The 72,089-nt window shown below is 39.3% G+C and overlaps 1 protein-coding gene across 2 annotated transcripts; it reads right to left on the bottom strand.

Annotated features, from left to right (window-relative positions):
- Nucleotides 1–41,405: 41,405 nt before the first annotated feature.
- Nucleotides 41,406–48,177, bottom strand: LOC147624081 (uncharacterized). 2 transcript variants are annotated; one of them, XM_086820740.1, is made up of 6 exons: nucleotides 46,757–48,177; nucleotides 46,380–46,457; nucleotides 45,745–45,861; nucleotides 45,268–45,645; nucleotides 43,129–45,179; nucleotides 41,406–43,056 (listed from the first exon to the last, which is right to left on the bottom strand). In XM_086820740.1, exons 1-6 carry the CDS (start codon nucleotides 47,483–47,485, stop codon nucleotides 41,784–41,786), a joined length of 4,626 nt encoding a protein of 1,541 aa, XP_086676866.1. In that variant the 5' UTR covers nucleotides 47,486–48,177; the 3' UTR covers nucleotides 41,406–41,783. The 2 variants fall into 2 exon arrangements, with proteins under 2 accessions (XP_086676866.1, XP_086676867.1); XM_086820741.1 differs by having other exon boundaries at nucleotides 46,010–46,457; nucleotides 46,757–48,099.
- Nucleotides 48,178–72,089: the final 23,912 nt, after the last annotated feature.

The raw sequence follows: 72,089 nt of genomic DNA, 5'->3' as shown, positions 1-72,089 counted from the left end.
TTGCCCACTTCCTGATGTCCTATCCTCACTTTCTTCCCGAATGATACTAGGTATAGCTAACGGTTTATGGTTCTTGTGAGGCTGAACTTGCGTAGGTAACACTGTGTCTGGAATTTGGATTTTTCTCGGGTTTGGCTCCAGTTCTCTTTGTGTTTCTTCCACCAAACCCCTTAAGTGTTGCACTTGTTCAATCTCCTCAACCGGGTTTGGGTAAGTTCCAATCTTTTTCTTAAGGGTCTTTGGCAAAATCAATTGTCCGGCTATCCTATTTTGATTCCAAGAATTCATTCATTTTAGTTTCAAGGAAGCCCGGAGGACAAAACCTCTTTCTGAGGTAAGCTTTAAGATCGGTCCAGGTCTGGGTATTCCGGTCGTGAGACGGTTAGTCTCGCAGTGATTCCTCCAAACGACCGTGGGTCGTTTCCACAATCTTTAACCTGGCGAGAGCCATCTTGCTTCTCTCATTATAGCCAATTACATCAAAGTATTCCTCCATTGCTTCAATCCAGTTTTCCACTACTTCACCTAACTGTTCCCCTTCACCCTTGAAGGGACCGGTTGGGATCTGTGCAGGGCTTTTGGAACATCCGGATCTAACTCTTCATCATTGGTTTGTTAGAGGATCCGGTTGCTTGCACGGGCCGCGCGCCTCATGATTATGACAAAACGAGATTTTTGTCAACTTAACTTTGACAACAGATTTATGATTATTTGATTTTTACGATTTATTCTTTAAACATATAATTATTTCATCATACATCATGAAACAAGATTTATTCTGATAATTTTATTAACCATATTCACAATCATGAAAACAACTTGGAATTTTTTTGCAAAACATCGTTTATTATCAAAAGTTTTTGATATATACATAGAGCATCACGGCTCCCAAAAATCACTGCCTCAATCATATTTGCATAAAGAAACGAAACTGTGAAGGAGACATGCCATGGTACACATGATTCATTACAGAAAGAGGTGCTGTAATTCTATCTCTAGGGATAAAGCGACTAAGAAGCCTAAAAACTCGGCATGAAGTTCTGAAGTTCCTGGGTGAATGATCAAAGAGTTGCACATGCTAAACAAGCCCTAGCCTTATCAGAATCATGGCTAAGGAAATATTTTGCCTGAGCCTCTGACGCTGACTGGTATTGACATTAATACACCGTCCTCCCCATAGAACCACATATACCAACGTCGCTCAAGAGGATCAGGAAAGTAAAGACTCTCAAAATGACGTGCGAGTCTCACTCTGCTTACTTGGGTCGTAGCAGAGTTGATGAGGTGGTCGAATGCAAAGGCTATCATATCCTGACTCTGGGAGAGTTCAGGAATGCCAGATAGATTCGGGGTATCCATCTATAAATTTCCAAATCAATTTATGAGTTTTCAATTTTTGAAGTTCCTTCAACATAATATTAACAAGCGAAAACATTATTTCCCAGATTTACTTTAAAATTTTTAACCAATTTCTGCTGCTGTTACGTAAATTTACAACAGCGCTCTGATACCAACTGTGAGATCCCACTGCCTCTCTGCGCACCAGATTCCCGGATGGTAGCGGAAGTAGCTTCCTCTTGCACGGGGCAGGATTTACTTTAAAATTTTTAACCAATTTCTGCTGCTGTTACGTAAATTTACAACAGCGCTCTGATACCAACTGTGAGATCCCACTGCCCCCTCTGTGCACCAGATTCCCGGATGGTAGCAGAAGTAGCTTCCTCTTGCACGGGGCAGGGTTTCCCACTCGGGGCCTCGCCCTCGAATGTTCGGGCACGAGACTAAGCTGGTGGTCATCTCGAAAACCAAAACCAGAAAGTTTTCCATGCCTGGAAAGCGGGGACAATTCCACCATTTTGAATTTCTTAACGAATTTTTCTAACGAGGTCAAGACTGAACTAACCTTCATCTGAATAAACAAGATAGAAGGGAAACTATAAGAGACTTAACTTGAAGGAATCAATGCTTTTTTCCTAATTGAATTAGGCACAACCGCCGTTTTGATCTATTCATTTGAGAAGTCTTCAGGTTATTATTTAACTATTCGAGTTCTAAGCGTAATCTTATTAATCAATTTTATTATTAAAACTCTACTGATTCCAGCCTATGGGTTAGCCACCGCCCAACCACTGGAATAGTAGAACCGGACAAGTACTCACCCACCCATAATTGAAAGCCTTTCTTAACTTTTTCTTTAGAATACAAATACTCACACACTCCTCTTTAAACTTTAATTTATAAAACAATCCATTGACAAACAATTACTAGGTACAGATGTCACAACTCAAAATTTCCATTCAATCCTTGTTTCTCACAAAACAGTATCACTCTAGACTCTCCGTTGAGACCAGCAGGATAACAACGAGATCCAGTAAATAGATTACAATAAGTCTCATCATCATACATATATATCTTCCACGACATATGCATGGGTGTTCTCGGCACTGCGAGCCCATGCATCGCCTGGTCAGAACCCTCCAAGATCCTCCTTAGGTGTCCTGGCACTTCACTCAAGGAGACTGCTTCGTCGACCCTCGTCCATCGTACCGAAAGCACACCATTTTAACCATACTGAGGGCTGGTCAAGACCTGGGCAAGCTTTGCCGCGTGTGCAAAACACCCGAACTTCCCTTAGAAAAACACATATACCAAATGCTCCCTCTAGCATTCTGGCGTAAGACAGTCCTTTAAAAAGGGTTTCTATACAAGTTTTCAGTTTTGATTTTCTTTTGAATACAATGGATATATCTTAATTCCATATCACAAGACTTCTAAATCACAGGTCCGAATTCCCAAGCAGAATTCCTCGAATTCTGAATTCTTGATTCTCAGATCAAAATCAAAGGTCTCAACTTACTTTCAGATTCGATGGGTGATTTGAGTGTAGATTACTGAACTGGTCACATCGTCTATTCTTGAAACTGACGAAGGAGTTATGTCTTGGTCATAGTCTGATTCAAGGTTTGAGTCTAGAAAGGTTCTCTCTGATCTATCTTTCTCGAAGGTAATAATTCAATTACTACTTTACTGAATTCAAAACTAAACACGAATTCCTATGAGGAATAAATTAGTCATTTATCTAAAATTCTGACTTCGATAGTTTTTCTGAATTTTCTCATTACCATCCTAGAGAATATAAAATGGTATAATTTTCCTTCACTGAGTCTTTACTTATTCATTTTTCCAATATTCATGGGATTTAAACATAGGATTAAAGTGAACTCTTATTTTGATTTAAAAAAATTCTTTTATGCATCATTTTATGCGTAAAAATCAATATTAGTGAAAGCAACACTTTTGTAATAAAAAATTTCTTTTATGCATCATTTTATGCATAAAAATCAATATTAGTGAAAGTAACACTTTTATAATTTAAAAAAAATATTCTTTTATACATCTATTTATGCATAAAATCCATTTTGATGAAATTAACACTTTTGTAATTAAAAAAAATATTCTTTTATGCATCTATTTATGCATAAAATCCATTTTGATGAAAGTAAAACTTTTATAATTAAATTATTCTTTTATGCATCCATCTATGCATAAAAATCAATTTTGATGAAAGTAACACTTTTATAATAAAAAGATATTCTTTTATGCATCTATTTATGCATAAAATCCATTTTGATGAAAGTAACACTTTTATAATAAAAAATATATTCTTTATGCATCTATTTATGCATAAAATCCATTTTGATGAAATTAACACTTTTGTAATAAAATAATCAATATGCATCTTTCTATGCATAGAATTTAATTCGATTGAAAATCACTCTTTTATAATAAAAAAATAATCAATATGTATCTTTCTATGCATAGAATTTAATTCTATTGAAAATCACTCTTTTATAATAAAAAAATAATCAATATACATCTTTCTATGCATAGAATTTAATTCTATTCAAAATCATTCTTTTTTAATAAAAAAATAATCAATATGCATCTTTCTATGCATGAATGGAAATGACACTTTTAGAATACACAAACGATGGGGATTACTCTTTTTGATTAATAAAAGATGAAATTTATTTCACAATTTTTTAGAAAATTTTGCCATAACTTCCTTTGTATGACTGACCATTTTTCAATTTTTCTAACCTTAATCTACTTAGGAATTATCAATTGGTTTAAAGCATTCTAAACTAATCAATTTTCACTTTTAAGAGAGAAACAATATGAAAAGTTTAATTCCAACAATTAGATCACTTAACTAGGATAAAGAAGGGCTGATTTTAAGAATGAGAGAGGGGGAAAGCCTTTCCAAGAAGGCATAGCATCTATTTATCATTTAAAGATAACAAACAATTTAGAAAACCATTAAAAGAATAAGAAAAAGTAAGATTTCTTACTTACATGAAATTCTGGGAGCTTTCCTTTGGCTTGATGGTGGGTTTGAGGGATCAACTCTTGTTCGCAACAAGAGTGGCCACCAATTCTTTAGAAGAGGGAATGGTCAAAAACTAGTGAATTATTAAGAAATTCACAGTTCTTGGCTCTTGGGAGAAGTAGAGTAACACTGCATAAAACACTATTAAGCTTCAACAAAGGGGGAGGCTTCTAGAATTTTCCAGATCAGTTTGGTCAATTTTTGACCATTTTTAGGTCAATTTAGCTTACTTTTTGGAACTAGACTTGAATTAGGAGAGAGGAGAGATAAAATATCTCAATTTTTGATAATTTTAAACTCCACCACACATGTGAAGTAGGCGCCTCCTTCATAGGGGGGAATTCCCATTGTGAGGTGGCAAAAATCTATTTTTTAGTAATTCCTTTGGTCCTTAGTCCCCACTCTTCATCTTATGTGAGTATTTACTCATTTTTGGGGGGATTTTCTTTATTTCTTCTATTTATCTTCTCCACACATTTGGATGAATCGGATTGGCCCCTCAAAACCTAAATTTAAAATTTCTCAAAAATCTAGACCCCTAGGATAAGGCCTCTTAAACAGATTATACTTCATTTCTAATGCACCTTCTGAAAATCTTTTTGAACTTTTGTTTTGGGGGAACTTATTTTAATAAGAAGAGATATTTTTCCATCCAAAAATATTCAAAATCTGAATAATCTCTCTCTAGAATATTTTCTCTCTCTAGGCCAAAACAAGTAGAAACAAGATCCTTTATATTTCTGAAGAGGGATTTGATTACAGGGGAAGATGCTGGACATCTTGAGAGGCTGGGAGGAATCTTGAGCATTATAAATTGTCAGAAAAATAAAGAAGATTATGCACAAATTTTTTAGAATCATTCAATTTATGAGAATTATGAAAATGATTCATTTAGATGAATGGATACGATATGATGTGAATGGATATGAATGGAAGCGATATGATGTGAATGGATGTGAATGGATGTGATATGATGTGATTGGATATGGAATGATGTGAATGGATGTAGAATGCTGTGAATGGATGTAGAATGGATGTAGAATGCTGTGAATGGATGTGAATGGATGTAGAATCTGTGAATGGATGTGATATGATGTGAATGGATGTGAATGGATGTGATATGATGTGAATGGATGTGAATGGATGTGAATGGATATGATTGGATATGGAATAATGTGAATGGATGTAGGACTATGTTAATTAATGGATGTAGGACGATGTGAATGGATGTGATATGATGTGAATGGATGTGAATGGACGTGATATGATGTGATTGGATATGGAATAATGTGAATGGATGTAGGACTATGTTAATTAATGGATGTAGGACGATGTGAATGGATGTGATTGGATATGATGTGAATGGATGTATGATGATCTAAATGGATGTGATTGAATATGGAATGATGTGAATGGATGTAGGAGATGTGAATGGATATGAATGGATGTGGAATGATGCAATGTGAATTGATATAGAAGAATGTGGAATAATAAAAAATGACATGTGTGGAGTGGAAAAAAGAACAAGGGAACAGGCCTCTATAGCTTCCCACTCCCCAACCTTGGAATCACTAGCACAAAACAGGGGCACCATAGTCAAAGCAAACACCCAGCAAACACATACACTTCCACTGTGTGCATGACGAGGTAATCGAAGGCTGGCACAAAGTGCGCTGTGAGAGTGTAAACCCGTGGACTACACCACCAAACACGTCAATCACGCCTTCTCCTACAAATCAACACACACAGGATACCAACACACAACCATAACCAGATACATCACCAGTATCATCCATCTTTGAATTCCCAACCAACACTTCCATACAAGCTTCAGTCAACACACAGAAGCTTTTGCTTCACACCATCTTACATACACGACACCTTCACATCAACACACAAGATGTATACTCACAAGGCTGTCCCCGCTCGCTACTACGAGCTGCACCCCAACAAGAAAAAAACTCTCTGGCATCACCAGACACCAGCCACAGCTAATCAACAAAACCAACACCCCTGCCCTGAGACACCAGGAGGAGGCAGTAACCCACAAAAACCACACGCACACACTCTCTCTCTGCTTAGCCAGCTCTGTGCAGCTAAACACAACAAACCTCCTCGCCACCAGCCACCGCAGCAACCCACCAAAACCCAACTCTCTCTCTCTCTCTCGCCAGCAGCTGCGCCAAAACACAACAAACCTGCTCGTCGGCTGCTATACTCCCTCTTTCTTGCTATCGGCCACCGTAGGCGACAAAGCAAACCACTCTTCTGTCATCACCAGCGTCTCCTTTGCTGGACTTCTCTACATCTGACCACAAACAGACAACCGAGGTCTTCGTTGCACTTGGCGGAACTGCAGTCAACGTTTTCTCTCCTTTTCTCTCGACGTCTTCCTCTCCTTCACTCTGCCTACTATAATCGGCGTCTTTTTCCTCCACGGCTTCACTGCTGCAAACAGCTACATCTTCAAACTCTCCGCCACCAGCAAACTGCCAGCATCAAATCCAACCAAAGCAACACCTACCCCTCACTGCATCTAGAGACGGCAACCACCACACACACATAAAAAAACTCTCTCTGACGATATCGGGCAACTCCTTAATTGACGCCTTGCATTTGGCAACCACACACTCGCCATGCTGCTGCTGGATTTTCCTTGGTTTGATTTTTCATTTTCACCACCCTTGAAAAATACATGGTATTTATTAAGGCCCTTATGTATTAAGGCCTTTAAGCTCCATGCACTACCAACTGTCATCACGTGCTTGTTAAAAATGGAGCGCCATGGACTGTATCCAGAATCAGCCCCCAGATTGACCAGCCATCATCACATTTGGGATTCCCATAATATTTTCACGTGGAGGCATTACCAAAAGCTCGTAAAAAAACATAAAACCACCCACTCTATACGGGGCAAAGCTCTTTTTTCATGCCATGCATCCAAAGCCCAAAACACCTTCACAAAATTTTACCTAACAACGTGGAATAATGGGAGTTTGTTGGTGGATACTGTATTTGTATATGAAATCTATTTTTAAAGATTGTTTTATGTAAGAATGTTGGGGAAGCATTTTGACTATCTTGTCGAATAAGGTCGTGAGAAAAGGGTGCAATAGCTGACGGAGAGTCAATAAAGGACGTCTTGCATGGCAAGTGACCAGCCTTAGTTCGATTAAAATGGTGAGCTTTCGGTATGGTGGATGGGAGACCAAGGAAGCGGCCTATGAGTGAAGTGCTAGGTGACCTGCAAAAAGGAGCCTAGTAGGTGCTGACCATACGGTGCTCAGGCTCTGGGTCGCGCCCAGGACACCCACGCGTGCGACGAGGAAGAAAAATGAGTTGGAGCTATTTTCTGAACACGGGCATGGATCTTGTTGATTGGCCTTGCTAGTCTTCAACGGATGAGTTCATGGCTCTTTTACATGGATCTTGTTGGTTGATCTTGCTGATCCCCAACTGAGAATCCATATGATTTTTATGTGATTAAACTCCTAGGTACTATGGGCTAGGAACTATTGAAAAGGCCCCTGAGTGAGCAGGTGGTGATCGTTCAGGTTGCCAATGATGTCATATAGGTACGCTGAGGAAGGAATGACTGAAATTGGATCTTAGGGATGGAAAGTGGAAAAGTTGGAAATTGGATCTGGAAATGGAATATTGAGGATTAGGAAGAAAATACTATGGTTTTATTGAGGATTAGGAAGGAAACACTGTGGTTTTATTACAAATCTGTTTTGGAAATAGTTGAATCAAGGAAAAGGCAATTTCATATTGTCTGTTTTGGGGTTAGGCTGGATTAATCGATTCCTATAATAAAATTCAATTCTGTTCAAGTTACGATAGTTGAAGTAAATCATGGATAATCCTTGTTCTATAGAAAAGAATCAACGGCTGTGCCTCTTGATTGACGGGGAAAAAAACGTTGGTCTCTATGATCCAAGTGCAAGCTCCTCCCTTGATCCGACTATGTGACCCGTGGGTTCGGTCGAAATGCAAAAGGGTAATTAAGGCTCTTGACTACGTTAGAATAAATTTTCCTGGAGGAATCGCCTATGCCTTCTAGGCGAGGAAAATTTTTTCGGGTTTGGTCTTGGAAGAACCGAGGGATTAGTCTCTTGTCTGGACATTCATGGGGCGAGACCCCGAGTGGGAAGCTCTGCCCTACGCAAGAAGTTGCTACTTCCGCTGCTAGCATCCTAGAATTCGATGCACAGAGGGGGCAGGGATCTTTCACTTTTTCAATCACTCCTTTCTTTCTCTCTCTCTCTCACACACACCCACACACACATCTTTCTTTATCTATCTCACACACACTAATTATTAATTACAATAAATAATATCATTAATCAAATAAGAAAGTACTTTACTGAATGAGTTGAGTTGCTTTACATTGCCTTGATTTTGGTTATAAATTGCATGAAACAAGCAACTCAAAGGAGCCAATTTTTAAAATTTGAATTTGAGCAGGAACTTGAAATTTAAATTTGGGCGGGAAATATGAAAATTGATGTGAACTATATTTAGCAAGAAAATTTAATATTTGAAATTGTGTCGTTTAGTGTTTATGTCCCAAGATTTGATCACATGACCAAAACTTGGACAATTCAAACTATATTTATATTTATATATGCATTCATATTTATAATTAAATATGTATATATATATATATAATTATATATATATAATTATATATATATAATTATATATATATATAATTATATATATATATATATAATTATATATATATATATAATTATATATATATATATATTATTTATTTAAATTATAAATATAAATGCATATATATATATTTATATATATATATATATATTCATATTTATATTTATATGTACATATATATGACCAAACTATTTGTCCATATGACTATGCTATGCCCAAATATTTGGTCATCTGACCTAACCTTGGGCAATTCAAAATATATTCATATATATAAATATGAATATAAACCTTGGACAATATATTCATATATTCATATATACAAACCTTGGACAATTATTCTCATTAGCACACTTGTAATAAGATTCAATCACCTGACCAAATGTTTTAGAGCACATAGAATTGGTTTCATTACTGGCCCTAGAAGTCTCAAGACTAATTATAGGGGAGAGTTATGAGATTACTAGGAATTCCTAACCCTTGGAGTCTTGAAATCCTATTTGGACATATACATGCAGCTATTATGTGGAACACCAAGTTTTGGTCACATGACCATATCTATGTATATCTATGTGCCCTACAAGATTTGGCCGTGTGACCTAAACATATTTGGACATATATAAGAGCTCTCCTAGTTTTGATCAAATGACCAAATGTTTGAGAGCACTTAAAATAAGACCAAATTAGTAGATGAGGCTATTATGTGAAACACCATGTTTTGGTCACATGACCATAACTATGAGGGTATTACATGGAACACCAAGTTTGGTCACAAGACCATATCTATGTGGTCTACAATATTTGGTCATGTGACCAAAACATATATGGACATATACATGAGCTATACTATTATAGAGCACTGAGAAGAAGATTTGGTCATGTGACCTAAACAAATTTTGACATATACATGAGCACTCCTATTAGAGAGCACTGAGAAGAAGATTCGGTCATTTAATCTAAACAAATTTGGACATATACATGCGCTCTCCTAGTTTTGGTCAAATGACCAAATGTTTGAGAGCACTTATAATAAGACCAAAATTTAGGAGAGAACTTTGAAATGGCTCTGACCAAATTAGTACAACATGCTATTACTTGGAACACCAAGTTTTGGTCACATGATCATTTCTATGTGCTCTACAAGATTTGGTCATGTGACCTAAACAAATTTGGATATATAGATGAGCTCTCCTATTAGAGTGCACTGAGAAGAAGATTTGGTCATGTGACCTAAAAAAATTTAGACATATACACGAGCTCTCCTAGATTTGTTCAAATGACCAAATGTTTGAGAGCACTTATAATAAGCCCAAAATTTATGAGAGGACTTTCAAATGGCTGTGACCAAATTAGTAGATGATGCTATTATGTAGAACACAAAGTTTTGGTCACATGACCATATCTATGTGCTCTACAAGATTTGGTCATGCGACCAAAACATATATGGCCATATACATGAGCTCTCCTATTAGAGTACACTGAGAAGAGGATTTGGTCACGTGACCTAAACAAATTTGGACATATACATGAGCTCTCCTAATAGAGAGCACCAAGAAGAAGATTCGGTCATGTGACCTAAACAAATTTGGACATATATATGAGCTCTCCTAATAGAGAGCACCGAGAAGAAGATTTGGTCATGTGACCTAAATAAATTTGGACATATACATGAGCTCTCCTATTAGAGAGCACTAAGAAGAAGATTTGGTCATGTGACCTAAACAAATTTGGACATATACATGAGCTCTCCTAGATTTGGTCAAATGACCCAATGTTTTAGAGCACTTATAATAAGCCCAAAATTTATGAGAGGAATTTCAAATGGCTGTGACCAAATTAGTAGATGATGCTATTATGTAGAACACAAAGTTTTGGTCACATGACCATATCTATGTGCTCTACAAGATTTGGTCATGTGACCTAAACATATATGGACATATACATGAGCTCTCCTATTAGAGTACACTGAGAAGAAGCTTTGGTCATGTGACCTAAACAAATTTGGACATATACATGAGCTCTCCTAATAGAGAGCACCGAGAAGAAGATTTGGTCATGTGACCTAAACAAATTTGGACATATACATGAGCTAGCAAGCACTGAGAAGAAGATTTGTTCATGTGACCTAAACAAATTTGGACATATACATGAGCTCTCCTAGATTTGGTCAAATGACCAAATGTTTGAGAGCCCTTATAACAAGCCCTTTTCAAATGGCTGCTGTGACCAAATTAGTAGATGATGCTATTATGTAGAACACAAAGTTTTGGTCACATGACCATATCTATGTGCTCTACAAGATTTGGTCATGTGACCTAAACATATATGGACATATACATAAGCTCTCCTATTAGAGTACATTGAGAAGAAGATTTGGTCATATGACCTAAACAAATTTGGACATATACATGAGCTCTCCTAATAGAGAGCACTGAGAAGAAGATTTGGTCATGTGACCTAAATGAATTTGGACATATACATGAGCTCTCCTATTAGCAAAGCACTAAGAAGAATATTTGGTCATGTGACCTAAACAAATTTGGACATATACATGAGCTCTCCTAGTTTTGGTCAAATGACCAAATGTTTGATAAAACTTATAATAAGCCCAAAATTTATGAGACTTTCAAATGGTTGTGACCAAGTTAGTAGATGATGCTATTATGTAGAACACAAAGTTTTGGTCACATGACCATATCTATGTGCTCTACAAGATTTGGTCATGTGACCTAAACATATATGCATATTAACATTAGCTCTCCTAGTTTTGGTATGGTTGTCAAAATAATGAACTCCTAGTTTTAGAGCACTTAGACTTTGATCGAGTTGTTAAAACAATGAACTCCTAGTTTTAGAGCACTTAGAATAGGTTTCATTATAGACTTTCATAGCCTCCATAGCTATTTAATTTCAATAAGATTTTGTCACATGACCAAAATATGGAGAGCATTTTGTCCTTTTATAAATCCTATTTGAACACAAGATTGATTATTAGATAGCACTCCAAATGGTTATTACATGATAGCACTACCATATGCTGAAGAGAACTGATAAGAAGAGTGTGTCACATGACTAGAAGATGGGAGATCAAGTTGAAATGGTTGTGACCCAATTAGTAAATCAGGCTATTATGTGGAACACCAAGTTTTGGTCACATGACCATATCTATGAGTTTTATAAGATTTGGTCACGTGACCTAAACATATATAGACATATACATAAGCTCTCACAATTTAGGTCCGATGACCAAAACAAAAGACTCTCCAATAAATATAAAATTTGGTACTCTAACCAAATCTTTAGAGAATGTTGTAATGAAGATAATCAAACAAGGGAGATGTAATTATGGTCATAGGACCAAATCTAAAGTTGAGGCCAAAATGAGGAAGACCAAGTTTACGTCACATGACCATATCATTGTGCACTCCAGCATATTGTCATGTGACCTAAGCATATGTGATCATATACATAATCTTTCCATGTTTTGGTCTTGTGACCAAAATAATGGGCTCTCTAGAAAATACCTCATTGATATCATGAAATCACTAGTACCAAATATGTAGATGAGGATATTATGTGGAACATCAAGTTTTAGTCACATGACCATATCTATGTGCTCTATAAGATTTGGTCATGAGACCTAGACAAATACATCATCATTCCATGTTTTGGTCTTGTGAGACCAAAACTAATGGGCTCTCTAGAAAATACCTCATAGAGATCTTGCTGATAAGTTCAATAATATAAGGTCACAAGACAAAAGCTTGGAGAACAGATAGACTATGTCTCATTACCAAACAATAGCTCACAAGACAAGATATTGGAGATCAATTACAATTATTGGTCTTATAAGTATTGAATATAAATATGGATGATGTGCATTGTTTTCAAGTACAATCAATTTTGGTGGTTTTAGACTAAATCTCTATAAAGTAGACTTTAATCCACATTTTTTATTTTTACTTGGTTTGCAGAAATAAAATGTAAAAAACAAAGAGTTCAAACACAGAAGGCAGTTCAAGAATTGAGTTCATTGATGGAGTCAATGATGACATGGCTTGGAATGGTATATTGTACCATAATACGGATGGAAAAAGTACAAAACACCCCAACTTGTTTGTACTCAAGCCCAAAACAGACAAATATAAGAAAGTTGGTGTGGTTGAAGGGATTTCAAAGAGTATTGCAGTAGGAGAACAAGGTATCGCTTGTGTGCGCATAGATATGAAGGATTCAACCAAGTCATATCTACTAGACACACTCTCTTATGAAGAGGCCAAGATGAAAAATGATGGTGATGATAACATGTTTGTCAAAGGCTTGAATATAGATAAAGAAGATGATGAGCCATTAACATAGCAAATCATTAATTCTTTTGGGAAAGTACAAGAAAATCTCTCAGGGAAAGCAGGGAAGAAGCCAAAGAAGAAACAGACATGAAGAGAACAAGATCAAGATAATCCAACAATCTCAAATGTATTGGTGAAGCCAACGGGAGAGACATCAGTGGTGGGCGGCATTTGGTGAGACATCTATCACTGTGGACTATACACAAACAAAAAGAAATTGACAAAGAAGAGCAGTGAAGGGAGATCTAGTTTGGTGGCGTATGAGTGCTTCTATCCATTTGGCTTACAGAAAACATTTTCCATACCAGTGAAGAACTGTGTTGTAGCTCCAGCAAAATATGTTTACACAAGACTAAACATTGAACATGTAAAGAAGTTGGCACTTGACTTTGGTCTAAATTCTAGACCACCTGCTCTGCGTGTGCTGATTTGATGCCATTTGATGAGAAGTCTATGGAGCCATTGCAGTTGGTGGACATGGAACAGCTTAAAAGTTACAAGTATTGGATCCTCTCTGGACAACACTCAATATATGATGCAAGGGTATTCACAGAGGGTACCACTGATGAATCACTGAATCAACGTAATAGCTACTATGTGGAAAGAGCTCCTAGGATAGTGGTAGAGTGCCCTCCACAGGAGAGTGTGGAGATATCGAGGATGGCCAATCTAGAGTCACAAAACATAATGAGACAATCTTCGTATATGAAGATAATCTTAAGCAAGTTCGTGATCAATGGATTGCTTTTAATAGACCACCAGGACCCTCACCAAGGTCAAGAGAAGGGGAGTCAAGTACGATCTGAGTGGGATGTAAGTATATCAAATTTCCTTGATGTAATCGGTAGCTAGATATTAAAAATCTATTATGGTGATCATATGTATCCTATAATGCTTTCATATATTAACCAATAATTTAAAAAATCGAGGCAAAAAACAGCCCAAAACCATGAAAAATCATAAAAAATAGCACGAAAACGATGACGAGCCATATTCAGACTACTTTTTGAGAGTATAAACGACAGAATGACAGATAACTCAGGGAAACAAAGTTGTACTACTCCAAAAATACTACAATTGTCTCATACAAAGTTTTTCAAAATTCCTTTTGAAACACCCTCAAAAACGTGTTGCGAAACAAGGGAAACATTCTCGAAATTTTTTTTCATCTTGATTCTTATCATAACCATGGAAATTTTGATTTTTATGTTTATACATAAATAGTTAATTAGGAAAAAGAAAAATTTCTAGTAATTCATTTTTTATGATAAAAGTGAAATTCTCATGACAATGGAAGTCCATGTATTCCAATGGAGAAAGAGAAAAATTAGAATACCAAAATAATGGATATTTTATTAAAGAAGAATTTTAGTTAAATTTATTTTTATGCATAAATGAATTTAAATGATGAAAGAGGAATTCCCACCACATTTGGAATTCCATCATTTAGATGGACAAAGAGAAATTCCTAGAATATTGAAATTATTGGTTATTTTATTTAAATTCAAAGATAAATTTTAGATAAATTTATTTTATCTATATTTTCCCATCATTTAGATGGGAAAAGAGAAATTCCTAGCATATTGAAATTATTGGATATTTTATTTAAATTCAAAGATGAATTTTAGATAAATTTATTTTATCTATGAGAAATAATTAAATGGTAAAAGAGGAATTCCTATGACATTTGGAATTCCATCATTTAGATGGGAAAAGAGAAATTCCTAGCATATTGAAATTTTTGGATATTTTATTTAAATTCAAAGATGAATTTTAGATAAATTTATTTTATCTATGAGAAATATTTAAATGGTAAAAGAGGAATTCCTATGACATTTGGAATTCCATCATTTAGATGGGAAAAGAGAAATTCCTATCATATTGAATTAATGGGTATTTTAGTTTGGATGAAATTATTTTATGAGAAATATTTGATGATAAAAGAGGAATTCCCATGACATTGGAATGCAAATAATAAAATGCAAAAAGAGGAATTCCCATGGTATTTGAGATCCAAGAAATTAAATGGGAAGAAGAGAAATTTTAGTATAATTCAATTTATGATTATTTATCAAAAGTGAAAATATGGGTAGAATTGATTTCTGTAAATCCCATGAATTCTCTTATTCAAAAGAGGAATATTGAATATAATTCAATTGAGGAATTGAGAAGGAATATGAAAATAGTCGTCGAGAAAAAGAATCTTTATCTAAGCCAAGCAATTGGTAAAAATTTAGAAAAAGTCTCATTATCGGTGTATCAAAGTAGGAAAAGCTACTAAATGGGAATAGGATGTGGAATGGATGTGATAAGATGTAAATGGGATACGATAGGATGTGAATGGATATGATAAGATGTAAATGAGAGGTGATAAGATGTAAATGGGATGTGGTGTAATGAAAATGAATGTGGATGAGATGTGAAGTAAATGGATGTGGATGTGAATGATGAGATGAGAATGAGAAGAGAGGATATGTGAAAGGGTGAGATGGGAAGTAAATGGATGTGGATGTGTATGTGAAGAATGGATGTGAATGTGTGTGAAAATGGATGTGAATGTGAATATGTGAAGAATGGATGTGAATGTGTGTGAAAATGGATGTGAATGTGTATGTAAAGAATGGATGTGGATGTGTATGTAATGAAAATGGATGTGAACGTGTATGTGAAAATGGATGTGAATGTGTATGTGAAGAATGGATGTGGATGTGTATGTGAAGAATGGATGTGGATGTATGTGAAAGAATGGATGTGTATGTGTATGTGTATGTGAAAGAATGGATGTGGATGTGGATGTGTATGTGTATGTGAAAGAATGGATGTGGATGTGTATATGAAAGAATGTGATGTGATGTAAAGAGATGTGATGTGACATGAATATATGTGGATGGGAAGTGATAAATGTGAATGTATGGATAGATGTGGGAAGTCGTACATGTGAACGATTGGATGGATGTGGATGAATGAGATGAGATGTGTATGAATGAGACATGATGTGGATGTGATGTAATGTGGATAGAATGTATGTGATGGGATGGTGATGAGAATGAATGTGATGGATATGAATGAATGTGATGTGATGGATGTGAATGAATGATGAGATGTGATGTGAAATGGATGTGATGAGATGTGATGTAAATTGGGATAGATGTGAATGGATGATATGTGATGTGATGTAATGTGATGTGAAACGGGATAGATGTGAATGAATGAGATATGATATGAATTGATGAGATGTGATGGGATGTGAATCGGGATAGATGTGAATGAATGAGATGTGAGGTGAAATGTATGTGATGTGGATCGGGGTAGATATGAATGGATGAGATGTGAATGAATGTGAGGTGATGAGATGTGGATATGGGTAGATGCGAGTGGATGAGATCTGATAAGGATAAATGAGGAAAGATGTGATGAGATGGAAAATGATGTGATTGGATGAGAATGGCAATACATATAAAATGGATAAGGATTAAATAATGTGGATTGATGTGGAACAATGTGGAATGACGAGAGTTCGTTATAGAAACTGTATTTATGACCTGTTTTTAAATGACTGTTTTATGTCAAAAATGTTGGAAAAGCATTTTGACCGTCTTGTGAATGAGGTCGTGGTGGGGACCTAACTGATAAAGTTGCAACAGCTAACGGAGAGTCAACGGAGGACGTCTCGCGTAGCAAGGTCGGCCGAGGTCTTGACCAACCTCGGTTCGATTTAAATGGTGAGCTTTCGGTACGGTGGATGAGGGACCAAGGAAACGGCCTATGAGTGAAGCACTAGGTGACCTGTGAAGGATCCTAGAGGGTGCTGACCATACGGTGCTCGGGCTCTGGGTCGCCGAAGATACCCACACGTGCATCGAGGAAGATATTGGAATGAGTAAAAGTTGTTTTCTAAAACCCGGCATGGATCTGGTTGATAGACCTTGCTAGTCCTCAACGGATGAGTCCATGGCTCTTTTATATGGATCTGTTGGTTGATCTTGTTGATCTTCAACGGAGATTCCATCTTGATTTTTATAAGTGAATATATTACCGGGTACTATGAGCTAGAAACTATCGAAAAGGCCCCTGAATGGACAGGTGGTGAGCATTCTGGTTACCAATGATGCCATAGGTACACCAAGGAATGAGTGGAAATTAGGATTCAACCGGATACTTTGGAGATTATGATCAGTGACACTATGATTTCATTAAATGATTATTTTAAAGACAGCTGAATCTATGAAAAAGGCAATTTCATATTGGGTGTGTAAGTGGTGTAATTAGCTTTAAATTTGCATGAGTATCCGACTAGGGGGCCTCGGAACTCTTTTTCCTGGTACCCGAGACAAAACCTAACCAGATTCCTAATTGGATCCCATTATCACTACAGTGGTTGCGGTTGGCTAACCCATGGGATTGGATAGGGTTGCTGGATTGACGGATCCGTAAAATGAGACTCAATTCTATTATAGTACGATAGATGAAGTAAATCCCGGATAAAAATTGTTCTATGAAAAAGAATCAATGGCTGTGCCTCTCAATGAGGAAAAAAGTGTTGGTCTCTATGATCCAAGTGCAAGTTTCTTCCTTGATCTGACCGAGTGTCTTTACAGGTTCGATTGGATTAGTTTGGTTAGTGATGACCTTGACTACATTAGAGTAAAAATATCACGAAGGAATCGCTCGTGCTTTTTGGGCGAGGAAAGTTTTTTCGGGTTCGATTTTGGAAGAACCGAGGGATTAGTCTCTTGTCTAGATATCCGTGGGCGAGGACCCGAGTGAGGGACCCTGCCCCACACAAGAAGTGCTACTTCTGCTACTAGCACCCCCGAATCCGTTGCGCGGAGGGGGAAGGGATCTTTCAAGTCTTTACTTGGACCATCACATGAGGTCCCAAGTTGCCCACTATTAGACCTTTGAGCCTAATCATATTGAACAGAGTGGTCGGCCATTTTAAAGGTCTTAAAGTGCTTGGGCACCTATCGTGTTTCTTCGGCTTTAGCATTTTCCTCATCAATTATCCTTTTGGCTTTTTTTTACGAGTGTTAACGTTTTGTTGCATGCCTTGCGTGTGGGGCGGAAAAGCTTTTTAGGGACTGGTTCTGGTTGAATGGGTTCAACTGGCTATGGGACAATAGCATGGACCAAAAGAGAGCTGTTTGCAAACCCTTTTGCCACATTTCATTGAAATGCTCATGTGCTTCCACGGCACCCACATATTTCAACCAATGGGTTTTTGAGTTGTCTGGGAAGATGTACCGCTCTGGCCCAGGGAATCCCTCTGGCCTGTGAGTTTTATGGGGGCGTGTACTACTTGATGGCTTAGCTTGAACAACCTGTTCAAGCTCTTGGGTTGCTATGTTGGGCAGATATGTTGAACCAAGCATGTATAATGATGTAAGCTCTTGCCCCCGCTTGGCGTCAAACCTTGTACCAGTTTTTTTAAGCAAGATGTCTAGGGTATCGAGGATATGTATCCAGTTCTATGAGTCCTCTGGATCTGGAAGAGGTGCACAATCCTCACTCTCCTTTTCATCTTCCAGTGTTTCATGGCATGTCTGGCATAGATGGACTTCAATAGTTCATGTAGTTGTGTGACTTAGTCCTCTGCACCTTCCATGTGCATAGATCAATTTTGAAGGTAAGATCTTTTCTCTGAATGTAGATGTGTTCAGTATCCCAATCATGGATCATCTTGGATTCTTGCATAAAGGGTCTGCCAAGGAGGCAATCATATGAAACTAGCTGACGTCCAAAATTCATCACCACAAACTTGTGGCGGTAGGTGGTTCCTAGAATCTTAATTTTAAGATCCCTTCGTGGACCAATGGGTCTAGCGGTGGCTCCACCATTAGCGAGTTTAACTAGAAATTGGGTGTTATCCAAGGCAGGTGCTCCCCATTTCTCCCAGCATTGTTTGGTAACAATGCTCGCTCCCCTATCCAAGATTGCAGTAACTTAGTGGCTATCGAAGATTATCGACAAGGGTGCATTAAGTTCATCACCTTTAAAGTATTGTTCGAGCTTGTTCACTCGAATGGTAGGATTCCCTAAGAGGTATGTGGAATTCTTCTTCCTCAAATTCATCAAAGCTATCGGGCTCCATGGTTTCATGCATGCTTGCTCTGAGACGTCCCTCCATCCAGCCTTTTAGGTCATTCCATAGGCTTGGGCTACCTTGGAGCAAGGTGCTGGGGATTTGGACTTGAGAAGAGAGGAAAGAAGAGAGACCTATAATGTCTCTTGGAATGAAGGTTGTCCTTTGAGGAAGGTCGAATCTGCTTTGTCTTAATACTTTTTACGTATATGGGATGGGAATAGGGATTTCTACATTGGTTCCCCTATGATGTTCATCTCCCAAGTTTCTAAGATATTCTACCACCCTATCTCCTTGTTGGGGGGTAGCTTCTGCTTCTGTTAACTCTTGCAAGAGTGGTTGGCTTGGAATCTCCCAAGGGTATACATGAGCATCATTCCCAAGTCTCTAGTTTAAGATAGACGGGCATGGTTCAAGGTAGGCAATAGGAGGATCAGCTTCCAACTAAGCTTGGCACTCAGAAACTAACTCCTGGGCGGCCAGGAGGCTTTCTTTTTCCTCAATAGGATTTGGATATTCCATAAGCTTTTTGGGTAGTTGACGGGTGTTAATGGGTTCTTTGGCTCAAGCGGCGGCAGCACGTAGCATATCTTCTTCTTCAGATGAAGAAGTCGAAGGATGAGTTGTTGTGCCGGAGTAAAAACCGCTTTTGATAATCACTCGTCTCTCTTCTTTTCCAACCTTGGTGGCTTTCTTTCATGAGAGTCGAGTTTCTCGTGCTTGTTCAGGTGCTCTTGCTTGACCCTGACTTTGTGAGGTTGATGCCTCTGCTTCATCATGTGTCACATCCCTTTACCTATTTTGTAGCCTGGTCACTGCATTGAGAGGGATTGCTCGAATGAAACCATCTCTAACACTCAACAGGTTAGGGCTCGTGCTGGGATTAGCCTCATGAGCCTTTCTAGAGGATCTTGGTCTCAGTGGATAATCTTTATAAAGGTGATCGATACCACACCCTACACACAATAGAGCTGGGGTGGTAGGACCACCTGCACTCACCATACCCTTCTAATTGGGACACTCAACCACTCGATGAGGTCCGCCACAATCGTAGCATTGTATAGGTGGTCTTTTAGTTGTCCGGTTCATGTCCCTAGCCCAAGGTATCGGGGCTGCTAAGTATACAGGGTACATTTGATCACCTTCGATGACATAGTGACTTAAGATTTGTGAAGGTGAGCTTGTTGTCTCTTGGGTTTCATAAGTGGGAGTTTCCAGGATTTCTCCCTCATTCCCATCCTTAAAGAGTTCCGTCAGGATTATCTGACGAATTGGTGTGACTCTGGGTGTAACGGGGGCTGAGGTGGGAGAACTGGAGGTGGTAAGGGCGTTTCTGGTACCCTAAGGATTCCTCTTTGGGCCACTTCTTGGCCAAGTTGAGGTGCATTAGGATACGTTGGAGCTGGCAAAGCTAGCGCGGTTGCCTGGGATTGGCGGCCAGTGCCTAAGGTAAAGCTTGAGCTAGAGTAGCCTTATAGTGGTAGCAATTGGAGATTTCATGATTGCCCCACTTTACACAGTATGTACAATAGAGGCTTGGTCGGGGTCTCATATGAGGACACTCAGTGTGCCAGTATGGTTTTCTTGACAAGTCGGGCACCATACGAGTTCCCTTCTAGGATAAAGGTGTGGATGGCCCCCTCGATCCCGGCCTTGGTTGGTTCTCCATTGCTGGGTCATTTGTTGCATTAGGGCAATGGCCAATTGCTTTACACTTTATCCAGATGTAGACTCTTTTGCCTTATCTCATTAGGCTTTGTGTTGGTGGTCTTGAAGGAAGCTTTTGATGTGCCTTCGTGGAGTTATCAGGAACGTGTTCCATTGAAGTTGTCCTCAAACTTCAAAGCACTCCTACAGCATTGTTCAAAGGAAGTATGGTCTAAGGCAAACAAGGAGTTATGCAGGGGAATGTCTTCAAGTCCCTCCAAAAATCTCCCAATTAACCTCTCATCAGACAACTTATCTCTGGCACTACAGCATGAGTGGAGATATCTGACTCTATGAATGTAGTCCCTGATGGTTTCACCCTCATTTTGCTTAATGTTATTCAGCTGTTCGACGGGGCTCCATCGGGTTCCCTAACAAGAATACCCCACTTTGAAAGCTTCTTTTAAAGATTTGAAGGAAGCTTTATCTTCTGTCTTCAAAGATCTGAACCATTGGCTAGCTTTGCTATCCAAGGTAAGGCCAAAAGCACTTATCTTAGTCTGGTCATCTATGTGGCCAAATGCTTTGCAAATCTGATTAAACATCTCCATGTGAGTAACGAGGTCACCTGTTCCATCAAATTTTGTGATCAATGTAGAGATGTTCGCTGGTTTGGTTTGTTCCTATCTGAGTTGAATAGGTGCAAGGGGAGCGATGCCTACAACTACCCCCTCCCTATTTCCATGGCTAATCTTAACATTTTAGGTGTCAACCCTGTCATGGTAGGGGCTAGTCGGGGAATGGGTTGTGGAGGAGTAGGTTCAGGTGGATAATAGACCAAAGGAGGTATTTGCCCTCTGGGAGGACTGGGTTGTGGACCTCGTGGTCCTGTTTGGTATACTGGGTGTGCCCTTTGAGGAGGGTATTTCTCATAGATAAGTGGGCCTGATCTTTACGATGGGCTTGGGTAAACCCACCCGCTTTGGTATGATGTCTCCGTCCTTTGGGAAGATGGACTTGGTTCTTGGTTTGGCAAAGTTTCCAGAGCTCTGAATGAGTCAACCACCCCTGAGACAAGTATGGCTCTCCAATCTGGTAGAGCTGGGTCTAAGACTAATGGCTCTCACTATGGTCAATTTCTACTCTAAGATCTAGAGATGGAGCGGGCCCACTTCCTTGGGGTTGATCCTTATCTCCCCACTTCCTTGGGGTTGATCCTTATCTCCCACCCTAGGTTGCGATTCCTCAGACTTTGTGTTTCCTAGGATAAAATTGTGAAGCCTCGATGCAAGGCTTTGATGTGAATGTGTTGGTGAGATGGGGGTTGGGTTCTAGACACAGGTGGTATGTCCATACACTGTGGTTTCAAGCTCTCTTTCCTTGGGGTCTGGAGTCCCTCATCCACTACTCGGGAGGTCCTCGCTCTCACTAGTACTATCAAAGACAATCACTGTTTAACTCCACGCGGTATTTACCGATCGGTCCAATCTCACTTGTGAAGGGGCATCTAGAGAGCTCACTTCGTTGAAGAGGGGGTTATTTCACACCAACCTACCCGAGCGTAGGTGCATGGAAATATAGGTATGCTGTGCAGAACCCCTCTAAGAAAGGAACGGGCGTATGCTTGTGAGAGCAAACAGGCGTATGCACATAGAAGGGATGGGAATGGGCGTTCCCTTCTCAGGGAGAGAAGGAACGGACATTCGCTGCTTGATTGGCACAAGCGTGCACTTCAAAGATGACGAGATGGAACAGACGAGATGTGCCGACTCGAACAGGCATGGAAATGTGATGCCATGGGCGTGCACTTCAAAAATGAAACAGAACAGGCATACGCACGCAGGAACATAATGGAACGCGCGTTCGCTCTCAAAGTCGAAAGTGAACGAACGTTCGCTCGATGATTCAAGATCTGAGAAGACACAGACATGCGAGATTCGATGTAGATTGGAATGGGTGTGGCAATGTGAAGCCACAAACGTTCGCTTCAAAGAGAAGGGACAGAACGAGTGTACGCTTCCAGGGGAAGGGAACGGATGTTTGCTTTTGGCAGTTCAAGGAAAAGAGAAGATGCAGGCCTGGCAAAGTTGGGAACGGACGTTCGCTTGGGAACGAACGGGCGTGGCATTGTTAGATAGGGAATTTTCAGAAATTGATTGGCTTTAATGGTGGTGGCTGCTGCAGGTCTGACAGCCACCCTGGATATCCTCTGACAGTACGAAATTCCCCTAGATTGAATGCACTTCAATGCTCTTTATACCCAATTAAATATATTTAATCTAATTTTAATGCTTTTGCCAAAATTAGGTAGCAGATCTTGCCAGATTTGGCTGTAATAAGCAAGCAGAAGGAACGGGTATTCCAGATTTGGCTGTAAGCAAGCAGAAGGAACGGGTATTCCAGATTTGGCACGGACGTTCCTTGATGAGCGAATGGACGTACGCTTCTCAGAGATGCTTGGCAGAATGTAATTTTGCCTATGATTTTCCTCCTCCTACTGTTGATTCAGGTGTCTTCCCAAGGATTTTTTATGATTTTGTTTTTACAAGGGGCTAGAGCTAGTCTCTAGCTTCTTAGTGATGCCTATAATGCATGGTTTAAGCTAATGCATTGAAACTAATTAGATTATTCTTAAAAATGCAAACAGAAAGAACAAAGAAATTGAAAATTGCTTGAATGTTAAGGGCAAGGTAAGAGCACTCACAAGTTTCTCCCCGCACTCGGTGAATATTTGAATGCTCCGATGCTCAATCAACAATCCAAAATCCAGGTAATCTCCAACAAAACACAAAACAAAACAATGTTAATCATCCTACCGGTGGATTTTCACTCCAACCGGGCTAATTCAAAGACTCTAGCTAATGAATCAAGTGAAGGACCCTAAGCTAAATTCCCTCCTCGTCAACAGCACCAAAAATGTTAAGGATAACATACTTCCTCACACACACAAGAGAAAGAAGAAGAGAAAGGTGCATGCAAGGGTCGAATCCAATGAATGGAACTTAGCCAACCCTATGAGGGTTAACTCCCCGCTGCTAGGGGCTCACCCAAAGAGAGATCCAAGGCTAGGTAATAAGTAAAATTGAGAGAGCTATGGAGAGCTCAATATCTACCTCATGCCAATCGTATGCAAATAGGGCATTATGGTAGATAGCAATGAGAAGGTAGAAGAGAAGGGAAGGGAGAGAACTACCATTCCTACTCACATACACCAACAATCTAAGCAAGCAAGCCACCACACAAGCAAGCAAGCAACCATAAACTCAAAAGAGAGAGAGAGAGAGAGAGAGAGAGAGAGAGAGAGAGAGAGAAGGTAAGACTTAATTGAAACAAATGGGATTGTCCCTTTTCATATTTCATAAAATGTCTTATATACATGAGCTCATATTTACAATTTTCGGTCGCCCAATTACAAATGGGGGCCCAAAACTAGTCTTCCTAGTTTAACTAGCTCTATGTACATCAATTCCTTATGACCGGCATTACACAAGCCGTAAGATCGGTCATCCCATGTCTCTTTTACAATAAGCACTTAGCGCAGTTACAAAAAGATGAGTTACAAAAAGGCATAGTAGCCACGGAAAAGGTTATGTTAACTGGAGTGGTTAACAGCCTTTGACGGTTGTGTTGTCCTTCCCGCTTGTTACAGGGGCTTCGGTTGTACTTCTCTTATATTCCTTGTCATCCTGACAGCTTGGGATTACATACCTGTTCGGTTCAAGCTGTGAAGCTCCTCTGTCTCCTTGGTGGCCTCACTTCTGTGGTTTTACTTCCAGTAATGTAATGTTAGGTTGTTTTTGGCAAGGGATTCAAGATGTGACTTATGTGGCTTTACTTCTAGTCATGTAATGTTATGTTGTTTTTTTATGTACCACTTATCTCTAGCTAAATTAATCTTGAACTATTAATTTCTATTAATTGAACTTACCTGGCCTTTTTCTTTTATAACATGACCTTTGTATGTAGGTCCGAACCCTAAGCACTGGCTTGTGCACTGGTGTTGCTTACTCCAAAAGAGTTGGGTTCGATTCCCACCAACAGGGCTATCAATAGTATTTGCTTTTATTGATTCTACGTCTGATTTGTTGCTCTAGCATTCGCTTGATTGATTCTAAATCATTAGAGACTACAAACCTCCAAAGTCTTCAAGAAATTTTTCAAATCCAAGAAAGTTGTCTTTTCTGAATCAAGATCCATCAAAACTTTGTAAGATTCATTGCAACACTATTTTCCATTGTTTTTCTCCCTTCTCAAACCACTTTACACTTTCTTTGTAATTGTTTATTGTTTGCTAAACAAGCTTTCAATATTCAAGAAACGAGATTTGTTGATTTTTTCACTCTACACAAAAAAATCTACACACTTCTTAATATAATATGTACCAAAAGTTGCACAACAACCTACAATCTTCTCCAAACTGCCAAGAAAACTACTTTCTAGGCTCTTTAAATCAACAAGCTTTGCAAGATCCAAGCATAAGAATCTCTTAATGACTTAAAATTGTGCAAGATCCAATTGTTTTTCTTCTTTCTCACCCAATCTCTGTAGTACTACTACTTGTACACCAAGTTTCTTGTTGCAACAAATGATCAAGAAATAGGAGATAGGCTAAAGATTTAAGCACATACAACAATTCTTCACTCCAAAATTACTATAGATTGAAGATCTATAATAATTTACACAATAATAATGGAATCTACACAACTCTGTAAGCTTTTATACCACTCTGTAATAACGGATTTGAACTCTACACTCTACGTAGCAATCTTAAACAATTTCTCCAATAAATCTGAAATCTATACCACTTTCTTGATGAAAGTTTCACAAAAACCTATATAAAGCCTCAAATCTCTCCTAAAATGCACAAAATCCTAAGGATCTAAACAAGGATAAGGAAGGAGTAGTAGATTTAGTGAAAGAATCTCTAATCTTGAAAGATTTCAAGATTTCACGAAAATCAAGAAAATTTTCATAAAAATCTAAAAATGCAGAAAATCAAGAAACACTAATCAAGAAGATTATTAAGAAACTATGTAGATTAGGGTTTTTAAAATGGTGATCAACATAAACTTGAAAATGATTAAGCATTAATATCATTGATTAATCCTTTCAAAATGAAGAAAAACAAAATCTAAAAAAAATGTAATTAAGCATAATCCAAAAAATAGATTTATCAATTAATATAAGCCAAGGGCTTTGATACCAATGCAATGAAGGGATCCAATGGCTCTAAAACCAATTCAATGAAGGGATCCATGACTCTGATAATACCAATGCAATGTAGGGAATCTAGGGAGGGTAGAACTAAATGGTCAAAGTCCTCACAACTAGACTCAATGGCTGGAGTCCACACAAGTTGCTTCTCAATGCCTAGAGTAGTCATAGGTCCTCACAACTAGACTCAATGGCTAGAGTCCATACCTAGAGTAGCCATAGGTTCATTAGACATCCTCATACTCACTAAACTATTTGATTGAATCTGACAGACCTTTGACGACCAGATCTGACTCTAATTGCCTCCCTCTCAACTCAAAAAGATTAATTCTACCCTTCTACACCTTCAACTAACTTATCCTGACACTCAGCACCAACAACTGACCACTGTTGACTCTCAGTTGATGTTTGTTTGATTCAGCTCTAACTCAGCACTAACTCAGACATCCCTCACAATTGACCTTTTCAACAATCTCAATCAAAACATCATAACAACCACAACCAAAACACCATAGCACAAAAACTTAACCTTCCACTCACAACCTGTTCAAACTAAAGCACTCTATTTTCTTTCTATAGATAAAATCAAAAACAGTCTAACAGATCTAAGACCCTGGGCTCAAAAACAAGAGAAAAAAACATAAAGAACTGAGGAACCCTCCACGGCTTCAAATCTCTTTGTTGAATATTGTAGGCACCTCTGCAGATCTTCTTCTTTCAAAAACAAACTTTGTCTTCTTCTTCTTCAAACACCAATTTACAATTAAGCAAAGTCCTGTTGGGTAGCACCAAGTTCCAATAGAGATGCAAATAGAGACCCTAGGGCTTGCCTCAGTAACCTTCAACTAATCCTCTGACTCACTTGCACTCCCTCTGCTCTTGTCTTGCCCAAACTTGCTCACACCGCTCCAAAACCATCTCCTGGGTGCATCTCCCCTTCTAAAAAACCCCTCTCATGTAAAAACCAACGACACTCCTCTTCTTTCATAACATGAAACTACCACACGTTGCCTACAAATTCCCCATGCACATCTTTTTCATCATCTAGATACTTTGGATCTCCCCGTATCTTCATGCATAGCCTCCCTTTTTAACAGTTGCATGGCCTTTCTATTTATCCTTTTCATACTACATCAACTACACACTATGTTCTGGACTAGTATATGTACATCATATGTTCCTATTACAACCTGCCTTTTCCTCCTCCAAATTTGTCCATGTCCTAACTTGATTGGGCTCAAAATACCGCTCACAACGTGTGAATGACATAAACAATGCTTAAAGCATGTGTGAGCAACACCAACATTGGGTGTGTGAACAATCACCAAGAAAACCCCAAGCGATCTTAGTCCTTGCTATCTTTGCCCCCCATGCATAGAAGCAACTGATGTAACATCTTTACTATTTGTTAGCTCCTTTCTTTTCAGCTTCTTCCCGCTTGTTTCGAGGGTTTCAGTTGCGTTGCAGGGCTTTGGGTGTGTTGCAAGGCTTCGGTTTGCAGGGGTGATCCTTCTTCCTTGTTACAGGGGGGCTTCAGTTGCAGTACTTCTTTTCCTCTAGAGAGAGGCTGAACCTAGAATCTCCTCGATCTCCTTGTTGCCGACCTAACTTCTATGATTTTACTTCCATTAATGTAATGTAGGTTATTTTTGGCAAGGGATTCAACATGTGACTTCCATGGCTTTACATCCAGTCATGTAATTTTCTGTTTGTTTTTTTTTTTGTAACACTTATCTCTAGTTGAATTCATCTTGAACTGTTAATTTCTGTTATTCCACTTATCTTGCCTTTTTCTTTCATAAGCTGACCTTTGTATGCAGGTCCAAACCCTGAGCAGCACTAGCTTGGGCACACTAGTGCTGCTTATTCCATAAGGGTTGGGTTCGGTTCCCAAACAAGGTTATCAATAGCACTTGATTTGATTAATTCTACATCTAATTTGTTGCTCTAGCATTTGCTTGATTGATAAAGCTTTATCCAACAAGAAACAAGGTTATCAATAGCACTTGATTTGATTAATTCTACATCTAATTTGTTGCTCTAGCATTTGCTTGATTGATTCTGCATCATTAGAGACAACAAACTTGCAAAGTCTTCAAGAAATTTTCCAAATCCAAGAATGTTGTCCTTTTAAAAAAATCAAGATCCTTCAAAAAATTTACAAGATCCATTGCAACACTGATATACACTATTTTTCTCGCTTCTCAAACCACTTTACACTTTCTTTGTAATAAATGTTTCTTGTTTACTGAGCAAGCTTTTAATATTCAAGAAATGAGAATTTGTTGATTTCTGCACTGCATAGTAAACTTTGAAAAATCTACACACTTCTTGATATAATCTACGCCAAAATCCACAAAAGCAACCTACAATCTTCTCCAAACTGCCAAGAAAACTACTTCCTAGGCTCTTAATCAACAAGCTTTACAAGATTCAAGGATAATGATGCATGAAAAGGAAAAGCGGACGGATAGTTGGTACAAAATTGGTGGTGGAAGCACTCTTTGATTTCCAGTCAAGGACAAACCAAACAGACTCAGTTTAGAAGATATTGACCTTGGCTCTTATTTCTAAAGATGGAAAAAAAAAAGTCACAAGGAGTAATCTTTCCAATCCATAAAGGATGCAATCTTGGAAAATACCAGTTGAGCATAAAATAGGCATAATAGGCAATGCCTCGCTAGGTGTATGTCCTACCTCATGGAATTGTAGAAGATTGGGCTCATCAAACTTTCAAGGATTTAAAGATATATTGCAAGGATCATAGGGAGGTAATGGCTACAACCCGTTTTCTATTGCATTAAATCTTTACATATGGAGCTAGAAAAGCTCTAGGTTTTCCTCAAGGCACTCAAGAGACAAATAAGGAAGTTATATTAAAGTCACGAGAGTAGAAGTTGAGAAAGGAGATAGATCAATAGGTCTTACCAAAAAAGCGTCTGCACAAACAAGCACCATATCATAGAAAAGATTAGATATGTCTCACAAAGCAAGACAAATGATGTGACACCAAGCTTCATATGACAATCATTTCTAGTAAGCCATATTGTTATGGAAAGAGGTAGCGAGCTCTGTATGGAAAGAATTGGAAGTTCCAACATCCAGCCAACAATAGGTACCACTCTTCGACCTCTGCAGCTTAAAGATGTTGAAAGACCACTGAAGAGGGCTAAGAATAGAGGAGGAGGAAGACCCAAAACTGGACAAGGCAAGAATGGAGCTATTGAACCTTTTTAGTCTAGAGCAAGAAAGAGACTTTGAATATCGTTGGTAGACTTGTGACTTTCTCAAGGAGTTCGATCTGAACTTCTCAAAATAGGCAAAGACAAAGGTATGAGACAAAGAAGTAGCAGATAAAGTTAATCAGAAAACACATCCAAGAACTCCAAGCCTAGGTGAAAGAATATGAATCACAAGCAGCCCACCATATCTAGACTATTAGAAGAGTTGGAGAAAGAAATGACAAGGTCAACACTATGGGCGACAGAAAAGCACAAGATCCAAAATGACATGGGCTAACTTAAGAAAAAGTGAGAGGAATGGCTATAGTAATTAGGAGCTACAAAAAGAGATAAGGATAGATAAGTAAGGCCAACAAGGAGATTTCTCAACAAATGGATCAACTTCAAACAAATAAAAAAAAGGTTGAGAGGGAATCTACAGATGAAAGAAAAGAAGAATGTGTAACTGATTGAACAATGTGAAGAGATGGAAAGACATCTTCTAGAGGCCCAAGAAAGTTTTCTAAAACAACTCCAAAAGTACCTGGGGAGGATAAGAAAAAAGCAACACAAAGAGCAAAAGAGAAATAAGAAGGATGGAGCCATTTAACTATCTCAAAGGTACAAAGATGAAGTCGAACCAAGGCTATAGAACTTGAATTGGTTCTTTAAAAGTAGGCAAAAAAATGAAAGCTTGCATCCCAAGCTATTGTACTAATGAAATCTCAGGATTTTCTTTACTATATGAAGAGCCCTTCCTTCTTAGTTTACCAAAAAGCATGTTTGAGGATTACCAGTTCCCTGTAGAGTTTATTTCTAATAGCCTAGTTTAGATGTACACTTATAGAATATATGAAGCTAAGTATTTTTATTTGTACCAAAAGGCACAACACAATGACTTTCCTTATCACCCTCTCAGAAACTATTCTTAAATCTATGCTCCCATATGGAAAACTTAGAAAAGTCTAGTTCTAGGGAATTTGAAACTTTGAAACTTGAATCTATGCTCCCATCTGGAAAACTTAAAGTCTAGTTCTAGGGACTTTGAAGCTGCTAACACCTGAACAGAGCATACCTTCCTTGGAAACTAATGAGAGCATACTTTCCTTGGAAATTTAACTCAAAAGTAAATTTAGAGATAAACCACAAGACCTTGATGTGGATATAAGGAAGAAAAGAAGCGGCTAGAAAAGCTCACTTACTCATATAGGAACACCTTTGAGTTTTTAGCAGTCACTCAAAGAACCCTTCGATCTCAAAATCAGCCCAGGAAGAACCCACAAATTGTGAAAACCATCCAAAGAATACCTATTTTCATGTGAAAGTTTTCTTAGTTCAAAAAAGGAAGGAATGGGTACTTACTACCCAATGGAAAGATTTTTTGCCTGAGCAAAGGAAGGAATGGCTTACTACCCAATGGGAAAAGTAAGTACCCAATGGAAAGATTTCTTATAGCTAAGCAAAGGAAGGAATGGGTACTTACTACCCAATGGGAAGGAATGGGCAAATGAATAAATGGGTACTTACTACCCAATGGGAAGTCTATGAGATGGAACAGATCCTTAACCAATTGAAGGACTCAAGGCCAATGAAGGACTCAAGGCATTCTGGGACACGTGAGGTGGAACAAATACAGGTCTTGGTTGAGATATGGCTGCAATTCTTGGGGTGAAGGAATAGGGGTGATGTTAACCCAATCAATACTAAGATCAAGAAACTATCAATGAGTTGCATTAGTAATCAAGTTGAATTTTAGTAATTATTGCCTGAAAATAGTGGTATCAAATGGCGAGCAAGAAAAGAGACAATGGTCAAGGCAACTCAAAGTGTTAATTTTCATTTAACAACAGTTAAGTTAATGAAGTAACGACTACTTAATAAAAATAGATTTGACTAAAACTAGCGTGTTTTTGGACAAAGTCATAGTGATAACCCAATCAACACCATTGACAAAGTAAATGATAATCTAACATCTTGGGAAATATCCAAGGGATAGCTGATTGGTCTACTTCATAATTATGGGAAAAGAGATTCTCGCGAGAGCCCCCATCACTTTTACACATAATTATAGAGTATAAAGAATGACACAAGGATATACTCGTAAATATGCAAGGCTATGTTGTCTTGAGAATTGAGTTATCTTTCTTGAGAATTTAATTATATTTATTCAATAAAAGTCAAATTTAGAGATGAGAGTATATGAATATCTCTAAAATTTTAGAAAAAAATAAATTTGTGATAAAAATTTTTTCTAAAAATTTAGAAAAATATAAATAAAATAAATTTGTGATAAAAATAGGATCTTTATGATAGAGATCCCCAAAAGTAGATCGGCTTTTGCATACAACTGAATTTAGCAAAATGTTCCACGCTAAGTAATAGACCATGCCTATTCCCGTAATTTTAAGTACTTGCTTAACTATATTCTGGCAAAAAACCAGAGAGTTACAGCGGCTGCAAGTTGTAGGCATGTACCTGCATATACAGGGAGCTGAGACAGGTAAAATTCTACAGGGAGTATCAGTTTCTCTTATTATTTTCCTTATGTGGTTTAATTATTTCATGAGTGTATGTAAGAGAGAGAGATATTAAACATGGTTTGTAAGAATTACAGGTTCCTTGGATGAAGCTCTCTTTTCTTTCCATCTTCTCTTTTCTCCTCTGATGAGAAGATGTATTAATTGTATCAAAATACTTTATACCTTAATAAATCATTGAAATACTCATATGTGAGACCACAGGTCTCACATATGGGGGGGAAGATTGGACCCAATGCTTTTGTCTTGTGTTGATAAATATTTTTATGTTTAAGTATTTCGTTTAATTATTCTTCTAAGGTTGATGTGTTAACTTGTAGTTAACTTATTCAAACAATTATAAAATTTGTTAAAAGCTTGTACTTGGAGAAAATGTCCTATAATAGGCTAACACTTTTTGCATGCAAGGGTAACACTTCTAGTCTATTCTTTGAAAAGAATTAGAGAATAGACTAAGATATAGATGAGCTATGGTCTGAGGACATTTATGTAGTGTCCCTATCTTAAATCCTATGTACTCTAATGGACTTTTACATGCTTAGGCTTAACTTTGAAATCCCATCTCTCTCTTGCTCTCTTTTTTGTTGATTCTTGCTACTCTCAATTGTAGTATGCTGTACTTGGGAATTCTCTAGCTCTTATATGAGCTCTTGCTTATGAATATTGTGAGAGATTTGTGACCATAGTTTGAAATTAAAATTATATGTTGTGTGTAGGAAAAGCATGCATTAAATCTATATTGAGGTATAGTCATGCTTGAAGCCTCTATATTGAGTGGAGTGATGGCTAGGATATGGATTAGTGACTTGTGTGATTAGCATGACTATAGTTGAAAATTTGATTTGAGGAAGTGTATAGGATTCAAAAGTGGGATTTTGTGCTTGCTAAGTATTAGTCCCAATGACTCTCATTGAGACTCCCATTAGCTCTCTATTTTGTAGAACCTTCGTTCTTCACTCTCTTCGTTCTTCAATGTGTGTGTGTGTGTGTGTGTATTTGTGTGTGCACGCATGCACACACACACACACACACATATATATATATATACATATACATATATATTATATTATATTATATTATATATATATATATATATATGTATGTATGTATGTGTATACACACACACACATACATACATACATACATACATACATACATACATACATATGTATGTATGTATGTATGTATGTATGTATGCATGTATGTGTGTGAAAGAAACATACACTAGAAAGCATTTCCTTTGAGATGGATTCTTGGTAGAGAGAGTATGGTAAGCAAACAGTTGATTTTCAAAAAATAGCTTAATAGGTGCCACATCATTCCTTCCATCAAACCTCCTTCAAGTCTTTTGAGGAGGATCTCAAGGAGTCTTTCAACAAGGTTCTAAAAGGAATCTCTCTCGACAAGGTTTTGAAGAAGTTTCTTGAAGAGGTAAGAATGAGTCTCCTTATGAGTTTTTTAAGAAATCTCCCAATTGATTTAACACCTCCAAAACTACATTTACTTCATACTTTAATCTTCTACCACATCATTTGAGGTCACAAAGGAATTAAGGAGGTAAGTTAATCCTCCCTCATCGTCAAGGAACTATCTAAGCACTTACTTAAAAAGACTTCATGGACAAAGTAACCATCACTGGGAATTTACCTTAGGAATAGGAGTAGGCAATTTTGTGGTGGAATCACCTTTACATTGCTCTTCCAGGTCACAATTAGGAAGAATAGATAGGCCCAACATACCACCTTAGACCTTGTCCAAGCCTTACCACAATCAAACGAGAGAAACATGCAAGCTCAAGGCACCACCTTAGGCCTTGTCCTAGCCTTACTATGATTGTGTAGCCACCTACGCAACTTCTAATGGCAAACCATCACATTTGTGTGTCCATAACTAGGTTAACAAAATTTCGGTGCCATTGTTAGAGAATGCAGAACACTGCCAAGCTAACTACATAGCTACAAGAATGCCAAAAGGGAGCAAGGGCATACCTGAAGAAGAAGAAGAAGAAGAAGCAATAGGAGGAGGAGGATGAGGAGAATGAGAACGAGGAGGAGAACGAGAACGTGGAGGAGGAGGAGGAGGAGGAGGAGGAGGAGAAGCTTTTATATCGTCATAAGAACAATCCCAAGATTGATGCGGTATCCAACAGGAAGTAAGATTCGAACACGAGAGAGAGAGAGAGAGAGAGAGAGAGAGAGAGAGAGAGAGAGAGAGATCACAAAAATTTGACATCAATTTTCACATTGGAGGAAAATTGACAAGGAAAATGAAAATCACTTGTCTATGAAGCTACTTCGCTCCTCATATATCTCAAGGGTCAATTTGGAGTCCCCAACCTACCCCTCATTAGGTGAAGAGCAACAATAAGATCAACCACGATCACCATCATAAAGTTCATTGGACCTATTTTTATGAGAACCTCTCCACAAAAGTGACTCTAAACCACTAGGTTTGGGAGCAGATAGAGTCCAAAGAAGAAGGACATAGGTTGAGGAATCAACCAAGGCATTGACCACCACATGACACAAGTACAAGAAATATTTCAAGCACTTTGAGACTATTTAACATCTCGACCTTCAAAAAACAATGAAGTACTATTTTTATCATGCCTTAAGTACCTGTGTTATGATCTTCATTAGGAAAAATTTGGACTCAAAAAGGGGCCTTGTAAATACATCCCTTGGGATGGTGATGTGGACAAAGCAAGCCAATAAATCCACATATAATATTGGAGGGTAGGTGCGTCATTTTTGAGTTCTTTATTCCATTAATTGACATGTGGGGTGTTTTTAATTAAAAACAATGCCTCTTAAGTATAGTTTTTTATTCCCACTATGGTGCCTTATTTTATTGAAAAAAGTCACCACTCTCTTTCTTCATTACACTTTTTGAATGGAACCAAGCCAACTTTGCTTACCAAACTTAAACCAAACTTCGTCCCTGCAACCCATCATCTTGCATTGTCTCCCTCATTGTCTTCTCGACTCCACAACCACAACCACTCCAAATCCAAATTATTTTGAGCGGGAAGTTTTTGATTTTCTCTTCTTCTCATTCACATTCCTTCCATTTTGGAAGCTCATAGCCTCCCGCGTCTTTCTGATGCCACAATCTTCCTCTCCATTTCATGAGTGCTTGCCTACCTCCAAGTTCGTGGCACATTCAATAGAACATTGATTCATCATACATCAAGGTTTGAGGAGAGACTGAGGCGGCAAGTTTTGAAAAAGGATGGAAAAGAATTTGTTCTTCATGCGCCATACCTGATTCTGCATGAATAACAATCCCATTTCTTACCTTTTTCAAGTGAGGGTTGTGCTTACAAGTATTGTGTACATTTTGGTGCATCCAAGATACCAACAAGTTTGTTTGATGGACAAGGAGGTATTATTTAGTGATGTTGTCTTTTGGTTTTAATGAAGCAATCTTCTTCACGGGAGATAAGTGTAATATCTTTGGTTTCTTTTGGTTAAAGTGTGAGTTCATGATGCTTTTTGGTATTGTTAAAGCACAGAGCAATGCAATGGAACCTGTGAAATAAAAGAAGAAAAAGGTGGACATCCACTTCCAAGTAGAAGCCGATCTGTAAGAGAAATTGGTCTAGGCCAGCATGCAAAGCCCACATGATTGAGCTTCGAAATGAAGGAAAGAAAAATATGGACCTATGGTTGGATGGTAGTATTTACCCACCAGATCCAACCTCCTCTCAATCTCCATCATTCTTTGGGTTGACAAGTTTCTTCAAGTTTTTGTGGGAGGGTGAAAATGGATTGCTTGGATATTGCAAAAGATTGTTTGGCCAATGCCAAAGTATTATTCAATGTAACTTTGAAAGACGTGAGTGATAGAGATGCCAGAATAAAAAATGCCTGAAGGTGTAAATTTTTACTTGGCATCGATCACAACAGCTTTGCAAGCTTCATATGAGGACAAAGCAAAAGTTTGTTCTCGGTTACAAAAAGAGATTGATCATTTGCAGCAAACTATTTGTCGTAAGATGCAGGCCACTATTAAAGAGAAGAATGAAATTTTGGCAGTTCGAGAAATCAATAATTTCACTTTGGAGAGTGAGAATGCACACCTTAGAAAACAACTTGAAAAGTTCAACAAAAAATTACAATATTCATAATGTTTCTATCATGAAAAAACAAAGTAAGGAGTTCTGCAAGAATGAAACCAAGAGAACAAAATAACAAAAGGAGAAGGAAGCACAAAAGAGATAAAAATACCAGGAAAACGAATCGACGTTGGTCGCAGGAGATGGAGATGGAGGAGGTTGTCGTTATCTTTGATGGAGATGAAGAAGGTTGGAGGTTTGTCTTTGTCGTTTGATACAGGAGGATAAAGGAGGATGATTGATGAAGGAGGGTTGGAGGAGATGGTCGTTGATAGAGATGAAGGCCATTGGTGGTGGGGAGATAAATGAGAATACGACCGGATGGGTATCCAAGAGAGGCAATTAAAAACCGTTTTTAATGCTATATGATTGTAAGCCCCAAATAAAACCTCTAATGCTTGAGTTGGAGCCCAAATTGTGGAGGCCATTTAAGAGAGAAGACGAGACGACACGAAGGTCACTCTGGGGTTTGGAATCTTCTCTACTACTTGTAACCCTACAAATAAATCCTCTAATGCTTGACTTGGAGAAAAGTTTAGTGAATTAGGATTTTCTCCAAAATTAGGGATTTATGCTCGTCTTTTCTCTAAATTGACATTACGATAGGCTTTTAAATGCTTTCAAAACCGTATCATACGCTTGCACATGGAAAATTTTTCGTATTTTAGGGTTTCTTGAAGTTCTTAAAACTTTGAAAAAGAATACGGGTTTTCAATCTCCCTCGTCAAATTAGGAGAAGTTTCTTTCATAAGTAATTTAAGCTTGCTTCTTATGTCCGTAATCCACGCTTATATGTTTAAAACTTTTAGTAGAGAAAATTCCAAGCCCTGAAGCAACCTTCTTTTCTTATCTTCTTCTCCAAATGGACTCCACAATTCGGGACATATTTTGGGAGGCGCTTCAATTTTTGTTGCCGGAGTTCTATGTACCCTATCATATTAGAGGGAAAAGATGTTATTTTTCGATTCATGCTGAGGAGATAAACATTTTGTTTGATCCTAGAATTGAAGTCAATGATGACAAAGTGCTCAGATGTGTTTTAAGGTATACTCTTTTCTCTATCCTCCCACAATTTTTCATTCTTGGCTCTTAAAAGTTTATGTCTAACTCTTGATATGTTTTCTTGTGAAGTTTTGTTATTTCGCAATTGCCCGAGAATGTACAGCATCGGGTGTTCCAGATTGATTCGCTAGTGTCAACACTTTTGCTAGAAGAGTCAGTTCCCTACCTTGATGTGCTGAACTGGTTTCGGGAGGTCCAGCTGGACGATGCTCGAGTAATTTTTTTGCAATATCATGAAAAATGAGTTTGTCTCTGTATCTCTCTTGCATGATGTTTATACGAATCACCATACACGAGTTATATAGTGCTTCCTTTGGCACGTGCTCTCGCTTCACAGTGAATCGATTCACCACAATGCGAGGAGGCATTTTGTTTTTCATCTGGCTTGAAACTAATAGAAATCTATTTGGATGTGATGCAGTGCCTATTGGAGTCTTATTCTAGTCGATATACAAGACAATGTTATTTACCTTGCAAATTCGACATCTGGTGTCCATGGCAATGTTTTGTTGTGAGTTAAAATCATTTACGATACATATTATTGTTTAAGTTAGAAGTTCGGATTGATCAGGATATTGATTGGTCTCTGTTTGCAGTAGTGTCAGAAAACGAATGGCCACTTATATGAGAGCCTGAGCATGGACATCGACACCTTGGAGCGAGCGACCATTCGAAGGATTAGTGTGCCCAAACAAGATGGTGGTTATAGTTGTGGGTGGAGGGTTGCTCTCAATGCATTGTTGCTGCTACGGAGCATTTTTCAGCTCCCTTCAAAGGATGTAAGCATTTTTCAGCTCCCATACGCATGCGTCATCTTGTTTATCTTCTTGTATATTGTCATGTTGATCTTATGCCTTGATGAATTGTGATGGCAGTTTCCATCCATGTCTCGTTACGTGGACCTAGACGTCCAAACGTTTAGGGAGGAAACGATTGCGAAAATGATCGAGGTCGCAGAAGTAATGCCTCCAGACGGCCCAGTGGACTTCATCCCGCCCAATCCACGAGAGGGGATAGGCTCCCTGAGCCTATCCACGAGGGGGGGATAGGCCCCCTGAGCCTCTTAGATAGGCTCCATACTTAGGCGAGGAGCCATGGCTCCATCCTGAAGCCCAGGCCTATGGGTTCCAGTGATATATAGTTTTTTCCTTATCGATGTGTTGTTGGATTGCTTCTTCCAACAAATGTACTCCACTCTGTAACATGCTATTTGGTAAATATGCAACTACACATGTACATTTATATTTTTTCACATATTTAGTGTTATTGGAGAGAGAACATCAATTGTAAATACACTTTTAATTTGAAAATCAAAGGATCAAATTTGCTACTGTGTTCCTTCACTTATTGTTTTCTTACTTTAGACCTTTTTGTGTACATGAAAATTCAATTAGAATATTTTTACCTTCAATACATTGTTTTAAACAATAAAGCATTACAAAAGCAATGTTCTGAATAGATAAGTTTATTGCATATGAAAAATACATTGTCACCGTATACATATACATGGTCACATTATATATCTTCTAGTGCCTCCAATTCATGTGGGGCTGCAACATCTTTACAAATGATCTGATGCTCTCTTCTACTTACCTTCCGACCATCGAGCTTGAAGCAAAATTGATCTGGAGGATTCTGAATAGCTACTTCTAATTCCTTCCTAACATATTCAAGAGTCCAATTCTCTTCCACTTCCAATGTCAATGATGGGTGACCCTGTCAAATCATAACTATATCTATCAAGCAAGAGTGGCTGCCATCTCTTGTATCTTGGTCCATGCTTTCTCAGTTGTTGTTGATCCATCGCCACCTTCTATAAGTAAATGACATGCACAGATGTTGCCTGGCAATATAGTATCTGATTCCAAAATATTATTAGGATAATTTCTCGAGTATAATCAAATAAGCTTTGTAACTGTTTCACAAAAAGACATTTGAATGTTATAACACTCACTGAAATGCAATGTCGGAGGTGTTCAATCGACATTCGACAAATCATCTCCCTTTGATGATTTCACTCTCCAACCTTTGTCAAACAAATGATCAAGTTAGGCTTTATCTATATCTTTGCACATAAAAGTTGTTCTAGTTTTTCTCAATTGTTTACAATCAGAAAATAAATCAACAAAGCATGCAATTGGAACAAACAAACTTAAGTGGACATTTCTTGCACCAATGCTAAGCTTCATAGCACATTTAATATCATTAAACATTTTGGTCCTGTATGATGCTATCACTTCTGTATCAAGCAATGGCCACATCAGGACTATCAAGTGCAGGCAAAGGAATACGTTCCAACTTTTCATGTCGACTCGATTGAGTGGACAAGGTATAAAATGAGTCATAGAAATATGTTCTACTTCTTGCGAGATCACTTGGTGCATGACCTTCATATTGAAGTTCCCCCACCTCACCATGTACGACATTCAAGAATCTCGTCAAGCATTGTACAAGCTCCCACTCCTGGAGATTGGATGGATACAAATCTATGCAAGGCAGAAAAATGTATATCAATCACCTTATTTACAACATTGGAATACAAAACACAAGCACTTACAATGTGGTCTGTGTCTTGGAAGTCCTTCCAATGGTCCCACGTTGATCTCTTTTTGCATGAATACATGCTGGATCAACACTTCTTTGACAGTTTTCCCTCCTAGTGCCATCTTGAAGTCAAGGATCAGATGCCTTTACCTTCACTCGATAGTAGCCACGTTTTCCTGGCTGCATAGTGACCCAAGAGTACTTCCTGTATACTTGAGAAATCCATTCTTCGTTCTCGTCTTTTATGTTAGACAACACAACAGATGAGATACTGCTCTTTGCTCGTTTCAGTCCACTTTCGGTTGCCATGAGAGATTAACAGACGTATGAGAAAGAAAAAGTAACAGAAAGTGGATGACTGAGCTAACCACTTTGGTGGATCAAGGAAAGAAGAAGAAGAAATGAGACACGCTGTGTCCTTGTGGGCGCCAAAGATGTTTCGAGTTTCAAAAGTGGAACCAAGTTGAGAGAATAACCAAGAGATTGGGTATCTATCTATTCCAAGCATTCAAAATCATTAGTTCTAGGAATGGTGGAAAGAATTTTTTAGTGCTCCACGTCTAACACAGGAATGTGAAAAACATTCTTTTATTGTGTTAGGTGCTGACAAAAAAACGGTTTAAAATATGTTAAGACAAGGTGATGGTTTTTTTAATATTTCATGAAGATAAGAGTTTCTCCACATTTTAGGTGGGTTTGTACAGAGGTCCCACAACAAGTGAATATCGTTGGTAGATTTCATGTCACTCAATCTCTGTGTCCATTATTATATTATTATATTATTATTGAAACAGCCCTCTTTGAGTCCAGAATTTTCCTAATGCCACCCAATTCAGGCCACTTGCACAAAGAACCCTTTAAATCTAATGAAGAGCTAGTGGGATTGTGCGAGTACACATGCTTGGGAGTCGTTTTCTCACGTTCAAAAATTTACCACCAGACTAGCAAGAAATTTAGCGTCAGAAACAACTTTTCCAAATCCTCAAACCAAGTCACTGCTTATCAATTCCTTTGTCAAACCAACAGCAGCTTTTCAATTGTGGACATCCGTTAACTAGAGAGACCATAGATACACTAATCTAGCAAAGTTTGAAACTCGCCCGACACCATAGATTTGAGGACAGATGACCGTTCTTGATCTTATGGCCATCCCCTCGTCAACTAGAGAGACCATAGATACACTAATCTAGCAAAGTTTGAAACTCGCCCGACACCATAGATTTGAGGACAAATGACCGTTCTCGATCTTATGGCCATCCCCTCGTAGTAGCTGTCACCAAACAAGGCGTTGAGACCATTATATCAAAGACCCAAAGCTCAACAAAAGAGACCACCCTCCATGCCCCCACTCTCCTGGTGGATAATGGACCACTTTCGACATATGGCCATCCAGCTTGCACCATTATATTGGTCTCATGGGCCACTTCAGCACCCCACCCCACCCCCCACCCCCCCACCCCCGCCGTGCAGCCGACAACAAATCCCTCTCTCTTATATGTCTCTATGTCTGAGCGTGCATGAGCAAAGTTGAATGGCAGGGGCACAACAGCACTCAAAAATGGAACTTTTTCGAGGGAAAGCACCTGTATTACAACCTCAAACACAAAACTTTGCAGAATCTGCTACGTCAGTTGAATAGTTTTGTGGGAGAATGCAGAGGCCAAAACTGGGCTTACACAGCAGCCAGTGAATAATGTAAGTAACACAAAATGCTTGAGAACCTTTCTCGCAGAAACTTCTCGCGATAAGTACACCACAGCTTACTGCACAAGGCCTGGGAGCTAAATTCCACACAAACACACCAAAAACAAAGGTTGCTGTTGTGTGGTCTATTTGGCATAGCATTACATGGCCTGAGGGCTGTTTAAAGCCCCCATGAGAAGAAGGTATGGTAACTTATAGCTCCTTCGCCAAGGCTATCACAATTTTATAACTACACACTTTCATGAAGGGCGGCGCCTCCTTGGTGCCACATCATCATCTCCATCCCGACTACTGGCACGCTTATGGCCACCTGTAGACCTGCTATCCCTGCTAGACAGTCTATGAGAATCTCGCCTCTTGTCGTCATCTCTACCTTTGTCTCTTCTGTATGCACTTCCTCTAGCATCTCTATCCTTGTCGCCATATCTTGGACTAATTCTACTATGATCACCATCCTTTGAATGTGAGCCTGTGTGTCCCCCATCTTCAGCTCGCTTTGATCGGCGGACCTCAGAGCTGCCATCTCCAGACTTTCCAGAATATACCGAGGAGCTCAACCCCCCTCTCACACCAGGTGAACTCCGTGTTCCAGCTAGTACTTGCCAATCCCTTTCATCCATCAAAGAGGAACCATGAATAACATGAGGTGAGGTTCTCCCTGAAAGTCCATATGAACGAGGTATGGACCGCTTAAAATCCCTCTCTCTATCAGCTTCCCTTCTATCATTAGACCACTTTGAAGAAGACGGAGGGGAGCGTTGACTTCGTGTAGATGAAGTTGGGAAATCTTTTGAGCGACCAAAGGACTCCTGACTAGGAGGTGACAATCTTGACCTTGCAACTCTAGACTCAGGCCTCAGACCTGGTGTGCGACTGTTCATACTTAGATGATCTGAAGGATGTAACCTGCGAGGTGATTCGCTTCTCCTGAGCTCCAACCCTCTGCCACCAAAAGAAGACCCTCCATATCTGTCCATCAGCCCACGTCCTGCTAATACACCCCTGTCAGACATACTTCCAGCAAGCCCTGGTCGAGCACCTTGACCTAAGCCTCTTCCTCCCAGATCCATCCCACCATTTGAGCTAAGACCCATCCCTCTGTCTATTCCCACACCTACCCTAGTTGGAAAATTTGACCCAGCCTCCAAGTCAGCAGGTGGACCCCGACCTACAGTGTTAAGTGGCCCTCCACCCCTGCGACTACCTCCAAACGTAGACCGTAAACCTCCTCGACCTGGCGCACCCACATTTCCACCTCTTGTAATTGTGCCATCAGGAGCTACAACAAAACCGCTACTCTCTACCCTTGCAGCTGCTACTGCTGCGGCATTTGTTGGTCCTTGAGAGCTGAAGCCAGAAGTTGATCGGTGCCGTCCAGAACCCCATTGACCCATAGAACCACCTTGAGTGTCAACCCATCCACTAAACCTCCCCCTACCATGAATTCCTGCTGCTCCTCTTCCAGAGATTCTGCCTCGACCAGTGTTATATTCATCAACATTATCATCCAGTCTGCAAATAAAGAACAATCAGTTTAAAGAGACACATTATACAAAAAACTTAGCACATAAGCAAAGTCCTTACCGCCTCACGTGGTTGAAACTCTCTCTGCCATGCAAAGGCTCATCAATCCGTCTGTCCCTGAAATGATTGTCTGCTCTGGCATTAGTTAACCCATCTCTGGCTGTATCTCGTCCAGATCCAAACCGGTGTCCAGTAAGAGCCCCTTGAGAACTGGCCATAGTGCCCCTTCCACTGGAATTGGCCCAGGGTCCACCACGACCGCGGCGAGATGAGATTTCTCTTGCAGCTCTCAGTGCCTCTTCTGCATTGTCAAAACCCTCTGGAAGCTGATCCCAACCTGTGGGCCTGGTTCTACCCGATGTGGAGCACTTTTCCCCAGAAGGGTCAGGCAGTTCATCTTGTTTTTTCTCTCTTTCACCGCCATCTGGCATCGTTTTGCTCTGCCACGAGACAGGATTACCAGTTGTGTCATCAACCTTCCAATAGCCCTCATCTTGAAGCATCAGCGTTCTATCATCAACCTCCAATCCTGCATCATCAGCATCTCTACAATCAGAATCACCATAGTCAACATGCTCCTCGGCTTCAGGCTCCTCTAGCAGCTGATTCCATTTTTCGGCTTTGATCCTCATGGAGCTAGCCTGTCTTCCCAGTTTGGCTGCAGATATGTGCCTCTCGTGAGTATCATCCTGATAACCTTGCAATCCTAGCTTTCCAAGAGAACCTTCACCCTCTCGAGCTAGTCTCCCAGAGGCATGGTTCTCATCTGTTCCAGCTTCAACTTTCCAAGCACCTCCACTTTGCACCACGATTGATGATACTCTACCATCTCCTTGTATTCCATCATTAGTATCTATATCTCTACACTCTGAAACTCCATATTCATTATGCTCAACCAATTCGGCATCCTCTTCCACTGGTCCTCTGACACGATCCTTCAAACACTCATCAGCTTTTATTTTGTGCATGCTCTCATCAAAGCTTGGGCTGGTCGACCTGCAGGGAGTTTCCAAACCCTTATCAACCTTATCTTTTATGTTAGCAACCTTATCTGTTAGTTTATCCCACGTTTCCATTTCTGTGTTCAAATCCCAACGTAATCGGTCATCCTGAAAGCCACCAAGATCAGATCTCGCAACTTGTGAAGTGTTCCTACTAGCTCCCCATGAAGATACTTCTGGAGACTCACCAGCCACCTCAACATCTTCCATGTTATTTTCACTTGAGATGACCAATTCTCCATCTTCTACTTCCTGGCTACTGCTGTCAGGCAGACTTTGATTGGCAGAAACTGGTAAGGATGGCAAATGAGGCACCTTGTTTTTGTCCTCTACATGACGAGAGATTTCAGGAAAGGATGCAGGAAGGTGTGATCTTGATCCTTGCAGTGGAGGTCCTGATGAAGATCTTGAAGTTAGCTCCGATGTTTTAAGAGACGGCAACCTGGGAAGTTGAGATGGAGACACAGTAGATGACGATCTTGGCATGCTAGAAGAGGATAATTTCGGGAGTGGGGATATAGGTTTTGAACAGAAAATCCTTGGCAGTGGAGATGTCGGATTTGGAGAGGACGACCTTGGCAGTGAAGATTCAGGTTTTGGAGAGGAAGACCTTGGCAATTGAGATGCAGCTTTAGGAGAGGGCAATTGAGATGCAGCTTTAGGAGAGGGCAATTTTGGCAGCGGAGACGTTGGTTTCGGAGAGGGCAACCTTGGCAATGGAGTCGTAGATTTTGGAGAGGGCAATGATGGCAAAGGAGACATCTGTTTTGGAGAGGACAACCTTGGCAATGAAGATGTAGGTTTTGAAGAAGGCAAATCCAGTAACAAAGCCGTAGGTTTTGAAGAGGGCAAATCCAGTAACAAAGACGTGGGTTTTGAAGAGGGTGAATTTGGCAACAGAGATACAGGTTTTGATGAGGGTGAATCCAGCATCAAAGATGTAAGTTTTGGAGAGGGTGTATTTGGCAATGAAGCTGTAGGTTTAGGAGAGAGCCGTTTAGGTGGAGGGGATGGAGATCTTGAGACTTCAGCAATTTGTAGTCTGCGCTTTTTTATTGGTACAACAGCTGGAGCATCATTGAATCGCCGCCCAAGTCGAGATGCTCCTGGCTGAAATTGAAAACAGAAAATCTTTTCGTAATTGAACCAATCAGGCAAACATGCGTTCATATAGAGCAATCAAAATCTTACAAAGCACCTTTTCAGAGTCGGTATCTTTGGTCTCCATTTGCACTGCAGGCACGATTTTTTCTGTCTTGACAACCTCAGGAGATGGCTTGCTGTCAGGCATGTCTTCAACTTGTATCACGCCATTGGTGCTGCTCATTCGTGGTCTCTTTACTCCCACAACACCTGCCTCAATAGAATGCATGGACCTCTTTGTACCCCCATCTTGCTTTCCATCATCTCTACACTGGATTGGATCTCCGTTCTGCAAAACTCCTCCGCCGCTACCGCAAATCAGGCACAGGGGAGGTGAGCCTGAAGCAGAAACCTTTGGAGATGCACATGCCATGCATGCTGCAGCACAGTTCGCATGAACAGCAGCTTGGTTGGACTCACATGGGCAAGGCACCTATGGAGACGGCGAATCAGCACAACATGAATCAAAAAAAGCAACCTTTCAATATTGTAGCAGCATATTGCTTGCAAACAAACATAAAATTCAGCTTACAAGGTCATCCAGATCTTCATTGTCCTCACAGCCACATACACAGCAGACATCACAGTCGTTCATGTAAACAGATCTAGCCTCGTTCCAGAGTTCCTCCAGGTTTACTGCTCCTCCCCTCTGCCATGCAACAACCAATTACATGTGTCAGCGAAGGTGAGACTTTAAAAAACATCTATATATTGGTGCTCCTACTGTAATACCCCTGCACTCCCCTCTAATCTGATAATAGCCTGCCAGCCAGTCCCCTTCATCTGGGGGGCATTACCTTGAGGCTGTCGAGTTAGGTGCCTTAAGACCTATCTTGGAAAATCCTTCCAAAATAATGCAGTTGGCTGCGTAGCAACATCTGTTGTAAAGACAAGAGAAGACCCCAGCTCCTAAAACCTGAAATTTTTGCATGAATCCCTGTTTTCGTGCACTACTTCCCAAGCAAAAGCAGGAACATGGCTTGCTGTCCAGTTCTGGTTTCTGAATTAGACTAGTGCCTCAGTTCTTTTAAGCTAGTTAAGAAGATGCATATGAGTGAAAACGTCCAGCTTCTTCCCAATACCCTCACTAACTTCTGTATACAACCTGTCCATGAATCCCTGTTAAAAAGACATCCTTGAGTTGTTGTGCCCGTGCTGAAGACTAACCTGTTCCTCCAATCTGATTGCAAGAACCTCCTCCCTTTCCACCATAAAACAAGTTGAGCAAAGGTAATCCTCACAAGCCTGCAAGATGTAATCACAAGCATCGTAATAAGTAAAACCAGACTCTTTGAAAAGACACACAGACAAAGCTCCTCCTGCTTCCTTCAACCTGAGTAAGCAAGCCAGGATCTCTGCCAAAAATCCTCTCCTCAGAACATACACACAATAACTTCTCCTGTAAAAGCTCCTGATGGTCACACCACATGTTTCAATGAAGGATAAGAAACCACATGGCTGTGACACTCAATGCCAGTCAGTAACTTGTGACCAGAGGATTAACTATAGATGAAACAGAGCTTTCAGCTGTATAGATATATAACCTGTTGGTTAGTCTGGCCGTGGCATTCCGGATGCTCCAATTCACCACAGCGCTTGCACTTGGCAGAAGGTGCACCATCCACTCTGCAAACCCCTGCCTCGCCCGTACAGGCCAAAGTCCACTTGCCAACCCTGTATGCCCAGCTTTTGAACGCAGGGCTGTGCAAAAACGTGGTGACTTGTTCAGTTACTGGCCCAATGTGCTTATCTGCATTTCTGAAAGATATGCTGCGCAAGGAACCATCCTGGAGCCGGAAAATGGCAGCAGTGAAGCACAAGCCAAACACAGTGTTCTGCCTTACACTTGCATATATAGTGAAGCGAGCCTCTGCATTTGCCCTGGTGATCACTCCTGATGAATCTACTCCAAGCGCCGGAGAAGAAGATGCAGAAGTTCCAACTGGCAATCCATGGTGAGGAAGTTCAGGGTTGTTAAGGAGGTAAGCCCTAAATGCAGGTAGAGAGTCTGTGGTTAGGGCGAATCGAACAGCAGCCGCCCTTCCCTCTGGATCTTCAGGACCTGATGAAAAAAATCTCTGTTGCAGAGATACAGGAGACCCCTCCAACCTGCACTCTACAACATGATGTGCAGGCTTGCCATCACTCTCAATTACTTTTCTGATAAAGAGGATGCAAGAGCAAGCTTCTTCTGAAACCGCTTCTTCAACCTGCTCCAGTCTCACAGTCTCTCTTCTAACAGAAACGACATGATCTGATCCAACCCTCCCCATGTTTGGAAAACTCTGTGGTTTTAAAACTCTAAGCTAAAGAGTGGTGCAGAGCATTGCTGCCGTAGCCTGTTTCACTACCAGCTTTGCAGAAGGAGACATGCTTTTTGCCAGTGCTTTGAGAGTAGCTTAACATACCAAGAGCTTCTGTAACAGTAGCTTAACAAACAAAGGCCTGTTGCTAGGAGAGATTATTGACGATTCCATACTCAGAAGAGTTTACGGGCATCCTCCAAGGTTATATAAACAAAGCGAAAGCAACGATCAAGCTTCTCCAGGAAGCCCTAAAGTCTTTTACTTGCAAGATCTACCCTGCTGATAATGCCCTAATTTCGCAGACACAGACGAGGCCCTCGAATCTCCTGCTTCTTTCATGGCCCCGAATCTTCAGAAAGGGTTAAAATATCCTCACACATACCTGGATACGGCAAAGAGAAATTCTGTTGAAGAACCGAAGCCTTTCAGCACCTCAATCTTCATCACCCTGCTAAAATTGGTTGTTTGCAGGAGCAAACGATTCTCTGCGCGCAGGATCCCACAGGTAAGTATGCACTTGGTAAGAGAACTCTCGAAGGCTTGGACCTGCGCGTTGAAACAAATACCTTCCAAAAGTCGATGCTGGGATGCATGCAAGAGAACCTTTAAAAACCTATCCCGCAATTTCGGTTCAGACCTGGCCCGGTCTGACCTTTCATGTGAGCGTGCCCAGCATAGATTGTCGGTGTTTATTTAACTCAGATTATTATCGCATGCATTATTTCAAACTAAAGTTATAACTTCCTTCTAAAGTGTTCGCGAGCATGCCCACCATAGATTGTTAGGTTGTCGCTGTTGAGGGGTAGGAGAGCATTTGTGGGGGAGAGAGAGCTCTGATGATGCGTAGTGGGGTGGTCCTTCGGGAATTAATTCACACGTGACTATGCATGAGGCAATATGAGGGTCGGTGGACCTGTAGACATGTGTCTCGTGCATGTAGGCAAGTGGGTCGATAGGATCCAAAGGATGGCGAACGCATGGAATCATTTTGGTGTGCCGGGAGATGGTGGATGGGGGGGATTGGGAGCTGGAAGAGGAGATGAGGAGGTATCATGAGAGGAGCATGAAGGTGATAGAGTTACGAAGAAGCTGCAACAACAAGACTAGATTTCTTTGCGCCTACATGCTCAAACTCGGCATGAAAATTTCCGTAGCAGGAAGGTATGTGTTAATATCCCCTTGGACTTGGTGAGAAGTGTTGGAAATATCACCTTAATCCATTCAAAGGTTAAAAGGGGCTGTATTACCTTGACAACTTTACTCAAGAAGCATCTTCAAATGGGCGCCTATTTCAAAATAGCCTAGAGGGCATCTTGTTCATTTATGGCAAACCCACATGGGGGGGAGATGGCATCTTATGCTTGTAAGACATCATAGGTGATGTCATGAGGTCATGTACTACTTGCCTATATAAGAGGCCCTTGCTAATGAAGAGTACTACTCGAGTTTCTATGTTTATGCCTAAACCATGTTTCATTAGCATCTCTTAACTCACTCATAATCTTGCTTCTAACCATGACCTAACCATGTCCATAGCCATGTTTGATCCTCCTTAGCTTTGCTAATCCACTCACTAACTCAACAATTGGTATCAGTTGCAAAAGAGCTCCACTTTTCATGGGAACAAAACTTGTGCACGCAATGCCCTTTGACCATGCTTTCGATGTAAATAAGAGCCTCAAAGAAGCCTGTCCGGTGTGGGTCGATATCTTGGGACTTCTGCCTTGGCTAAGGCCTGCCTTCTTGAGGGACTTGGCTAGCGCATGATGCCCAATGTTGTTTGTACCAAGAGACGATGATAATGGGGCGTCATTCGAATAAAATTTGTATATCCTGGAACACACTGGTGGAGACACCGAAAGTGCTAGAAGTGGATTTAGGGAAGTTAGGAAAGATGGAGCTGAAATTAAAATTTGGGTGTTTTTAGAGAGTGTGCTTTAAATGCGGAGGCTTTGGCCACATAGCTAGGAACTGTGGATTGGATAAAAATGCGGAGATGGACGAAGAGGGAAGGAAGGAGGAGAGCTTAGGAGGGGGGAGTAAGGTCGGGACTAGTGATAGACAGATTGATAAAGAAGATAAGGGAAAGGGGAAGATGGTCATGGAGGGAGGGGGATCTGAGGAACAGAGGTGGACTAAGGTAAGAGATAGAACTAAAGGGGGAAATAATCTTAGGCAGTTTAAAGGTGAGGCTAGGAAAAATCAAACTAGATTGAGGAAAAGGGGGTTGGAGTCCTCCTCTCTACTCTAATCCATTTAGTCCACTAGGAGGAGAGGATAGTGAAATGTCCTCCATGGGGAGGTTTAACTGAGAGTTCTTTATTGCCTTTTGGTATTCTCTTAAGGACTTGGGGTGGTCCACATGCAAGAAAGCCTTTACCCCACTAGAAGGATGGATAATGATTTGAAGGAAGAAATTGTGAAGACCACTGGAGAGGACCTATTTGATCTACAAGATACTAGCAAAGGTCATTGCACTGAGGATCAATCCAGCCTTGCAAGAGGTGATCTCCAATAAACAGCATGGGTTCATTAAAGGAAGATCCATATATGATAATATCTTTTTAGCAATAATAGGGAACGAAGTGGCTCAAAGAACTAGCCAGAATTGTGTAATCTTTCAATCGGATTTAGAGAAAGCCTATGACATGGTTCATTACTCCTTTGTAGCAAGGGTTTTGGAAAATTTGGGCTTTGGAAACAAGATAGCCACGTGCATTTATACTCTTACTACCTGCTGCTTGCCTTCTTTTCCTTAGGTAAAGGCCCTAACTCCCATGTTCCTTTTTGCATCCAATGTTGCCATCTCCTCATTCATGGCATCTTCCCATTCCTTATTTCCAAGTGCCTGCTCAAAACAAGTGGGCTACAACTCATGTATTGCTTTAACCATGTAAGCATAATGATGGGCTATGTATCCAACATATCTCAACGTGTCAACAGGGTACCTAACTCTCGTAGACTTGCGTACACCTACATCACTACCAGGTGTCCTCAAAACAGCCTTGGTTCTCCTTACACCAGGAGTAACCACAGATGGAATTCCAAGCTTCTCATAAAGTCTCTACTTAGAGCCACTAGAATAACCATCCACATACAAGAGTGACTTGCTAATAGATCAGGCATAAGAGGTTGATCTACCTTTTTCTTCCCTTTGCATAATACATGTGTACCTACATCTATTTTCAACCTACTTGACCATGGACTAACATTGAATCCACTGCTAGGGGACTCTCCAAGTCCACTACGCACCTGTGTGATTGCTACTCTACATGTGGTGTAGCATTAGCACTTCTTGCATCTGCATGTTCTATTGCCTTCATTTGCTGGTGTATACTAGCTACTCATCTCACCAAAGATAACATCTCTGCTCTCTCAAATCTCATGAGTGATAGGGTTATAACATCTATAACCTTTCTACTCCATAGCATAACCAATAAAGATACATTTCTCTACCTTTGGACTCAACTTTGTTCTTATTTCATCAGGATCATGCACATATGCAATACACCCAAACACTTTCAAGTGGGACACATCTGGTCTTATGCATGTAAACTTCTGTTCAGGCATCATACCATGAACAACTATAATAGTGGGTGTCCTGTTCATAATGTACACAGCCCAAAAATAATGTGGCATATTCTTTTTAGCAAGCCATCAAGGCACGTGCCACTTTTGCAATGTGCCTATTTTTTCTTTCTGTAGCACCATTGTGTTGTGCGGAGTGTACCTGCATGTAAATGTCTCTTGATTCCCTACTTTCTCAAGAAATCACTAAAATATTTTTCCCCACCATCTGATCTTAGGCATTTTATTTGCATGCCTTTTTCCTTCTTGAACAAGGCTTTAAATCTCTGAAAGGGAGCAAACACCTCACTTTTCTCCTTCATGAAGTAAACTTTCCTAGTGTGGTCATTAATGAATGTAACATAATATCTGCAACTTGGAATTGTTGCAGTCTTGGTCGGTCCCCATATATTTGAATGTATAACATCTAATAGCCTTTCACACTAACATGCTTTTCATGTGGGAAAGCATGTTTGGCTTGCTTACCAAGTTGGCATGCTTCACATCCTTTATGCATACCATTAACCTTAAACTTTGGCAAACCTGCAAACAATATTTTAAGCTTGCATAGACTTCAGTCACTGTATATTCACATGACCAATGCACTTGTGCCATATGTCAATATCTACAATGACACATGTTCCATGCACAAACATGGTTGCCTTTACCTCAGGCATGTTCACATCCAAAGTAAACATCTTTCCATTTATGTTACCCTTTGCAACCAAGCGACACTGATTTTTAAAGTCTTCCACAAAATATCCTCTAGAATTAAACCTCACTTTACAAACCTTGCTCAACCATCTGTCCAACAAAAAACCAGGTTCTTTGTAATATTTGGAATATGAAGTATATCTGCCAAGTACTTCATTTTGCCATCCCCTGCATTGACAATGGCACTTTACCAACATGCGTAATGGGATGCGTAGTATCATCACCTGTTTCTATATAACCTCTTTTTTTCATTTTTTGCATGTCTCTAAACCACTCACCATGACTGATCATGTGTGTGCTGCATCACAAACAACTTCTCACTTCTACCATCACCACCCTATTTACAAGATGATGCATAGTTGCCTTGCTCTGTAACTTTCCATGTTTAATGTCATTCTACTGCCCTGGTTTACCACAATAATAGCACTATATACTATTTGCACTCTGATTTCTTTGCCAACCACCTCAGCTTCTTTGTCTCCCCCTGCCTCTAAACTGGCCTCTTCCACCCGTGTATAATTGCTTCCTACTGCGAATCATTGGACTATTGTTGTCCAAAATTCTAGTTTCCTTGTGTCACCACCACCTTAGCCTCAACCACGACCTCTATATCTACCTCTTCTTGAATTAGAGTACAAGGCATGTTCTGATGTGTTCTTGCTTTGTGAAGAAGATTCCTCCCTTAGAGACTTTTCTTCTTTGATCAACATAGACACCAAGTCCCAAAAGTTGGGATATTCTCTCTAACTGCAATGGAGGTCTTGAATGGCTTGTACTCTTTGCCAAGCCCATTTAAACAGATACTCACCAAATTATTATCTTCCACTGATACATTGATAGACCCAAGGGATTCCACGATACCCTTGATCTTTAAAGCATACTCATTGATAGACATGCTTTCCTATTCCACAGTATGCAGCTCTTGTTTTAGCTACAGTTTCCTTGCCTTTGTATTGGCTTGGAACATCTACACTAGGTTTTGCCATGCAACTACTAGAGTGTTGGCATGTTAGAGGCCACTCTAAGTTGTTATTTAATGAAAGATTAGTTGGGGGGATTTGAAATCAAAAGGTATGTGAGACAGGGTTATCCCTTGGCCCCTTTGCTCTTTGTTGTTGCTTCTCACCCACCATTGATAGTGGCCTCAGAAGAAGCTAGTGAAAGAGGGATAGTGACTGGGCTGAAGCTGAAGAATGGAGAGCAGCTTTGCTATTTTTGAAAGCTGATAATGAGAATGTAAGCAATGCATTGCAGATAGTTTAGTTATTTGCTGATGCCTTTGGCTCTAGATGTAACATACACAAATCCAAGATCATCAGTTTGACTTAGGAGGATAGTTTTGACATGGAAAGATGGGGTGTGAAGTTATAAAGAAGGGACAAATCATCAGACACTTGGGGGTGCCTTTTGGGGTTGGAGTGACAAACAAAGAGTTAACCAATTGGGCTATTGAAAGGTTCTTTGGGGCAAGTTGAAGAAATGGGGAGGGATCAGAGTACCTTTTCATGATAGGATGGGGCCATTACTAACACAGTCCTTAATGCCTACATTATGTTTCTGTGTCCTTTGATAGAATTTAGACAGTGTCATTGTGGAAAAGGATCATGGCCCCAGTCAAGGACTTTATTTGGAAAACCTGTAATGATGGTAGGAAGGCCTCTACATGGCTAGCTTGGGGTAAAGTAAGCTTGCCCATAAAGATGGGTGGATTAGGGAATTTACATTTGCCTACTCATGCTAAGGCTAGAGTTGCAACTAGCTTGCCTTAATGTCTTCAATAATAGGAGGGGATCTAGACTAGGATGATTAGAGAAGTGGTTGAAGAGTTTGAGATTCAGATTAAAGGCAAGTGGATTGGATTGGATTGGAAGGATAAGTTGTTCTCCCATGCCCCATTTGAAAATTGTGAATTCCCCTTTTTACAAGTTCCTATGTCTGAAGTGGAAAGAAGTAATGGGCTTGATAAAATGGAATGGATGTACTAGGGCATCAGGGAACTCCTTCTTTTGTCTTGGCATTTGGTGGACTCACATATTTAACCCCCCTTTGGCTCAGCTTAATGTAAGAATAGCTGGGAAGTTAAATACCAGAGGACTGAGGAGACTGGGGGATTGCTGGGAGTGCTCCCAGGTGGGTTGGAAAGAATTGGATTAGATAAGGGGGGAATTTGGGATACAACAAAGAAATCTTCAGGTTATAAGCAGTGTGCTAGAGGAGGTTGAGAAGGGCTGGGTCTCTACTACCTATAGTGGGGCCTGCTAGGGCTGAATGATTGCCCTTGGTTCAATGGAACTAAATTGGATAAAGAAACTACCAAGGTAGTGTATGAGGAGATGAGAAAGAGTGAGATTAATGTTATTTACTGCAACAAAATTTGAAAAGTAAGGTGGTACTTGAACACTTAGGTGAAGAGATGGAGACTAATATGGGAACTGCAAGTCCCTCTGTGAAAGCTCATACCTTTCTTTGGAGAGTATGTATGTAGGGACTACCACTTGGATACAAACAAACTGCTTCAAAAGAATTTTACAGCTGCCCCAGGTGTAGATCAGCAATTAAAGATGACAAGCATACCTTTTGGGATTGTCCTATAAATCAGAGGGTTTTGGGGAAAGAGTGGCAAATGGGTGGCTGGGTTCTTGGATGTTAAGGGAGCTTGGGGTGATTGGTTGCTAGGGGGAGACTGACTAAAGTGTTGTCTATGGGGGATTTGGAACTCTAGGAATCTCCTGATATTTCAAAAAGGGTCTAGTCAAGGTCTAGATGTGTCAGAGCTAATGCTTAAATGTGTGCATTATGCTGTTAAGGGAGGTTGGGGTGATTGGTTGCTAGGGGGAGACTGACTAAAGTGTTGTCTATGGGGGATTTGGAACTCTAGGAATCTCCTGATATTTCAAAAAGGGTCTAGTCAAGGTCTAGATGTGTCAGAGCTAATGCTTAAATGTGTGCATTATGCTGGTCTATATATTATATAAATAAGTTGAATGATAACATGTTTTTTGCTGAGTTAGTCAAGGTCTTACAAGCTAGGATAGGCTAAGTTAGGTCCAATCTGCTCTGGGACATTAGCACATACTAGGGTACCCTAACAACTTCTGATATGTGGCAGGTTTATGCAAAGATTTGAAGACTATATACCCTAAATTTGGGCCCAAAACTAGGATATGGTACTAAAAGGAGAAGCAGCCAGTTTGTATACTTTTCTGGCTTTAATTGAAAATCCTTTGGGTAGGAGATCGGTGGTGAAAATTTGGACTAAGGGAGTTTACTTTAAAGAGCAGACCCCTAAGGGATGTACCTTTGACTCTCTTCTTGAGGCATGAAGTGCAGAGCCTTTCTCTACTTCATGGGAAGAGTTCCTATTGACAATGAATTCAAGAGGTGTTTCTTGCCTACCTTTCAAGGTAGGGTGTTCCTCTCTAAGAAATACCACTTTGTGGGAAAAGGCTTCTATTAAGTTCTAGCTGGCTCTATCTCCTGACGTGATCTTCTATGTGGCAGAACCTCCTCTTACCACGATGGCCTGGTGCATGTCATGCCGTGGTTCCCTTCCTTTGAACCGGAACAAATCCAGCAAAACCAATGTTCGGTTTGGGTCCATTCCACCAACCTCCCCTCTTTGGGGAGAAGTTTGTGACATCACTGGCATGTATTGGGTCTACATTCTGCGATAAACAGAATGAAGGTCATAGTGTAAAAAGGGCATGCATCATATGGAATAGGCAAAATGACACACCCGACGAGGTGGAGCTTGTCACCCCTAAAGGCATGCAGTTCTTTGTGGCAGTTAGGTTTGATGACTTCCCGGATTCTTACTACAAGTGCAAGGAGACTGATCACTTTCCTGAAGAATGCCCAAATAAACTTGAGAGTAGCTCCCCAAGTTCTATGTGGTAGTTAGGTTTGATGCCTTCCCAGATTCCTACTACAAGTGCAAGGAGATTGATCACTTTCCTAAAGAATGCCCAAATAAACTTGAGAGTAGCTCTCCAAATTCTTCCCAAGAGGAGAAAATTTTAGTCTAGCCCTCCACCCCCTCCAAAGAAGCTAGCAAGTCGCCCTAGACATTAAAGAATCTCCCTCTAAGGAAGCTAGCACTGACATTGAAGCTGAATGTCTCGCAGAGTGGGAGCACCCATGAGGAGGCTCAATCTAAGGAAGCTAGCACTTACATTGAAGCTGAATGTCTTGCAGAGTGGGAGCACCCATGAGGAGAGGCTCAATCTAATTTTTAAAGTGAGTTGCTTACCCCTAAAACCCCCACACTTGTAAGGAAAATTCTTAACCTGGAGGTCATGGGATGAGTAAGAGCTCCCTTAAGAAGGAAGCTAGTTCTCGCCCCCCTAGAAATCTATGATCAGTACTTGTTCTTGAATCTGTTGACCCTTGGGGAACCCCGAAGCTATGCAACACAAGTCATGTAAAATACTCTCATGGAATGTGAGAGGCCTATGCTCATAGTCCAAGAGAAGAGAATGGTACGGATTGTGGAACAAATATTACCTAGACTTTCTATGCCTGCAAGAACTAAATTGGGGAAGATTTGTGCATCCATCTCAGCAAGGGTGGACTGTGCAAGTCCATGTAAGGAGTGCACATCATGAGCTGTCAAGGGGGTTGGTCATTCCACTATGGCCTTCATTTTTAGCTACATGGGTATACAGAAGTTGGCTGGGCTGGTAGTATCTCAGATAGGCGATCTACAGTGACTTTATGTTTTCTTTTGGGAGGGCTTTTGTGAGTTGGAGCAACAAGAAACAATTACCTTGTAGAGTACAGAAACAGGGTATAGGGGTGCTACTAAACTTGTGAGGTAGCTTGGTTTGAGAAACTACTTAGTGATATGGGTGAGCCCGTAGATAAGGCCGTTGTCATTTATTGTGATAACATAAGTAGCATACAACTGGCCAGTAACTCAGTCTATCATGCTAGGATGAAGCACATTGAGGCGTATTATCATTTTGTGAGAGATAAGGTTTTAATGCAAGTGATGTGGATTTGGTTTCAGCATAGAGGATCAGATGGCTCACATCTTCAAGAAGGCATTGATTACAGAGAAGCTCTACAAGTTTAGCTTACTTAGAGTGCAGTGTGTGGAGTTGCGCTCGAGGGACAATGTTGAGATATCGAGCTTAACTAGTGCGGTGGACATTAATGACCCACCTAAAGGATAGCTTTCGCACTCACACCAATGGCTAGGTTGGTAAGATTATGTGGGCGACATGCCACCAGTGGTTTACAAGCTATGTGGTGACAACCACTTTGGTGTACTAGAGTTATGGTTATCGCACCAGCTAGTCGGTTCACACTATGGACTGACCTTTGTATGCTATAGTAGGAGAGTACTTTCCCTTATAGTATGTACTCTTATCTCTTCATATGTTATAGTAGGAGAGTACTTTCCCTTATAGTATGTACTCTTATCTCTTTATGTTATGGTTATAGGGACGAGAATAGAAGAAAATGTAGCCATCCATATGTTATAGTAGGAGAGTACTTTCCCTTATAGTATGTACTCTTATCTCTTTATGTTATGTTTATAGGGATGAGAATAGAAGAAAATGTAGCCATCCATCTCTCTTGTGTGCTTGACTACTCTTGTGTGTTTGTGTATTTGCTTGTAAGGAGCTCAAGCTCCGTCTCCCTCACATTATTCTCATAATCTTGATGGCTCCCTTGTCTAGTTTAATAGAAAGACTCCCATTTGAAGATGCTTGTTTGAATATTGTAAGGTGACCCTTACCCTTTCTACTTCCTTTGGCAATATAAACTCTATGTGTTGTGGGTTAAGTAATATGTAATGCAAATCTTTGTTAGACATTTGGTCCAGTACAAAAATGAGAAATTAACTTACTTTTATGTGACCTAAGTTCACTCAAGAGGAACTAAACCTTGAGGACCTAACTTCATCACTTGGTGGTCATAGTAGTAGGGCTTGTTCTTGTGTAAATAGATTGGGCGAGTGTGTGAATTAATAAGTGGACTCGGTAAAGATCTAAAATCTCTTGTGTGTTAGAATTTATGGTTGAAACCTTTATTACAATAAAATTTTAATATAAATACTAGCTTTGTTGTTTGTTAGTTGATAAACTAGCAACTGTCAAGTAAACCCATTAAGGTCACTAGCAAGGGTTTAATCTTAAATAAAATAAGTAAAATTTTTGTAGAGATCTTGTGGGCTTAAAACATCAAGCAGTAGTAGGTGAGGAGGGAGGAATCCTGAGTATTATGCTTTCTTCAAAGTCTGAAATAAATTTTTTTGATGCCCTATTGGTTGTTGAGATATTGAGCTCAACTAGTACTATGGTAGACATTGATGACTCGCCTAGTTGATAGCTTCCACACTTATGCCACTGGCATGGTTGGTGAGATTATGGTTGATATGCCATTGGATGACAGGCTGTGTAACATCCACCTTGGAGTACTAGAGTTATGGCAGAGTTATAGAGCCAGCTCATATAATCGGGTTCACATTATGGACCGACCATTTGTATGTTATTGTAGGAGAGTACTTTCCCTTTATGTATGTACTCTTATCTTTTAGTCATATGATTGTAAAGAAGAGAAGAAGATAGAAGAAAATCTAGCCATCCATCTCTCTCTCTTCTGTCTTGCACTGTCGTGTGTGTGTGTGTGTGTGTGTGTGCTTACAAGGAACTCAAGCTCTCCCTCTCCCCCGTGGTATCAGAGCTCTAGTTTGTGTAAGAGCTAAGGAGGCAAGCAAGAGGCAAGAACAAGCAAGCAAGGAAGCGGTACAGGTAATTATCATCTCTTCCCCTTCTTGTTTAGGTATAACACCCCCTCAGTAACTCTAGGAGCTACACATCTTCGATTGAGGAGATATCTTTGCAGGCTTTGGAGGTGCCTGTGTTGTTCGTAGTACTTTGTACTAAAGTTTTGTAGCCAGATTCGCATTTCGGTCTCTGTTTGGTCACTACAAAGTATTTTTTACAGTTTCGAGAAGTTCTGGTAAAGAACTATCTCTGGTCAAAATCTAGTTATTGCAGTGCATCATTGCATTTTGGGAGTGCAAACAGTGTTTACACATGTATTGTTGACATTGGGTGTATGTACATGTACTCAGTCATATCTGGTGACATAGAGGCTGTGTTGAAGTACTACTGCAGTAGTTATACATAAGATATTGCTGTGTTGCAAGGTACATACAAAAACTGTATGTTTGTAGGTTTCTGATTATTATAGGCAAACATGTCTGATGAACTCAATCAAATTGTCATGAGAAGCTAGACAAGAACAACTTCCATGATTAGTTTAGAATGACCAATTTCCTAATGGGTAAAGGATTTTAGGGTTATGTTAAAGGAGACAATGAGGAGCCTTTGGAGTCGTTTGAAGAGAATGTCACTCCAGCGGATATAAAGGCATTCAAGGATTGGAATCAAGGTGCAAGGAAAGTCATGTATTGGCTTTCGATCAGTGTCACAGACATAATGATAGGACACACCTGCATGGGCGATAGCTTCCGCACTTATGCCACTGGCATGGTTTGTGAGATTATGGTTGATATGCCACCAGTGGATGACAGGGTGCGTTTATGTATGTACTCTTATCTTCTAGTCATATGGTTGTAGAGAAAAGAAGATAGAAGAAAATTCATCCATCCATCTCTCTCTCTCTTGTGTCTTACACTCTCTCTTGTGTCTTGCACTCTCTTTTGTGTGTGTGTGCTTGCAAGGAACTCAAGCTCTCCCTCTCCCCCACACTCTCTTTGTGTGTGTGTGTGCTTGCAAGGAACTCAAGCTCTCCCTCTCCCTTGCATTCTCTTTATTGGCAAGCTCTGAAAAGGGACTCATCTATACATCCCTATGAAGACCTCTTATGCCCACCATACCTTTCCCACACTATGGACCTTCAAGCCCTAGCAAAAAGAGTTGATTACCATAGCTTCTAAGATCCCATTTAAAGGCCTCTTATGCCCACCATAGCTTGCCCACACTATGGACCTTCAAGCCCTAGCAAAAATGGTTGATTACCATAACTTCTAAGCTCCCATTTGAAGCTGCAAATTCAGCTAGAAATATGCATAGACTTTTGCTTAGGTTCTCCCTACCACTGTTGTGCACTAAATGAGAGCTTGCTTTGCTTCATATCTTGCCCATTGGGTTGATCACATACTAGGATAAATTCACATCACTATAGAGCTCATTAATTGGGTGTTTGAGTGCTTCAACTCATGTATAACATCTAATGGCCTTGCACTCATGTTGTGTAAGGCCATTAGATGAAAACATGTTTGTCCTACTTACTAAGTTGGCATGCTTCACATACTTTGTACATACCATCAACCTTAAACTTTGGTAAACCTGTAATAAAAATTTAGGCCTACATAAACTTCAATCGCTTATATTTCATTCTTCTTGGCACTTAGTGGCACCCAATTGATCTTTGTTGATGCCACTACATATAGTGCATTTTGAGAACTCACTTGTCTTGGTGGATAGGCTTACATGTTTGAACTCTGTATTCCAAATCCTACCAAATGTGGACGTGGACATCTCTTTTTGATTTAGTTGCTTCAATGTCATATTTACTTCATTCAAAATGTCCACTTGCTTATAAACATCAGGTATCACAAGTTGTGTCTCCCTTGAGCCATCTGTTAATGTCCTGCTCTTGTGTGTGTGTGTGCGTGCACACGTGTGCGTGTGTGTGTGTGCGTGTGTGTGTGTAAGATGGATGATAACAATACTTAAATCATTTAAATTTTGATTCCTCTTAATTGAAATGACAAAGTCTATGTTTGTAGCTTTAGTAATACTAATAAGCTATAAGCTAAAGCTTAGTATTACTAAAGAAAGCTAAAGCTTTGGCTTTTAACCATACTACCCACAAACGACGAAACACAACGGCACACGAAATGTGAGCACACAGCTAGGCAAGAAGCACACCGCAGAGCTAGCAAGAAGCAGCCTTGGATAACAGCATGTGCATTCAGGGACCACGTGACTAGAAGGAGCGGGCTGAGGCCTGTGGAGTCGATTTGAAGACTGCCGGGAAGAGATTTGAGGAAGCAAATCAAGATCCAATTAATCTCTCTCTCTCAAAGAGGCAAAGAAAGTTGGATTTGGGTAAGGTTATCTACTTTTCTTTCTCTCTATCTCTGTTTAATTAATTTTCAATTAATCTCAAGAGCAAAAATTAAGCTCTCTCTCTCTCTCTCCCAAACATAAGCTCTCAATTAATTAATTGATTTAATCATCTAATCTTTCTGTAAGATTCCTCCCTCTAGCTTTGGAGATGTAAAGGTGTAAGAACCTCTCCTTCAATTTTTGTAATCATCCCCTATTTTTGAATACAAGAAAATATTGGTTTCCCTTGTATTTGGCCTAGAGAGAGAGAAAATGTTCTAGAGAGAGATAATACGAAATTGATATATTTTTGGATACAAACTTTCTCCTAGTATCTAAGATGAATTCCTCTGAAACAAAAGTTCAAAAATAATTTTCCAATGTGCATTAGAAATTAATTGAATATGTGTATAAGAGAGCCTAAAGGTCCACATTTTCAAAATTTTTTGATTAAGGTCCAAATAAGGTTCCAAAGGACCAATAGGATTAATCCAAGTGTTAGGATGATAAAAATACAAAGAATAAAAGAAAATACCCCAAAAATGAGTAAATGCTCACATAAGATGAAGAGTTGACCAAGTACTGGGCTTATTAGTTAAAAATTAAGGTTTATTAGTAAAAAAATCAAATTTTGACACCTCACTAAGGAGGCAAAGGGCTCATGAAGGAGGAACCTTTTTTTCATCATTACCTATCATTTTTAATTCAAAAAAATGAGATATTTTTATCTCTTCCTACAAACTGGATCAAAAAGGGAGCCAAACTAGTCCACCAAATTGGGTCAAACTAAAGCTGGAAGCCTCTAGAACCCAATTGGACTTGGTTAGTTGCCTCCCCCACCTATAAATAGACCCTCATTCCTTTGTATTTTCATCTTTAAGTAATTACATGCCAGTATTATCTTCATTTTAGTGTAATTCTATTATCCCTCTATTTTGCCTCTACTTTTGGAAGCTTTGGAGCTTCACAATTCTCCATCCTCTCTTGGAGATTACCCTCCCCAACTTGGTGGCCAAGCTTGCTTTGTGGGCTTCACTTCTTTCTTTAAATAATCAAGCCAAAATCAAAGGCAAGCCTTAATCCAATGGTTTTTCTATCTTTCTCAACGGTTATCTCCTTCCCAACCCCTCTAATGCTTGGAAAGCTTTGAATTAAATGGTTTTTTCTTGAAATCAAGCTTTCTAATGATTCATAATGTTTAAATGGTTTAATACTAATATCTATGCTTAATTATAGTATTTTTATTAGTAAATCTCTCTTTTTGGAAAGATTAATCATCTTTATGGTTAGATCCTTGTTAGAAGGATGGTTCTTAATGATAAACTCATTATCTTAAACAAAACTCTAGGCTTGACAAGCTAGAGAAAAAGATTAGGTATTTTATGATTTTAATCTAGTTAAAAATGATGATTAATTTCTTTAAGCTTGTTTATGATTAAGAAAAATCATATTAATTCATTTTAAGCTGAAAGAGAGTTATGCTAACATTTTTGGAAATGGAGAATGGATATTTAAGAATAATCAAGAGATTTAATCATAATTATTCTTATAATTATATTATGTATGCATAAATAAATTTTAGTTTAAAAGAGGAGTTCTTATCATATTTCAATTATGAATATTCATTTAAAGTTAGAAAATTGAACATTCTTAGAAGTTGTAGCAAAGCTATGGTAAATTTTTTGAGAAAAACGATAAATCTTATTTTTATGCATAAATTTAATAAAGCAAAAAGAGGAATTCCCATCATATTTGTTAAAACCCTAAGATCTCTCTAGATAATCAACATGCATAAACTCTACCACCCAACCACCCCCGAGCCCAAGGGTTGCACACATGAAATATAATGGAGTACCACATACCTTAACCTTGGTGTCCCATACCACCAAGAGGTATGACTCTAATACAACAGCACTCAGCTCTATAGTGAAATGGCAAGAATGTAGATACAATCCTCTACACAAGAGAACATCCCTTGAGTGTGCCTGATGCCCCTATTATATAGGAGGGCCCTCAAGTGACTCTTGACTCTCCATTTCTCATGTGTGACCCTTGGATGCCTGACCCTAATCTTAACCCTTAAGGTTAGTCCTAACCCGCTCTGTTTGCCCATCAGACTCTGCGCGGATGATCAAAGGAACTCATACTTAAAGTTGTTTCCAATTTCTTGAAAACTTCTTGCCAAAAATTAGCTATGAACTTAGAGTCCCGATCGCTCACAATATCAGAAGGTAGACCATATAGTCTAAACAGTTGCTCAACAATATCAGAAGGTAGACCATATAGTCTAAACAGTTGCTCAAAAATTGGTAAGCCGATTTTGAAGCTTTAACTGTTGTTTTTGTGGGTAAAAACCTAGCCATCTTTGTCAATCTATCCACACGACTACCCAAATGGCATCGTGACCCTTGCTGGTATGTGGAAGTCCCGTAATGAAATCCATGGAAATACTTTCCCACTTTCTAGATGGAATATCCAAAGGATGTAATAACCCAGCAGATTTAAGGCGTTCCAGTCTTGTTTATCTGACATTGATGACATCAGACCACATAACTCTAAATAAAATCTTTCATTTTTGGCCAATAAAATGTTCTTCTAACTAAAGCCAAGGTACGTTGTATGCCAGGATGTCCTGCCAATGGTGCGTCATGGCACTTAAATAGGATCCTTAACTTAATTTCCGACACATCCGGCATGCAAACCTTATCATTTCGGAATAAAAGACCATTCTGAAAAAAATTTTGGTTGGCTTTTCCTTTCACCAGTTTTTGATCTACTTCAGAGTTGGACCCTGATTTTGTTAAATTTTAATATTTTCCAAAGAAAATATCTGTGCTGCATTTTTCCCTGAGTGAATCGTATAAGTTAGAAGTAATCTCAGTGAAGCAAAGTTCATTAACTTCACCAATTCGATTCAATGCATCAGCAATGTGATTTAAGCTACCCTTCTTCCTGTATTTAATCATAAAATCAAAATCCTACATCAACTCATCCCATCTGGCTTTTCTACCTTTTGAGTCCAGTTGATCACAAATATACTGTAAAGATTGATGATCTGTCAAGACCATAAACTGAGACCCGTAAAGATACTGTCTCCATGCCTTTCAAGCATAAATGATTGCATACAACTCTTTCTCCTGAACTGGGTACCTAGTCTGTGCATCATTGTCAATTGAGTTTCTTACTCTCGAAGGCCACAGGCTTCCCATCCTAGAATAAAGCTATGCCTACTGCAAAATCACTAGCATCAGTCTCAACAATGTAAGGTCTGCTAGGATCTAGCGGCAAAGCTAACACAGGAGCATCTCGAACTTTATTTTTTAAAATTTTGAAAGCCTCTTGTAGCTTATCATTCCATTCAATTGGAGAACTGGACTTTTTATTTTTACCTTTAATAAGATTGGTAAAAGGTACAGTCAACTTCGAATAATCTTTAACAGATTTTCAAAGAAATACCACAAAACCTATGAAAGATCTTAGATGTTTGACCGTATGTGAAACTGGCCATTCCAAAACCTTTTGGATCCGATCCAAATCTATACTCAAGCCATCCTGAGAGATCTTATGTCCTAAGTATAACAATTCCTTTTTAAAGAAATCACACTTAGATAATTTACAATACAGTTTTTTCTTCCTGAGCCTTCCTAGAACCTCTTTAAGATGACTCTCATGCTTATCCAATGTCTTGATGTATATCAAAATATCATCTAAGAAAACTACCACACATTTTTCTAACAGATCTCGAAATATATCATTCATCATCTGTTGGAAAGTTGCTGGTGCATTAGTGAGACCAAAGGGTAGTAACACTAAAAATTCATAATGGCCATATCTTATCCTAAAAGCAGTTTTAGGAACATCTTCCTTTGCTATACGGATCTGATGATAACCGGTTCGCAAGTCAAGCTTTGTAAAATACTTAGCTCCATGCAACCTATCAATAACATCATCTGATCTAGGTAATGGGTATCTATTTTTAATTGTAACCTTGTTAAGACGTTTATAATCAATACACATCTTCCAGGTACCTTGATCCTTTTTCTTAACCAGGAGAACTGGTGCACCCCAAGGAGACTTACTTGGTCTAATTTGACCCATCCTCAAATATTCAGCTAGTTGTTTGGCTACCTCATCCTCCTCAAATTGGCTAAGCCGATATGGAGGAATACTAACAGGTTTTGCCCCTGGTACTAGCTCTATTTTATGGTCCACCTCTTGTTTAGGAGGTAATCCATGAGGCAAATCATCACGAAATACATCCTGAAATTCACTTTTAATGGAACTTAGCACTTTACTTTCCCAAACATCTAAAGAAACAGTGTTTGCATCAAAATGAATACACGAAGACATTGGATCCATAACCAATTGGAAAAGTTCCTCTAGGCACATTGAGTGTATCCATTGAAGGTAAAGTCAAAGGTTTTTACATGCTTTACACACTTTATTCCAAAAAAATATCTTCCATTAATTCCAGCTCATTTGATAAAAGTTTCCTTGGGTACAATAATGTTTCCTTTAAGAGTTACAAGGCTTCCATTGTGATGGAAAGACATCAAATGTTTGACCCAATCAATAAAAAAATTCTTATTTTTGCTATGAAACCATTCCATTCCAAAAATTATATCCACATGGCCCAAGCTCATGACATGGAAATCAAGCCTATCTGAGTACAATTGGATGTCTAATGGTAGTTTTGACACCTTCTTGTCCCAAAATTGGACTTGTCCTCCAGCCATCCTGACCTTGTACATGTGATCATTCTGCATGGTTTCTAGCTTCATCTTCTTTACCACAATATTGTCAATAAAATTATGAGTACTACCAGCATCAAACAAAATATGAACTTGATGTCCTTTCACAGATCCATAAACACGAAATAATTTGTTTGGACCATAAACGTCTTTACTGAAAGTACAATCTGAACATTGGGCTCCTTCAAGATGCGAAATATTGACTTCAGAGAATTTACCTTGAAGTTCTGTAACGTGTATAGATTTCTTTGGAACAAAATTTTTTGGTGCTTCCTTTTAACCAGGCGCCAAAGTTGTTGTAGCTTCATTCAAAGGACCAAATCTCTTTGTATGTCCTTTCTCTTTGCACTTAAAGCATGTAAGTTTTTCCTTACTCACAAACTTTGGTTTTTTGCTGGCATTGTCACCATTTTTTGGTTTTGGTGTGAAAACCAATTTCCTTTTTTGTCCACTGTTTGAATTAGTGAACGTGGGTTTCTTTTCACTTGACGCTGGTTTTGATGAATTGGCGCCAACCATTGTCTTATGAAAAACCTGAGCAGCTTCAATAGCATCCTCAGTCGTTTTAACTTTGCACTTCTTCACCTCGTATTGATAATCACGAGATAAACCATTGATGAAAATACCACACAAAGTATGATCATTAGACTTGGCTTTAGTAGCCAACTGTTTAAACTTTTGCACATAGTTATCAAAAGACTAATTAGCCGTGCTATTTTTAACTAACTTGGCAATAACTTTGAATTCATCCTCTTGTTGGACAAATTCCTTCTTGAATGCAACTTCAAATCCTAGCCAAGTAGTGGGAATAGAATCTTCTTTTCAAATCCTTCCACCAAGTCAAAGCTTTCCCCTTTAATAAACCCTGTGCCATTTGCAATTTCTGCGTATCAGTGAAAGGGTGAAAAGCAAAGTGTGTGTTCCACCTGTTAAGCCAGGCATCCACACATTCTTGTGTCTTTCCCTTCTTCTCTTCGCCAAGAACCTTTGGTGCAAAAGACGGAGCAACTGCTTTGGTAACTGTAGATGAGGTGGCTAGAAGAGCTTTCTGCAGAGTTAAAATCTGCACCTTAAGTGATTCCATCTCATCATGGCACTTTGTTATCATAGCCTGGTTAAAAGATAGTTATACTATCATAATTACATTACTAAGTCTTATTCTTTTCAAAAATATTAAAATTTGTCAGTAATAGCAACGGAGCGCTATGGTGAAATTTTTAAGAAATTGATACATAATTCATTCTTATGCATAATGTGAAAAGAGGACTTCCTACCATATTCTAGGATTGAATATCCTAGGCTAAAAGAATGATTTTCATAAAGAAAAGAGAAATTTTAGATAAATTTATTTGATGATAAAAGAGAAATTCCCATGACATTTAGAATTCAAGCAATTAAATGTAAAAAGAGGAATTCCCATGGTATTTGAGATCCAAGAAATTAAATGGAAAAAAGATGAATTTTTAGTATAATTCAATTTATGAATATTTATCAAAAGAGAAAATATGGGTAGAATTGATTTTTGTAAATCCCATGAATTCTTTTATTCAAAAGAGGAATATTGAATTTAATTCATTTGAGAAATTGAGAAAGAATATGAAAATAGTCGTTGAGAAAAAGAACCTTTATCTAAGCCAAACAATTGGCAGAAATTTAGAAAAAGTCCCATTATTGGTATCGAAGTAGGAAAAGCTACTAAATGGGAATATGATATGAATGGGATGCGATAGGATGTGATAAAATGTAAATGGGATGTGATAGGATGCGAATAGATATAATAAGATGTGAATGGGATGTGATAGGATGTGGTGTGATGAAAATGAATGTGGATGAGATGTGAAGTAAATGGATGTGGATGTGAATGATGAGAGGAGAATGAGATGAGAGGATATGTGAAAGGGTGAGATGGGAAGTAAATGGATGTGGATGTGTATGTAAAAGAATGTGATGTAAATGGATGTGGATGTGTATGTGAAAGAATGTGATGTAAATGGATGTGGATGTGTATGTGAAAGAATGTGATTTAAATGGATGTGGATGTGTATGTAAAATAATGTAATGTAAAGGGATATGGATGTGAAAGTAACGTGGATGTGGATGAGATGTGATGTAATGTAAAGAGATGTGGATGTGAATGTGAATGTGATGTGGATGTGGATGAGATGTGATGTAATGTAAAGAGATGTGGATGTGAATGTGATGTGGATGAGATGTGATGTGTTGTAAAGAGATGTGGATGAAATGTGATGTGATGTGAATATATGTGGATGTGAAGTGATAGATGTGAATGTATGGATACATGTGGATAGTCGTGCATGTGAATGATTGGATGGATGTGGATGAATGAGACGGGATGTGTATGAATGAGATATGATGTGGATGTGATGTATGGAATGAATGAGATATGGTGTGGATAGATGTGGACGTGATGTAATGTGGATAGAATGTATGTGATGGAATGGGGATACAATGAATGTGATGAATATGAATGGATGTGATGTGATGTGAGTTGGGATAAGTGTGAATGGGTGAGATGTGATGTGATATGATATAAATTGGGATAGATGTGAATGGATGATATGTGATGTGAATGGATGTGATGTGATGTGAATCGAGATAGATGTGAATGAATGAGATGTGATGTGAAATATAATTGTTGTGATTAATATTATTGATTTAGTTTTGGAAACAAGAGAGTAAAAGAATCAAAGAACAAGAGAGAAATGGAGGTATGTCCATCTTGTTATCTGTTATGTTGTTTTGTTATGGTTTAATATTGTCTGAGTTATTTTGTTTTCTTTTCTATTTTGACCATCTTATTGTTCTAAATGTGATTTAGTCATGTGTAAAATAGAAGATAATAGTTGAGTTTAAAGATGCTATTTTTGTATTATTTAGATTGTTTATTAGTGATTTTCTGAGTGAAACAAGTGTGTGAAATATAATTGTTAATTAATAGTTATGATTTAGTTTTAGGATATATTGAAGTCTATATGTTATGTTCAATAATGTTATTTCTCATTTATGATGTTATTTCTGTGTTATTTGGGTGAAACAAGTGTGTTATTTTGATTACAAGTTATGATTTAGTTCTATATTATATTGAAGTTATATCTAGTTAAAGTTGTGTTCAATAATGTTATTTTTTGTTAAATTTTTGAGTTGTACAAATGTATAAAAGCTACTTTTTTGTTAATGGTTGTATTTTCACTCGAGAGCTAATTTTTGGTTAACAGATGTGTTTTGTCCAAATTCTAATGGTTGTATTTTGTCACTCGAGAGCTAATTTTTGGTTAACAGATGTGTTTTGTCCAAATTCTAATTGTACGACACTCATTCTCATCAATCTACTTTGCCTGTTATGCTTCTCCATGTCTACTTACTTGCTGCATTTGTGTGTGTATTGCTACTTTTGTCTCCACTCCAACAATCCTCCCCCTAATACCATTTAAAATGGCTTGGACTTTTATACTCAAATGGTACAATGGCGTTGATGTCATCATTTTTGTCAGATTGGGTTAGACCCTTGGATCCCCCATGTTCTTTGATGGAGAGACATCTCTATTGTTTCGATTCTTGAGAAAATACTAAAGCTTGGGACTATTTTTGAGTAGTATCCCTAAAGGTATATTCATTAACGAGCTAATCCTAATTTTGATTTTTGACCCTTTTCCAAGGTTGGTAAAAGTCATTGTGTTGGAAATTGTTCATTAAAGAATCCCTCTACATTTGATGTGTTATCTACCCCGTTCTTGACTATTCTGTGTTGGTCGATGGTATCATGTGTATTAAAAGATCTTAGGTGTGAGTGTGAAGTTGGTAAGAGTGCTCTTTCACATGTTATTGAGACCATTTTTTGACATTCTTGAGTGTGAAGTTGGTAAGAGTGCTCTTTCACATGTTATTGAGACCATTTTTTGACATTCTTGATGGGATTCTTTGCTAGCCTTGAAGTGTATACCTTCCCCAAGCTTTAGGAGGTAAATGAGTGTCACATAGCTTGTAACCGGCTACGTATGGCTCCATCAAACATGGAGCCCAATTGCCGGAGTGTGATCAGCGAAGGTGTCCGGGGTTCAGGGGTGAGGCACTCAGGTCAGAGGACCACGCGCGGTCAAGAAAGTGTGGGTAGGTAGGCCACTACATAAGCCTGAGAGTGTGGATGCTTATTCGCACTCCTCTAGGCTAGGTGGTGAACAAGAGCCCTCCTCTCCTCTCTCATCTTGGTAGCTATGGGGGCTTCCTATGGGCAATGGAACATTGGTATTAGAGCCGCGTTCTAATCACTCCGCGCGTGGGACCTTGATCCAAAGAAAGAGATAAGGTTCTACGGTGTAAGATACAACATAAGGTACAGAATGAAGGACGTGTTATTTGGGAAGAAGGTGCCTTCTCTCTCTCGAATTCAAAGCAAGGAAAGAAAGAGTGCTATCCCGTGAGGATTTTCTTCCCTTACGTCGAGTTGGCGACAACCAGTGTTGTGGCATATTTGTTAGCCGTTTGCTTATGCAATCTTTGGGGACGGCACTCAACACTGACCGCATAGTATAAATTTGAGATTTTCATAAAATTACCATTGGTAACATATTCCAAATTTTGAGTTACAATTTGGTAATTTTCTAGATCTTAAAGTTTCCAAAGATCTCTTCATTTCTTTCATACATGCTAGATGTTGTATGAGTTTCAAAAAATTAAAGCTATTTCTATCAGTTATTGAGAGAACTTGGAAAAAATAGCAAAATATTATAGTGATTTCTACTTGGTGAGCCTCAAGTTATCAATTTGAGCCTTGTTAAGCATGCATCATATAGGCTTATAGAAAAACCCTAATGGTAATTTTTCTTAAAAGGTGAGTTATCATTTGGTAATTTTTTACTAGTGCAAAGTTACCAAAATGGTAATCATCAATCTAAATTAGATTATAATTTGTAACTTTTTAGTCGTTTGGTTCCAAGGTGGTTACCAAATTTATACTATGACTGACGGACAGTGCACACAACACACAGCTAATTGGTAGCATATCCTTCAATCGGCGGCACCTAGCCCAGGTAACAGCCGACACACACAACACTGTGAACAGTGCACGTGAGCGAGGGCCATAGCACATACGTCTGCAATGAGTCCAACAGGACATCCCGCATACGTAGGCACAAGCATGGCAATGTCATTGGTGGAAGCTGGTTGGACAGTCGTTCATGAGAGCACGTGAGGTGAAGAAGCTCAATAGCTCGATTAGGCCTAGCAGAGAGTGCTGGGGCGAGAGAGAACACTACACAGTAGAGTGCTGTTAGGTAATGCATGTGTCCGCCCAAGATGTGAAAGGGCGTGGCACTATCAAAAAACATATGTAAGATTAATGATGAATGGAGCGGTTTCAAGTACTGTAACGCCTCTGGAGTCTGCATGCATAAATCTATGTGTGTGTCTCTGAGAGAGAACCTAGAGAGGCATGCAACAAACAAGACAATTTTGAAGAGGATTACCTCCTGCCATCGCCAGAATTCGCTTAATCTCTTGTGCCTGCCAACTTGAGCCCCTACAACAAATCCTCATCACCATCAAATCTTCAAATAACTCATGCCTTCTAAAGCTTTCATGTTCCATCATCTTCATGCACAAGTTCACGTTGTTCAGGGTACTTCTCCTTACATCGCTGCAAGTGATATACTCCAGCTTGGCACCAACCATTCATGCTCTACCCGTGCATGTGATTTCCCCTTGTGGTCTCGTTCATGAGGCTGCCTTCAAACCATATGGACTATGGCTTCCTCCAATGCCACATTGTTGGTATTACATCCTTTCTCCTTCCATCGCTGCAAGTGATATTCATGCTCTACCCGTGCATGTTATTTCCCCTTGTGGTCTCGTTCATGAGGCTGCCTTTAAGCCATATGGTCTATGGCTTCCTCCAATGCCTCGTCCCCGAGTAAAAATGAAGACATCTCTTTGGTTGTGCCTCAACATCCACACTCCTTTTCATCATGGCGAGTGTGGATTTCTTGGGTTTGGGCATCTTTGTGGTGGCAAACCTGATGCTTCCCACGAGAATCAAGATGAAGCTGAAGTTGCAAAAGTAATCTTTTTCATTTCCTTGAGGGGGAATGATGCAATTCAAGTTCATGAAAAAGATTTCAGCTTTATGGCTCCGGTGTGTGACTGGCAAGCTATGGTTGATATCCAGGGTTAAAATGAAAACATATATCTTCCTCTATATCACCATAAAAGTTTACGTAGATCCTGGCTACGTTGCATTGCATGATTGTAAATCTTTAGATGTAGTTTAAGCGAGTGAAGCACCATAAACCTGTACAGGAAAATGGGGTGCATCTTTTTCTTACATAAGCACATCCTTCCTTATATGTGGACACTCGCATTAAGGGGGAGTGTTGTTACATAATGCATGTGTCTGACCAAGATGTGAAAGGGCGTGGCACCGTTAATAAAACATAT

This window comes from Cibotium barometz, chromosome 26 (assembly GCF_041138505.1).
Source record: "Cibotium barometz isolate CiBa-2024 chromosome 26, ASM4113850v1, whole genome shotgun sequence".
NCBI lineage: Eukaryota > Viridiplantae > Streptophyta > Polypodiopsida > Cyatheales > Cibotiaceae > Cibotium > Cibotium barometz.
Note: the sequence above shows the minus strand (reverse complement) of the source record. Positions and strands in the feature narration are given on the sequence as shown.

Excerpts from the sequence above, each read along its gene's own strand:
- LOC147624081 (XM_086820740.1), bottom strand. The coding sequence starts at position 47,485 with ATGGGGAGGGTTGGATCAGATCATGTCGTTTCTGTTAGAAGAGAGACT. Across the intron at positions 46,458-46,756 it reads ACGGCCAGACTAACCAACAG|GCTTGTGAGGATTACCTTTG; the intron begins GTTATATATCTA and ends TACATCTTGCAG. Across the intron at positions 45,862-46,379 it reads CAATCAGATTGGAGGAACAG|AGGGGAGGAGCAGTAAACCT; the intron begins GTTAGTCTTCAG and ends GTTGCATGGCAG.